The sequence below is a fragment of the Rhinatrema bivittatum genome, chromosome 6, assembly GCF_901001135.1.
Source record: "Rhinatrema bivittatum chromosome 6, aRhiBiv1.1, whole genome shotgun sequence".
NCBI lineage: Eukaryota > Metazoa > Chordata > Amphibia > Gymnophiona > Rhinatrematidae > Rhinatrema > Rhinatrema bivittatum.
In genome coordinates this window covers 211875205-211947293 of record NC_042620.1, presented here as the reverse complement: position 1 = coordinate 211947293, position 72089 = coordinate 211875205, and positions in this window count along the sequence as shown.

Below are 72089 nucleotides of genomic sequence, written 5' to 3'. Positions count from 1 at the left end.
ATGCCATTGTCAGTGCTTGTTTTTTTATTTTTCGTAAACCCAAATTAGTCATGCAAAGATTAAGATTATGCTTAACTGAATCAGCATCAACTAATCACTAGAGAAACAGAATATTTCCAGAACCAACTAATCACTAGAAAAGATGAGAGAATATTTACAGAATATTTTTTTGTAGCATGACTAGAAGAAGGGAGAATGAAAAACGTAGAAAAACAATTGATCATTGATTGATTGGGTTTATAAAATAAACTGATGAATTTGTAGTCTACATTTTGATTTCATTTGTCTTGGAAATAGACAAAATTGAAATGATACAGTTTGCATTTAGGTTTGAAACTACAAATATTTTACTTACATTTTCTCAGGAAAGCAGAATCACCTTTGATGTAGTTCAAGTGAACTTGATTTATTTTAAACTGGGTTTACTCTGGATTGAAATGGTGACTATTTGCATAAATCTGGATCAAAGATTTTTCCCACTTTTTTAATATGTTGAATATACTTGTGAATGGATATGGGTTTTTTTTTAATTATCTGTTTATGCATTTTTACAATAACACAAAAGGAACTGTTCAACCACAAAAACTATAGAATAGGTAATAAACACCAATAGTGAAAAATATGTTCTATCTCATTACTTTGAAAAATACACTTACATGGATAAATGCTATGGGCAATTCAATGGCATATATTGTACCAATTTTCAACAGTCCATTTTCATGGGTAAAATGCAGTTATATGCATAAAACCCATTTTTAAATGTGTAAATGCTTTTGAAATCAGGCCCTTGGTGTGTCTGAGCAAATGAGTGAGTACATCAATAGAGGATTGTAAGATAGTATGTTTGGTAATGGAATTGGAATGTGTCTAAAGAAAGGCTAAAAAGTGAATATGTCTTTTGTGGGGTAGAAATATGGGAAGAGGAGTCAGTGAATAAATGTGAGAGAAAGCGTATTAGTGAGTGAATGTGTCTCAGGATGTGTGCTAGTGGGCAATTGTCTCAAGAAATATATAAGCAAGTGAATGACTTTGGGAATCATATATATGTTTGTGCAAAGGAATAATGAACAAATGTTTTGTACGGAAAGAAAGTGAGTATCTGTTGGGAAGAGGAGTCATGAACAGAGAAAGAGTAAAATTAAATTTACTAACAATGAACATTTTGTATTTGATTTTTATTGTAACCTCTTTGAGTATTTTTTTGATAAAGCAGATAATCAAACTGGAAAAAGTAAATAAGTATATCTACAGTATGCCTATGTACTTGTTTTAAGGTAAGCATTTAGTTCCATGTGTTTTATTATATTTGAGACAAAATAGAGCTTGAGTTAATTTTGTGTGCTAGTTTCAGGTAGAGATGTGCAATTGTCTGAGATGAATTAGACAATTTCAATGAAACTGTCTAATTCATCCTGTTTCGGCAATCCCAAAAAAACAAAGCAAATTTTCCCGAAATTTCGGGCAAATTATTTTTGGGGGTTAGTGCGCACTAACCCAAAATTCGGGGCAGCCAAAAAAAAAAAAAAGGCCCGAACTACGGGAAACTGAAATTTCCCGCTGTGGGCCAATAACGAAAGCTGAACAAAGCATGTCTCTAGTTTTAAGGTAGGCATTTATTTAAAGTGTATTATTGTGTTTGGGGGAAAATAGAGCTCGAGTTAATTCTGTGCTGGTTTTTAAGATACAAATTTAGTTCTAATGTTATAATTGTGAGCTTCTAAAGATCACTTCTTTGATCTGAGAAGGTGAAAAAAGTAGTTCCTGGGCAAGTAGGGACTGGTCTTTGATTCTCTTCCACTCATTCTGTCACATTTTTGTTATATAAATTATCCGCATTAGGAGGGACATCTTTAAAATAAGAATCAATTAGTGATTTTGAATAACATGCAAATAACTCTCTTTTCATTAATTCACCAGTTATAATCCAATTGCTGGTCATTGATAAACTAGCATAAAACACTGGAAGGGTAACTTTCAAACAGTCCCATATATGTATTGAAAGTATATTCTTTTCATACTTATTTTATAAACATACACACTGGTTTGTTTGTTTTTTGCGTAAACCCTGTTTTATATATGGAGGTAGGTATATTTTAAAATATGTGCACATAATTGAAATCACTGGTTTGCTGATTCTTCCACCAGTTCATCTAGTCCTTCTCCAGATCATTGAGAGTCTCACTTCTTCATCCTGAACCTCACCCAGTTCACCCAGACCTCCCATCCAACCAATAATAGAAAACAGATGTCTCTATTATTAATTGAACTAGATAATATAGTAGGAATAAAATTGCATGAATATGTTTGCCAAATGTACTCACTTACGTTTCCCTGGAATGCCTCTAGAGCTCCCCTTATTTGTACATGTAAGTGTGCACATGAAACCAAAATTGCTTGCGTAATTTTGAAGTTTATAAAATAGAATATATACAAATGCAGGCTACTTACACATGAATATACACATTTTAAATGTACAAATGCTTTGAAAATTCACCCCATAGTGAATGATGGCAGAGAAAGTACCCAGCAAATTGCTTAGTATAATAAATTCTGCTCCGTGAAAGTTACTCCCATGCCTTTTGTTAAGGGTACTAACTATTACTCTGTTCAGGTACTTCTATTCAGAAATGTGAATTTCAGGTATAGCCGAGATTACCCCGTTTTCCATTTCATTCGGTAGCCATTAGAGATCCCCTGTATTTGTCCTACACCCTACTGAATTCCATTACTGATCCTGTCTTTACCACCTCTTTCAGGAGGGAATTCCATGTATTCACCACCCTTTCTGTGAAAAAGTATTTCCTAAATGTCCAGCATCAAAACGTTTCACTCTGTATCTCACTAAAATGAAATCCTATGCATTAATGTAGGCTTCATACCATTATATGACCTTCATTTAACCAAGGATGCTGACCACACACTATTGAAATGTGACTACTGTCTGGCTTACATATCAACCATGATAATCATATCTATAAAAGTAAGAGAAGGCTACACAAAACTTATGGTCCTCAGAAGATTGAAACCATTACTCACACCTGCCCACTTCAGAACAGTATTGCAAACACTTATCTTTTCTAGCACTGACTACTGCAACGCACTCTTACTAGGACTCCCAAGCACATCGATACGACCACTCCAGATACTTCAAAATACTGCAGCCAGAATACTAATGGGAAAAAAGAGGAGGGACCATATAACCGAAACTCTAGCAGACTTACATTGGTTACCCATCGAATACAGGATAAAATACAAAGCCTTATGCACCATACACAAACTAATATATGATAAAGAAGCAGACTGGCTAAACACAGCCTTACGAGTACAAGTTCCACAAAGAAACCTTCGCTCAGCAAACAAAGCACTACTAACAATAATATGGGCATCCAGGACCTCACTCGTTCTCCACCGCCCTTTCACACTCAAAAATCACATGACAGCTTGCTTTGGGTACATAAGGCCGCAGCTTTATTGACATGAGGGCCCGAGCCAGACATAACTTATTAACAATCACGGTTTCAGTTTCCAACCCCCTGACCATCCGCCGCTCCTCCTGGCAGGAATAGTCGCTACCAGCCTCGCGGCTCGACGATCCGGCACGCCCCCCCCCCCCCCCCCCCCGGGTTCAGACTCCCGCCACCTGCCTGCAAGGAGCCAACCCGGGTGGACTCCCGCCTCCAACCTGCAAGGAGTCCGGACGGCCATCTCCCGCCACTTTCAGCAAGGAGATCCGCCTTGACAACAGCCCCCCTCAGTTGTCACCGCCATCCTTTCGCTGAAACCACCCCGTATAACATTTAACACAATCCATAACAATTATGGCTCGGGCCATCCGCACCCCGCCCCACAAAGCTGCGACAAGAAACATAAGGCACGAACAACCAAAACTTAAGGGCGGGAGGGTGGGGATCCGGACTCGCTGCTGCTGCCACCGTGCTGTAGCCCCGAGCTCCCTCCTGCGCGCGCATGCACTCCTCGTGCTGGCCCCCCCTTTGCTCACCTCGCTGTCTCTCCAGCCAATCAGTCTCCGCTGTCATGGCAGTGCGACCGGCTGACCTATCCCTGGCTTCCCTGTCGCTTCCCCCTATTCTTCCCCCCCCCTTCTCCCTGTCCTCCTCGCGACCTCGCATCTCCCTCGCCCCTCCCCTCGCCTCTCCCCCCCCCCCGAGCCGTGCGATCCTCCGAGTGGGCCTGGGCCCACATTATCCTGCCCGAGCGGACACAGGGTCCGCTCGAGCTTCTATCCCGTCAGTAAAGTCAGCAAAATTAACCCAAGTGAGAGAAAGGGCTTTATCATTGGCTGGGCCCATACTATGGAACACGATGCCACCCGAACTCAGATTACAGAATAATCTCAAAACTTTTAAGAAAAATCTAAAAACATGGCTCTTTAAAAAAGCCTTCACTAAAGAGTGTGGAGGGTAGAGAATGAAAGTACAAGGTAATGCAGATGAGAATTAATTTAATCAATCCAACTTTTAAGAAGTAATATTTCAAAGCGATAGTAACTCAATAATATACCTGGACTTGACCATCATTACTCAAATAATGATTTTATTTATGAAATTGTAACCGAACTTTATTGGCACCTGTTAGAATGTAAGATATCCCACATTTACTTACCTTAGTCTATGTGCCTATTTGTAAACCATTGTGATGGTATATAACTTAGCGACGGTATAGAAAAGTTTTTAAATAAAATAAAAAAAAATTCATGTATTTTGTTTCTATAATGCAAATAAAATCATTAGCACTTTATCAGTGTCTATGTTTTCTCTGTAGTTCAAAATAAGGAATTTCAAGCCTGACACTGATTCCGTATTTCAAAACCAGCATCTGTATCAGGGACACATTAATAAAATATTTCAGAAAACAATTACTCACTGTGGAATGGAAGTATATGCATCAAAGTTATCAAAAATAAAAATACTTTCAATACATCATGTCATGCACAAGCATAACAAAGACATACAAATGCTGAAATATGCTCTTACACTATCACTGAATGTGATTCCTCAATATTGTTCTAGCTGAACTGTTCCCATTGCACACAACCTGTAAACAGCTGAGATGTAAAAAACTCAGAAGTAATCCAATTGTTGCTTATAGGTATCTATATTTGAAGAGCAAATCAGTGTCCTTCTACTCAGCTCACTGTTATAGGTGGGAAGTCAAAAGATTGCCACCATTTTAAAAATTATCTGGCCAAAAAACATTTCAGCCAATCAGAATATTAAAAAATACTTGATGGAAGTGAGAAAAAAACCGGAACATATATTACGGCATCATATAATAAAAAGATGTCATTGTGATATCACAGAGTATGATATTCTATAGATTCATTAAACCCATGGGGAAAAACTGTATTTAAAACATATATCCAATATTGTTCATATTTGTTTAAAATTATATATACATTACTTCCTCTCAATGATTGCTGTACAACTTGTATTATAGTCCATTTTAAATTTGAATAAAGATGTTTCCTCTCAAGACAGAGCTATACAATATGGGATTGATTTTCAAAGAGTTACGTGCATAATATACACGCGTAATCCCCGAAAACCTACCCCTGCGTGCGCCAAGCCTATTTTGCATAGGCTCAACAGCACGCGTGTATGTCCCGGGGCTTCGAAAAAGTGGCAGTCCAGGGGCGGGGCAGTGGGCGTGGTGGCAGTCTGGGGGCAATCCGGGGGCGGGCCCGAGTCCTCCGGCACAGTGGCTGTGCCGGGGGATAGCGCACCGGCGCACACAAATTACGCCTGCCAGAGTAGGCATAACTCCGTCAAATTAGGTAGGGGGGGATATAGGTAGGGCCAGGGGGTGGGTTAGATAGGGGAAGGGAGGGGAAGGTGGGGGGGATTGAAAAAAAAGTTCCCTCCCCTTGGAGGGAGCAGGGAAAGCCATCAGGGCGCCCCTTGGGCTCGGCGCATGCAAGGTGCACAAGTGTGCACCCCCTTGCATGTGCCGATCCCGGATTTTATAACATGAGCGCGGCAGCACGTGAATGTTTTAAAATCGGGTGTACATTCGTGCGCGCCGGGTAGTGCGCACAAATGTATTCCGCGCGCGCTCCTTTAAAAATCTGGCCCTATGTGCATTAATTCTGGAGGTAGTAACACAACTACAATGCTCAATTTATTGGACCTGGATCGGCACATATAATAGGGAACATAGATACTGTAATAAATAATCAAATAAACTCTACGATCAGCCAAAAATCCTTTTGAGGATGATTAGAAGAAATTCCAATATATTACTAATAATTCTTCTCCCCTCAATTTACCAAATCTCGTAAAAGAAATTCCAATATATTACTAATAATTCTTCTCCCCTCAATTTACCAAATCTCATAAAAGACACAAAATTTGTAAATAACCTTCATAATAGGCATCACCGATTTAGTGTATTCACTTTATTACTCAGCCTTATGCTTAATCAATGGTCATTTCAATGTCCTTATTATCCAAAAGTGAAGCTAGTGGAACTATTATTTTGAGAATTGATTGTTGCAAATAAAATCCCTTATCACAAATCTCTGTCTTATTTAGAACCATCAGATCAATAAGCATGTTTAATCTCCAAAACATATGTGATAACTGAGCTCTTCTTACATTTTTCTTCTAGTCTTTAAACCGGATGCCTACAAGTGCTGATGAATTCACAACAAATTCTCACTTAAGTTCTCGCTTAAACTCCCAACATGGGACCTTGTTTCAAACTGTGTCAAGTTCTTCTTCAAAGGGCTGTAAGCACTTTTCAATAGGTCAACTGTTCAGCATCGAACAGTGTTCTTTTCCATAAATAATAACTAGAAAATATAAGAAGAGCTCCATTATCTGAATCTGCAATTCTAGTCAGATAAGTTCTGCGTTCTGTATGCGTTTTGGAGATTAAACACTCTTAGAGGTAGATTTTAAAAACATACGCGCGCGCGTACTTTTGTTCGCACCACCATCGCGAACAAAAGTACACGCGTATCTTATAAAATCCGGGGTCGGCGCGCGCAAGGGGGTGCACATTTGTGCAACTTGCGTATGCCGAGCCCTGCGCGCGCTGCCCGTTCCCTCCAAGGCCACTCCGAAATCGGAGTGGCCTCGGAGGGAACTTTCTTTCTACCCCCCCCGCACATTCCCTTCCCTTCCCCTTCCTAACCCACCCCCCCGGCCCTATCTAGACTCCCCCTACCTTTATCGGAAAAGTTACTATTGCCTCCGTGCAGTAGTAACTTACGAGCGCCGGCACGGCAGGCCCCGACACAGGCCGCTGTGTCGGGGCACTCGGCCACGCCCTCGGACCGCCCACACGCCCCCGGACACACCCCCAATTCCAAACCGCGCCCCCTGGCCACCCCCCCAACCACCCCTTTTTGCAAGCCCCAGGACTTACGCGCGTCCTGGGCCCCTGAATTATGGGTTTTGATGATGTGTTCAGGCTGATAAGTGAGACTGGAATTTCGGTATGAGGAATCACTGCATTAACAGTGGAGAGGAAACGCTGAGAAGTTCTTTCTGACTCCTTGGCATAGAGGTAAAGAAACTGTTCATGAACTTAAGAAATGTGGTTGTGACTGTATGTCCTCTGACCTGGTGTGGGTGGTAGAACAATGACAGCTCTTTGGGAAGTTGTGTCGAGGAAGCCAGTGCAAATCATAATAACAAACATAGTAACATAGTATTGTTGACAGAAAAAGACCAAATGGTCCCTCCAGTCTGCCCAGCAAGCTAGCCTTCCAATGGCAGCAACAGCCACTCCATGCAGGTTACTCCCAAGTGTCTGCCAAGAGCAATAACTGCCTCTCCGTGCAGGTTATCCCCATGCCTTACATTAAGGATAGTAATACAATTAAAACACAAGCAACTCAAAGATACTGTGGCAATTCAAGCATCAATTGCTTCAGGATTGCTCCATGTTTTCTTTTACTGTGCATTGCAGTGTCATGTATCAGAGAACTAGATGCACAGTGTCTATGTGAGAAAAGCTCGAGGTGCGTCAATGATACACAGGTTGTGTGCATCACAGATGTCAGTGCATCAAGTGTAGATTGTGCCAGTGCATTGGTGGCTATACATCAAGAGTACTGGTGCACCGTGCATGAAGGGCATCAATGCAATTTGTATTAGTTGCTTCGAAGCAGCACAATGTTTTGATGCTTCGTACATCAAGTGCATCAATATACCTTGCGCTGATGGTGCCAATGATGGTCACTGCATCAGTGCTGATGCACTTTGCTTAGAATAATTGTGCTTCATCAACGCAGGTGCCAAAGGTTCCAAGGACTGATGCAGCTTCTTCAAAGCAGAGTTGCTTAAACTACTTAATCCTGGGACTTTGACCTGAGCTGATGGGGAGTTTTTGAGGAGCTCCTGTTCACCTCTTTTCCTGGAGAATCAGACAACGGCCCATTGTGGAAGGAGGATCTGCTGTGACTCCGGAGAGATTCACACAACTCCACAATCTTGATACCCCTGAAGCACTGAGATCATGGAGGCATCCATCCACAATGGAAACAGTTGCTTTGGTCATGTTCTAGACTGAAGCAGAGTCTGTGAGGGATATCACCTTACCACAAATTCAGTTTTTTTAATTAGCTCACCATAGATTTTCTCCACTGACATTTTCTGAGGAGTAAGGGCTTTGAAAGAAAGATTTTCCTCTCTCTTTTTTTTCTGTTTAAGGAAGCACTGAAAAGTGCTGCTGTGTGTACTGCAGAAGCAGTGAGGCCACTAGAAACTAGAATTAGTAATAAAAATATTGAATTTAAGAGTTTATAGAAATATATATGAGGAGCGCTGAGTACACATTGTGCTTGTGCTTGTGCTTGGACAAAGAATGACTGAGGAGGCTCAGTAGGCAATACCTCATGTGAACTCCCACACATGTTCAGTAGAGCTTAAGGTTAGTAGCTTGGAGAGACAAGTCTGTTTGGTGCTGCCAAATGATGTCACTCACATGTAATGGCTAATTCAGCCTGCGTATCGACAGAAACATTGTAGGTAGCAACTAGCCTGTTGGTGCATATATTTTTATGCAAACAGGGGAAAGGTATTCCAGGAGGCAGAGCTGTGTATATTTTGATTTTAAAAAGTATGCATGTAAGTTTTACAGCACAAGTTATGCCTTCCGAAGAGGTACACCTATGTGAAAGTTAATCTATGTGTGTACTGGGCAAATTACCAGAAAATTTTAAAATCAAACTTATACACATAAGTTTTCTTGGAAATTTTAAGGTGAAGTCTGCACATAAAAGTAACACGCAGATTTGACCTAAACATACACAGTTACAGAATTACTCTCGTACTGATAACACACAGATAAGGAGAGCAATTTTCAAAGCCATTTGCGTCCATAAAACAGAATTTTATATTAATATTTTATATGCAAACTACATTCATAGTGCTGTAGATATATTCTTTTACACACTTATACATGTATGCAAACACTTATGTATGTAGTATTACTATATGTGCATTATTTTGTTGGAGAAAAAAGCTGTACAAAAATTATATTTTATATTTTTTTAGATTTACCTCACACCTTATCATTATAGTTCAATAGATATTTCCCTGTCCCCTGAAAGTTGACAATCCGGAAGTTCAACTTTCAGCAATTGTGCATGCAAGTGGACATGCAGAGATTAATGCTAGTTTTTTTTTTATAAATTGTGCAGTGGAAGCTGCACAGTTTATAAAATAAAGCATATTTCAGCTCTGAATATATGCGCATGGGGTAGATTTTAAGACCTGCTTGCAGGCATACATGTGCACACACATATATGCCAAATTTTATAACATGCGCGTGCAGTTGTGCACCTGTTATAAAATCGGGGGTCGGTGCGCGCAAGGGGGTGCACAATTGTGCACCTTGCAAGCACCGAGCCGTGCTGCCTTCCCCCATTCCCTCCCCTCTTTACTAACCTTCCCACCCCTTCCCCTAACCTTCCCCCCCTAGCCCTACTCTAACCCTCCCAATTTCTTATCTCACCTTTTGCGCCTGCCCTGCTGGCACACGATCCTCCGACACTGCTGCAAATGGCGGCGGTGTCGGAGGCCTCTGGTCCCACTCCCGCCCCGTCCCCGGACCTCCCCACCCCCGCCCCGGTCCTTTAGTAAAGCCCCGGGACTTAGATGCATCCCGGGGCTTTACACGCGTTGCCAGCCTCTATAAAATAGGCCCGCGTGCTTAGAGCTTTTAAAATCTGGCCCATAAGTTTCACTATATTTGTATATTTCCAATGCAAGAAAACGCATGTTTTCTGTACTCATTTTATAAACATATGCATGGATATTTTGAGTGCAAATTAATTGTGACACTATGGGCCAGATTTTAAAAGCTTACATGTGTAAATCCCGGGGGTTTACGTGCGTGGCTGGGTCTTACGTGCGCCAGGCCAATTTTCAAAGGGCCCGGCCATACCCATAAACCCCCGGGATGTGTGTAAGTCCCAGGGTTAGCAAAAGGGGCAGTCCGGGGGGCAGGGCAGTCCAGGGAGCAGGGCAGGGCAGGGCTAGATATGCCTGGCACAGAGGACATTTGCTGCTGTGCGAGGGGATCGTGCGCCAGCAGGGTGCCGGCGCATGCATCTTGCTCCTGCTCAGAAGCAGGAGCAAAAGGTAGGACAAAGCATTTGGGGGGATTTAGGATAGGGATAGGGGAGGGCAGAATAGGGGAAGGGAAAGGGAGGTCAGGCTAGGGGGTTGGGAACTGGGAATGCCCCCAATGCGTCGCTGCATGAATTTGCAAAATTGTTCACCCCCATGTGCTACCCGGCACATGGACATGTGCTACCCGGCATGTCCATGTGCCGGGTAGCACGTGCACATGGACATGCGCGTGTAATGTTTTAAAATCTACCCCTGTGTGAATAAACACAAAAGATGATATTTTATAAAGTAGCACGAGTACTTGTATTCGCCAGTTTGCCAATACCTCCAACAGTTCACTCAGACCTTCACCATTTCTTAAGCGGAGAAATGGTGTCGGGTCCGAAATCATAGTGGACCTTCAGTTTCTATAAAGTCACCTCAGCAACATTTGGCGATTTCTAAAGTAACAATGGCGTGGAAGACTTCCCGTCTGTAAGACACCTGGGGAGTGCTGGATCAGGAGAGTCAGAAAAAATTCATGTCTCTGAAGCAGCAGTGTTGCGAAACGCGCGCGTCGGACTACTGACCCCGACAGCCACTGAAGGGAAGTTATATCTCCTATTTTAATATATAAGTTTATAAAAAAGTTAAAAAATGGAATACTTGAATACTGGACTTCTTTGGACCGATGATTAAAAGTGACCCAACAAAGTGCATAAAATACAAGTTTTAACTTGCAAGCACAGTGGGTGGTATGATGGTCCCTAATTTCATATAATTGTGTATCTCTTTGAATGTATAAGAACATTACATACAGCATTACAGATTGAAAAAATAATGAACCACGTTTCTACTTGTATGTTACATTAATCGTGGGTCTATAGACTAAGAGATATTTTTGTATCAGGCCCTGAGAATCCCCATTTTTTTTCACATTTTTTTCACAATTTGTATTTCATTTTTTTAAACTAAAGAAACTAAACATTACATGAAATGAAATCCTTGGTGAAAAATCCCCACAAAAACAGAATGAAAACTGAAACAAAGTTTTCTCCTTTCCACCTTAATGTATAAGTGTACAGCTCTAACAAAATATCAATTACTGTGAACAGTTGGAATCCCACCCTGAAATGCCCCTAGACTGCCCCCTTTTTTCTCCAGTAAAATGTATGTGTGAAACAAAAAATATGCACATACTCTTAGCAATTATAAAATAGCACATATGTGTATAAATGTTATTTATGTGAGTAAATGATATTTTTATTCTTGGGAAAACTTACTCTGAACTTCATACCTTAACCAATGGAAGGTGAAGTAACACTGCCAAAGGTCGCAGGGAACATTAGTGCAATTTGAACATTGGCTTCCATAATCCTTAGTCCACTGTTCTGACCATTAAATTGCATGTAAGTTGCTTTTTAAGAGACACTTATTTTCCTACAGTTTCCAACTTATTTGTGTATTTTTACACCTGCTAATTATCTGGAGTAAGTGATATTAAATGTGTTTATTGTGTAGTTCTGTTTGGGTGGGAGGTCTGGATAATGTGGGAGGAGTTCAGGCTGAAGAATCAGGAAGGTCTCAATGAGTTGCAGAAGGAATGGGTAAACTGGTGGCAAAACTGGTAATTTCATTGACGTGCTGATATTATAAAATACACCAACTTATATGCATAAACTGGGACTTACATGGGTAAGTCTTACTTTTTTTCACGCATAAAATAAATGGATGTATTTTTTAACAATAGGTGGGTAAGGTGCGCATGTTCAATGCATTGACATTCATGGTTTCAATGCATTGCATGCATTTGCATCTAGGCCTACACACATGTATGTTGCAGGGTAGAGATATGTGTATTTTATAAGATATATGTACATCATATGTGCATGTGCAGCTGTTTGAATTTTTATAAGGAAAACCATGTTTGAACACTGAGACAATAACTGCATAAATTAGGGACTTTGCTTGTCATAATCGTAATTAGAGCTAGAGATTTGTTTGCAAAAGGAAAGCTGCATGTAATGCCATGACAATGGATTTTTCTTTCCCTCCAAAAGGATTATTTAAAACACTAGCTTTACAAGGGATTACCATTCAAAAGCCAACCTAGATTACATTCTACTAAATTTGATATTTTTTTTTTGCTTTATAATTTTAACTTGAAATAAATATGTTTCAACGCACTGGCACATTTAACTGCATTACACTATGGAGGTAATTTTCAAAAGAATTTACATGCATTTACATGGATTTTACATGTGTTATTGCACTTTACAATGGTAACTTTAAAACAAGCACCAAGGTGCCTATATGTACTTGTATACGGACACTCAGCAAAATGCGCAGAAATTTTATTTCCTGCTTGCACGTATGGATGCATGTTATAAATAGGCCAGGAACTTGTATGTGTGCTACTAATTTATACATGTCTGCGCACAGCAGAGAAATGTTGGCAGTCAGACACTCAAGAGAAGGAATTTTATAACAAGCATGCATCCAGGAAATAACCATTTTAACCAATTCACCCAGTCTATAGTTATGTCCTCAAGACACCCCTGGTTTTTTAGCCTGCACTCCCCCTAGCTGAGCCTGAGCCAGACCCCTCAGATAGTAGTTCATATATGGCTAGAAATCGTTTTAATCACACCAATTTATAAGAGAAAAGTACACAATTTTATTATCTCAAATTTTTAAATAATTAGGAAATGTGTCCTAAAATACAAACACTCACACTCATTCATACTCTAAAAACATCACACCAGATACAAGGAAATAGCAATCCACATGACCCCAAGGTCTATACAGCAATATTTTTCATTATCCTAATACAATGTCATGCACATGGATTCCCTGTGGTTTTATTCAGACTTACACCTCATCAATAGCAGAAGTAATTTTGCACTGAAATGGACCTGGATGCATGCGCCCATGTATGTAGCTACATATGTGCATATGTCTTGGCCCCATCCCAGAGCACCCATTCCCTGCCCACAGTCTGCCCCTTTTTTTCCCTGATGCAAGATATTTCTGCTTCGGTACTTGTGTGCGTATGTGGCAGCTATATAAAATAAACTGGCACACTTAAGCGATACATGCGCGTGCATCTCCTGGTTTTGCCGCATGTATGACTTTTAGAATTCATCTTTATGGGCATAAATGGGTTTTTGAAAACATTTATGAGTTATTTTCAAAGGAATTACATATATGAAATTAGCATATATGTACATAAGTAGCTTATACTTGCATGCATGCTATTTTATAAACATTCAATGTATGCATGTGTTTTTGGTTTCCTTGTGCACATTTACCTGCATAAAAAAGGGGCAATTTCGGGGCATTCTGCGAGGCCAAGAGGATCATGTGTAAATTGTTATTTTATAAGAGATTTATATGAATACATTAGGAAACATATTTGCGCAATTTTACACCTGCTGGTTATCTAGCACAATTAGTATCAGACTCATCTATTGACTGCTATTGTTGGATGAGAGTTCTGGGTGAACTGGAGGGAGTTCAGGGTCTCAATGAAATGGAGATGGATTGGGTGAATTGGTGGAAGTATTGGCAAACTGGCGATTTCAATTATGCATGCATTTTTTTAAATATATCTACTTCTGCGTATAAATTAGGGATTTAAGCAAACTTTTTTTCACGTGTAAAATGTATACATGAATGTTAATAGGTAGAAAAAGGATGCATTTTCAATGCATTGCAGATATTCAAATATAATGAAACATATGTGCATATGTTGGGGGGTGGACATACGTGTATTTTATATTCTGTGCAGACAAGATTTGCGCAGGTTATAAAATTCTATACCAGATGTCCAGGTGCCCATATACATGCATATGTGGGGCAATGTGGAGTTGCTTGAAAGTTATTCTCATACAATATATTGTATAGTAGCTGTCTATTTTGTATTCACATTTACTGGATATATGCATTCTTTAAAAAAATATATATATTTATTAATTGGTAGGATTAAAAACCTAGTAAACAATCTTGTTTAGTAATAACACTGGATCAAAGCAATTCATAAGACATACATATAATCTTGAATCACCTATGTTATTTATAAAATACCCATATACGTTTAGTTTACATACATTCCTACAACTTTTAGTCCAGCTAATATATATAGATATATTCTGCTTTTCAGGCACTTCAAAGCAGATTATATTCAGGTACAGTAGGTATTTCTCTGTACCCAGTAGACTCATAATCTTAGTCCGTATCTGAGACAATAGAGGGTAAAGTGACCTACCCAAGGTCAGAAGAAGTAGCACTGGGCTTTGAACTGTGGTTTCTCTGGGTTGTAGCCTGCTACTCCAGCCACTAGGCTACTCCTCCACATACTTGTATTGTTTCAGTTTGAAAATTAGCAGCCACAAAATATGTTCCATAAAAGTGTTTACTTAATTTGCATCTACAATTTTTATGGGTGGCCAAGGAGGATGGCGATAGGGATAGGTACTGGGGCAAAATAAAGTATGCATATTTAAAAATCCCATGTACATACACTGATTTCCTCCCTCAACCTAAACATGTCCACAGGAACACCTTTTTAAAACCCGGCTAGAAGAACATGCACGATAGAAGCCCACCCATACTTTTAGTTGGGCAGAAAATGGAAGTTTTCAGGCAAGGCATTTTACCTAGAAAAATTGACTTCCCCATTCAGAGCAAGAAATGAAAATATCATGATTAAATGCAATCTAAGTCCACACTGAGGGAAGAATTCTAGTCTCAATACAAAGAAAAGTCCATTCTAACTATTTAAACAAGGGAAAAGGAAAGAAACAGGAGGAAAGACATAAAGAAATGGAGAGAAGCCTTAAATTAATTATTACAGATTATTAATCTTATCATTGTACTTTCAAGTAGTCATAGCAGACACATAAGATAATTGGTCAGTGTAATAAAGGTAGGGGTACAAATCTGGGCTTAGGAGGTAATTTTCAGAGGGAGGTATCTTCAAAGGATACTAATGATGCATTAGAGCTAGGGCATCCCAACAGTGACGTTCTAATAATAAGAAAAGTAGTCCAGGTGCCTGTAATTAAAAACTTACCTGAGCTAAAAAATTCCAATTTAACCATATTAATTAAAAAGCCAAATGAAAATACAAACAAAAAGCACACTTTGAAATATTTGTATGCTAATGCCAGAAGCCTAAGAATGTATAGCAGTGAATGATGACATAGACTTAATTGGCATCTCAGAGACATGGTGGAAGGAGGATAACCAATGGGACAGTGTTATACCAGGGTACAAATTATATCGCAATAATAGAGAAGAGCATCTGGGAGGCAGGGTGGCGCTTTATGTCTGGGATGGCATAGATTCCAACAGGATAAAGATTCTACATGAGACTAAGGGCCTCATTTTCTAAAGTATCGCAGGCCTGCGATACTTTAGGGAATGAGGGGCAGGGGGCCGAAACGGGGGGCGGGCCTGTGCTAGCTGGCAGCGATCGCACCATCACGGTGCGATCACTGCCGGTTTCACACCCAATAGCGCCACCATAGGAGGTGTAGCTATTGGGCGCGAACTCAGACGCGAAAAGGGCCTTACCTTTTCGTTGTCCGCGGTGTCTTCGCGGAGTCAGTCCCGGTGATGCCCCAACTCCTCCTTTTCCGGGGCCGACTCCACCCCCATTTTGGTATCACACACGATAAGGGACATTTCGCGTGTGAAACGTCCCTTATCGCGTGCGATCCGGGTGGAAAATGAGGCCCTAAATGCACAATTGAATCTTTATAGGTAGAAAACCCTTGTGGGTTGGGGAAGAGTATAATAATAAGAGTATACTACCATCCACCTGGCCAAGATGGTGAGACAGACAGTGAAATGCTGAGAGAAATTAGGGAAGCTAACCAAATTGGTAGTGAATTAATAATGGGAGATTTCAATTACCCCATTATTGACTGGCTAAATGTAACATCAGGACATGCTAGAGAGATAAAGTTCCTGGATGGAATAAATGACAGCTTTATGGAGCAACTGGTTCAGGAACCGATGAGAGAGGGAACAATTTTAGATCTAATTCTCAGTGGAGCACAGGATTTAGTGAGAGAGGTAATGGTGGTGGGGCCACAAGGCAATAGTGATCATAATATGATCAAATTTGAATTAGTGACTAGAAGGGGGACAGTAAGTAAATCCACGGCTCTAGTGCTAAACCTTCAAAAGGGAAACTTTGATAAAATGAGAAAAATAGTTAGAAAAAAACTGAAAGGAGCAGATACAAAGGTAAAAAGTGTGCAAGAGGCATGGACATTGTTAAAAGATACCATCGTTGAAGCATGGTCCAGATGTATTCCACATATTAAGAAAGGTGGAAGGAAGACAAAACGATTACTGGCATGGTTAAAAGGTGAGGTGAAAGAGGCTATTTTAGCCAAAGGATCTTCATTCTAAAATTGGAAGAAGGATCCAACAGAAGAAAATAGGATAAGCATAAGTGTTGGCAAGTTAAATGTAAGACATTGATAAGACAGGCTAAGAGAGAATTTGAAAAGAAGTTGGCCGTAGAGGCAAAAATGCACAGTAAAAACTTTTTAAAATATATCCGAAGCAGAAAGCCTGTGAGAGAGTCAGTTGGACTGTTAGATGATCAAGGGGTTAAAGGGGAACTTAGAGAAGATAAGGCCATCGTGGAAAGATTAAATTATTTCTTTGCTTCGGTGTTTACTGAAGAGGATGTTGGGGAGATACCCATTCCAGAGAAGGTTTTCATGAGTAATGATTCAGATGGACTGAACCAAATCACGGTAAACCTAGAAGATGTGGTAGGCCTGATTGACAAACTGAAGAGTAGTAAATCACCTGGATCAGATGGTATACACCCCAGGGTTCTGAAGAAACTCAAAATTGAAATTTCAGATCTATTAGTTAAAATTGTAACCTATCATTAAAATCATCCATTGAACCTGAAGATTGGAGGGTGGCTAATGTAACCCCAATATTTTAAAAAGGCTCCAGGGGCGATCCGGAAAACTACAGACCAGTTAGCCTGTCTTCAGTGCCAGGAAAAATAGTGGAAAGTATTCTAAAGATGAAAATTACACAACATTTAGAAAGGCATGGTTTAATGAAACAAATTCAGCAGGGCTTTACCCAAGGCAAGTCTTGCCTCATAAATTTGCTTCACTTTTTTGAGGGGGTTAATAAACATGTAGATAAAAGTGAACTGGTAGATGTAGTTTATTTGGATCTTCAGAAGGGATTTGACAAAGTTCCTCATGAGAAGCTTCTAGGAAAAGTAAAATGTCATGGGATAGGTGGTGATGTCCTTTCGTGGATTACAAACTGGTTAAAAGACAGGAAACAGAGAGTAGGATTAAATGGACAATTTTCTCAGTGGAGGGGGGTGGGCAGTGGAGTGCCTCAGGGATCTGTACTGGGACCCATGCTTTTCTATATATTTATAAATGATCTGGAAAGGAAGACGAGTGAGGTAATCAAATTTGCAGATGATATAAAATTATTCAAAGTAGTTAAATCACAAGCGGATTGTGATAAATTGCAGGAGGACCTTGTGAGACTGGAAAATTAGGCATCCAAATGGCAGGTGAAATTTAATGTGGATAAGGGCAAGGTGATACAGATAGGAAAAAATAACTCATGCTATAGTTACTAGGGATGTGCAATCGTTTTTCCCAAATTATTTATTATTTATTTATTTTTTTTTTATTTAAGGTTTTTATATACTGGCATTCATGAAATGATCACATCATGCTGGTTTACAAATAAACAGGGGTGCAATAAATACATCAAAAACAGAAATAACGTGTCGAAGAAAGCAGTTACAATTAACAAGGACTATTGAACTGGGATCAGAGGAAATAAAGATAGTTTAGCAGAGACTAAATTATATACAAGGAGAAGAGGTACAGCTGCTGTGTTGGATATGTTGATGGCGAGGTGCATTAATTTAAGTCCGGGAAAGCTTGCATAAACAGCCAAGTCTTTAGTCTTTTTCTAAAGGTTAGGAGGCAAGGCTCCTGTCTGAGATCAGGAGGGATGGAGTTCCATAACAGTGGGCCAGCTGTGGAGAGGGCTCGATCTCTTAAGGTAATGTGACTAGTGGTTTTAGTAGGGGGTACATGGAGGGATCCTCTGTATGCGTCTCTGGTAGGTCTTGTGGAGTTGTGTAAGCGGAGAGGAAATTGTAGGTCAATTGTGGTATGTTGATGGATGATTTTGTATATCAAGGATATGGATTTGTAGATGATTCTGAAGTGAATTGGTAACCAATGAAGGTCTTTTAGAATTGGGGAAATATGGTCTCTTTTCCTGGTGTTTGGTAGTAAATGGGCTGCTGTGTTTTGTACCATTTGGAGCGGTTTGGTGTAGGAGGAAGGGAGACCAAGTAGGATAGCGTTACAGTAATCTAACTTTGAGAAAATAATTGCTTGGAGGATCGTTCTGAAATCTTGGGCGTGGAAGAGAGGTCTTATCCTTTTTAAAACTTGGAGTTTGTGGAAGCAGTCTTTGGTCGTTCTGTTGATGGAGGCTTTGAAGTTCAGCCTGTTGTCAATTATCACTCCTAAATCTCTCACTTGTGTGGTTGGTGGGTTGGTTGGATGAGAAGCGGTGAGATTGCTGTTCTCTGGAGATATGAGTAGTATTTCGGTCTTGGAGGAGTTTAGTACTAGATTTAGGCTATTGAGGAGACGTTTGATTTCTTGGTGGCAGGATTCCCAGTAGTCGAGGGTTTTCGAGTATGAGCCTTTGATGGGGATCAGGATCTGGATATCGTCTGTGTAGAGAAAGTGTTTTAGGTTGAGGTTGGTGAGGAGTTGGCAAAGTGGTAGAATGTAGATGTTAAAGAGTGTCGGGGATAGAGAGGAGCCTTGTGGGACTCCTACGGATGAGTCATGGCGTGAAGATTCTTTGTTCTGGATTTTGACCTTGTAACCTCTGTTGCTGAGAAACGATTTGAACCAAGATAGAACAGAGCCAGAAACTCCTATGGCAGCTAACTGGTTGATGAGGAAGGAGTGGTTGACAGTATCGAAGGCTGCCGAAAGGTCCAGAAGGACCAGCAGAAAAGATTGACCTTTGTCGAGACCCAGGATGAGGAAGTCTGTTAGGGAAGTAAGGAGGGATTCAGTGCTTAGATTTTTACGGAATCAATATTGCGAGGCAGATAGTTTATTATTTTCAATGTAGTCCGATAGTTGGGAGTTCACAAGCCTTTCCATAATCTTAGCAATGAAGGGGAGATTGGCTATTGGGCGGAAGTTGTTAGGATCTTTTGGGTCCAAATTTGTTTTTTTTAGGAGTGGTTTGAGAGACGCCAGTTTGAGGTCGTCTGGGAAGGAACCGTGGGAGAGAGAACAGTTAATAATGTCTGCAATGTCAACGAAATTGCCTAATTTGGAATGATTTGGGAGAACTGAAAAATGATTGAATTTTCCTAAATTTTGGAAAATTTCATTTTTGAGTTAGCACGCACTAACTCCCGATAGTGCGCACTAACCTGAAAATCAGGGCACCTGAAAAACAAACAAACCCCGAACCACGGGAAAAATAAAATTCCTGTGAGGGGGGGGCCCCGAAACGAAGCCCGACATGAAATTTACCCGAAGACATCTCCATATTAGGAGCTACCACCCAGGAAAGAGATCTCGGCGTCATAATGGATAATACATTGAAATCGTCAGCTCAATGTGCTACAGTAGTCAAAAAAGCAAACAGAAGCTTGGTTCCACCCTGGTTAAGGTGGAGCCCATCCTTTCAGAAAAGTCTCCCCCTTCCCCAAATGTTTCCCCAGTCCCTTACAAAACTGAATCCCTCGTCTCATCCATGCATTGAAACTCTGGTGCTTTGCCTGCCTCTGGGTATCTGCACATGGAACAGGAAGCATTTCAGAGGATGCCACTCTGGAGGTTCTGGATTTCAGCTTTTTACCTAAAATCCTAAATTTGGATTCCAGAACCTCTCTCCCACATTTTCCTATGTTGTTGGTATCCACATGTACCACGACAGCCGGCTCCTCCCCAGCACTGTGTATAATCCTATCTAGGTGATGCGTGAGGTCTGCTACTTTCACACAAGGCTGGCAAGTTACCAGGCAGTCCTCATGTCCACCAGTCACCCTGCTATCTACATTTCTAATAATTGAATCACCAACTATTATGGTCGGCCTAACCCTTCCCTCCTGGGCAGTAGCCTGGGAGACTTGTCCACAGTGCGAGAGGACAATAAATACATCACCTGGAGAGCAGGTCCTTGGTACAGGATCACTTCCTGCTCACCAGGGTGATGTTCTCCTACTGGGAGACCTTTATGATCCAAGGCAGCACTTGGGCTGCCAGACTAGATTTGGGACTTGTTTACTATATCCCTGAAGGTCTCATCAATGTACCTCTCTGTCTGCCTCAGCTTCTCCAAGTTTTCTACTCTAGCCTCCAGAGATCATATTCATTTCCTGAGAGCCAGGAGCTCTCAATGCAAAAGACTGGAAAGCCCCCTCTTGCTGCTGGACTGCTGCCTTCATCTTAATTTTATTGAGTTCCTAGTTAAGTTTAGGATACTAAGGGAGTTGGAATTAGAGTACTTTATATTTACAGGTGAATTTACCAATTAATTAGCTAGTGTCCTACAAGGGGATGATTAAACTTTCAGTAAGGGCTGGTACAATCGTATGATTTAGATTAGAGCCTGATTGATCTTTAATGAGAAAGTGACTTGCCTAAAAATCAAGGGTTGAGTGAGTGGGAAAAACAGACACTAGCTTTAACTATCTCTGGCTTGCTTATTACCTCAGACACATACAAACTCTAAAGAATATATTCCACTATTTAACCTTTCTCCAGACTTTTATAAGTCTAAAGATTTCCCAAAGCTATACTTACCAATCCTTTTTAACTACCATTAAATTGATCTTCACTCAAATAATTGAAGGGTTTGAGATTCACGTGTCTAATGGCGTGCACTTCCAGTCCTCTTCTACTGCAAAGGGTGCGGGGCCTCTGGAAGCTGGGGCTGTAGAATTCAATCCTTGGATCACGTGCAGTGACCTCTGGACTCCTCTCCTGGGGGATATTGGGAGCAGTATGTAGATGAGCCTTTCGGTCCTCTTCTACTGCAAAGGGTGCAGGGCCTCTGAAAGCTGGGGCTGTGGAATTCAATCCTTGGATCACTTGCAGTGACCTCTGGACTTCTCTCCCAGGGGATGCTGGGAATAGTGTGGAGATGGAATTTGTTGCCAGGGGATGTGATTAGTGCAGTTAGTGTAGCTGGGTCTAAAAAAGATTTGGATACATTCTTGGAGAAGTCCATTACCTGCTATTAATCAAGTTGACTTAGAAAACAGCCAGTGCTATTACTAGCATCAGTAGCATGGGATAGACTTAGTTTTTGGGTACTTGCCAGGTACTTATAGCCTGGATTGGTCACTGTTGGAAACAGGATGCTGGGCTTAATGGACTCTTGGTCTGACCTAGTATGGCATGTTCTTATGTTCTTATGAATTACACATATAACTGTAACACACTATCAGCAATTTTCAAAAGACATTTATGTGCATAAAGTGCACTTACATGTGTATAACCTATGGACATACAATTCATTGGTATTTATTGTATCAATTTTCAAAAGCCCCCTTACACATATAAAGTGCATTTACACTGTAAAACCAAGTTTTATGTGTGTAAATCCTTGTGATATTTACTCCATGTGTGTGATAAAATGGAAGGAAAGTACAAAAGGGAACTAAATTGGTTGTTAACTTTTTATTATACTATCATTTTAACTTTAGAAATTAGAGGTGGAAGTTAAATTTAGCACTCATCTCTAAGCACCTAATTTGAATATAACATGATTCTGGGGTTTCCACAATTGAAGAGCCTGTGTCTTGGGGGAACTCCACCAGAGGACCCTGAGTCTGATGCTCCCACACCTGGGAAGCTTAAGTCTAGGACTCCCCTGAGCTACAGAGCCTCACAAGTCCTATATGCCAATCTTCTTGCTCAATAGGCACCTTAAACCCAATATACCCCTGAACTCATCCCCCAATCCTCAATGCACACCACACTCTGCCTAATGATCCACTAAGCCTCTCCAACCACTGATACACCCTTCATACAACATACTTATATAAACACTGCTAGTGTTCAATTATTGAAACCCTTTGAACAATTAACATAGAAACAGCTGTATACTAAAGGCTTAGGCCTTGATTTTCAAATCCATTTACATGTGTAAAACTGGGTTTTACACATGTAAATGCACTTCACTGTGTAAGTGGGCTTTTGAAATTTGCTACAATAGTATGTCACATGTAGCTCCTTTGAAAATTACCTCCATGTTCTAGACTAACCACAATTCCTGTTCAAGGAAAAAACTAATTACTTCAGCATGAGGTGTTTTTAGCCTTTGGCTAGACTAAGGGTTTTCTTTAAATGATTGTGGCAGAAGTAGGGGATTGGGAGGATTTAGCTGGTAGGAATTAGAATGAGGTGAGTGTTAATGGATTTGGGCATTAGGAGTATATATTATTGGGTTAGGGTGGGCGGTGGAGTTTATTCACAGGTTAGGGCATTTAAAGGGAACATTAATGGACTGGAGCATTAGAGAGATTGTGTTGTCCAATTGAAGGCATTAAGGGATAAATTAGTGGATTTGTGATTAAGTGGGATTCATTATTAGGTGAGTTGAACTAAGTAGGGACTGGGTTAGTGGGTTAGTAGGCAGTCTTAGGAGTTGGAGGCTTTAGTGGCTGGGGACACCATTTTGATTTTTTGGAAAACTTGTATATTAAATTACCAAATTACCATTACCACTGGAGGAGTGGATTAGTTGATAATGGACTTAGGGGATGGGAGGCTATAGTGTAGGGTGGAAGGATAAAGTAGGGCTGCTTTAGTGGGTGTGTTGGCTTAGGGTTGAGGGCTCCATAGTGGATGGGTGGTTAGAAGGTGTAAGGTTGGGGTTCCTTGGGTATCTGGTTGTGGGGATCCCTGGCTCATATTTCATGGGTATGGGATTCTCAAACTTGGGGCCGCCCGGGTGCAGGAATCCTGGACTTGGGGAAACTCTGGTCTGAGGATGGCTGATTTTTTTAAACTTTCATTTACTTCCCATAGAAGTAAATGGGAGTTAAAACTTTACTTCATCTTTAGGGGTGATGTAAATTATATTCATTAAAAGGGAAGTAAATAAAAGGCCTAATTTGCTTCATTGGAAGCAATTCCATATGCAGGTCTATACCATGCATTTGCATGGAAAGTGCAACATCAAGCAGTTTGAGGCTGATGCAGTATCAAGCGTGAAAAAACATGCGTACAAACTGGATGCATGTTTTTTCATCACACGCACATCCACCTCTCCTAGTCACCCGTTGCAATAGGGAAATGAACTGCTGTGCTAAAAAGGACACACCAGGGATAAATTGTGAGACCCTAGCACATCCATGGCATCTGGCACCCAGGAGATGTTGCTGTGTGCCAGTCAGGAAAATGGACGCTCAATTAACGAGCATCCATTTTACTAACCTGCACATAGCCATGTGTTAGGAAAACGGATACTCATAAATTGAGTGTACGTTTTTCTAACCTGACCGCGATCCAGATTTTTTTTTCATGCTTCTTCCTGTGGTTTCTCATACTTAGTATCAAGACGATACTGTTGCATTCAGTGGTCCGCGGCCCCATCCCATGGACCGCCGCTCTTACCTCCAGCCTGGACCCTGGTGCACAGCTCCCTGATGCTGCGGCCAGCCTCCTCGGTGGGAACGCAGCCAGCCAATGCAGAGCAGCTAGAACAATGTACTGCCACCAATGACAACACTGGAGGGATTCCTTAGGCGTGCATGCATGCTTGACATGTGGGCATTTAATGGGCCCACGACGGGAAATCTCCCGTGGTGCCCTTTGATGTCATCAGACCACTTCAGCATTTAAGGCAACCTCTTCCTGCAGCCTATGTCTTGGCAATAGGTCAACTCCATTGGAGAAGTGCTTTGCCTCTGCTTTCTGTTGTGTCTGTCGGTCCTTGACAGCTTCGCCCCGTTTGCCTCACCTTATACACGGCTCCTCCCGCTTACCTGTGCAAGATGGCTACCGCCGCGTCTACAAGCTGACCTCTCTGGCATCCCTGGAATGGCTATGGTGCAGCCTCCCGCCATTGCTCCTCCCAGGTACCTACTAGGGTGCGCGCGTGCGCGCAACCCACGTCTTTGTACCACCCTTGGCGCGAACCTCGAGGGCGTTCCCTCATGCTGACGTCACGCCATTCGGGTATATTACCTTCACTCATTTGCTAGCTCCCCGAGTTAGCAAGGACTTGAATCCGTTCTTGTCTGTGCTACTCTGCTGCTTCCGTGCTGCTGCAGGAAGCTCTCTCTCTCTGCCCTTCGGGGTATATGCTAACCTGGTACCCACTCCTCGGGGGCCCTCTGCTTTATTTCAGGTGCCTTACAGGGAACAGGTACTCGTTCCTCGAGGGCCTGCTCTCCCTGCCTCGGTGCCTGTACCTTCTACAACTGACCTGGTGGAATCACATATCAACAGCAAACACCTAGTGAGTACTCTAACTCTCAGTCTATCTCATCCACAATATCTCCTCGCTGGGAGACCTGCTGTGGAACCTCCTGATGTCATCAAGGAGAGAAGGGCTCCCTCTGCTGAGGTCCCTGAGACTGCAACTACGAGACTGCCTCACTACTGTCACCTCTGGTGGTTAGTTTCATGCTGTGCAATAAAAGAACTCTTGTGTTTGTGTAGTACGAGTCTAGCCCAGTGCTGTAGCTCCTCACGGGGTTCCTCTCCATGGGCGTGGTCACCTCCACAGCACCCAAGGATCCACAAACACACATAATTACAACACTTTCCTGGTTCCTGGTTCCTGATCCCTGCGTCCTGGTTTCAGTTCTGCTGTGTGTTCCTCCTGTGTTCTCGTATCCTCCTGTGTTCCTGTATCCTATTCCTGGTTCTTTGGCAGTCTGATTTGTCTTCCGAGTTCTTCTCTTCGTAGTCAGTATTCTCTTTGTCTGTCTTCAGAGCCTCGTCTTGCTCCTGTAGTCCATTGTCCTTCTCTCCATCCTTCGTCTCCTTGGATTGGATTTCTGGCTTGAACTCAGATCGGATTTCTGGCTTGACTTTGGATTGAACTTCTGGCTTGACCTTGGATTGGACCTTGATGTTGCTTGACCTCTGCCTGCTCATCATTTTCACCATTGCTTGCTCATCATTTTGATTGAACTCTGCCTGCATACACCTCTGCCTGAACCACAAAATTGAGCGAATTTCATCTGTCTCTGACCACATCATGATCCTGACTCCATTCACCTGCAGCCTGTCCTGATCTCTGCTTGTCTGACTCTGCTTTTTCCATGCTGACCTGCAAACTCTTCTATGCAACACATCTTCACAGAGGTCTGAGCCTAAGTCCAGCCGGTTCCGGCAGAGCCGTAGCGTGCTTATGGCCAATAAGGCCATGGCCATAGATGCCGCTACCAAAAGGCACAACGGAGAGCAGTGCAGCTGGCAGGTCCTCAGCAAAAAAAAAAAAAAAAAGCAGTGTGGCCCCACCGAAATGGATGGCATCGTAAACACTGCTTTAGTAAGCGGAAAAGCAGTGCTGCCCTGCTGTCAATGCTGCTGATTCTGGTTGGGCTTCTCTGCTTTTCCACTTACTAAGGCAGCGCTTATGACGCCATTGATTTTGGTTGGGCTGTGCTGCTTTGGAGGAGAAGGAAGAGCACACCCTACTGGAAGTAGTCCAATGCTCCATGGCAGAGTCGTTCCCTTGGCCAGGGGGGCTGAAGGAGACTGCTGCTGCCTACTAAGTCAAGGAGGAAATGATAATCCTTGACAATTTCAGGGCATCTGGAATTAAAAAGTTCCAAGGTATGGATAACAGAGATTTTTTTTTTAAATCCTTATTTTAATTGTTGGGTGTTATTTGATGTGTCTGTTTTGAAATATTTTATCGATGTTTGAAAGATTTTTATATGAGTTTTTAATTATTGAATGTTATTCTATTCATTAATTGTTTTGAATTATTCTTTTTATTGGTATGGTTTTACTAATTTTGTTTTATGAGGAATGGTAATGTTCTGTTTTTTGCATTGTTGCAGTGCATATAGAATTTGACTTGTTGCGGTTTCCATATCAGTTTTTGTCTGTACATTTCTATTTATACTGTATGGTCTCTTTAATCTGTATTTGAGGGTCTATCTGTGTTTTACATGTGTGAGTGAAGTGAGTTATTCCATTAATGTGTAGTTTTTATGTAGGGATCTATAGCAGCTTGGATTGTTCTGCTTTCCTAAAGGAGGATTTATTACTATTTTAGGCCTGGTGTAATATTTAAAGTATTAACTTTCATAGATAGGGTTGTTGCTGTTTGAGTGGCTCTCTGAGGGTAATGCCCATGCCCAAGATACATTACAGTAGGCCTAATACTATATAGGTTCCAATGTCTCTTGCTTTTTTGCTTGGTTTTCTTGTTAGCACCTCATTAGTACATGTAAATATAATATACATAAGTGATATTTTTACCTTAGAAGACTGTGCTTTGAATGCTCTTTTTATGTAAAATCTGTTATTAGAAATGCATAATTTTTAATTGTGTGTGAGGAAGGTGGGATGGAGTGAGAAGTGCAAGGCTGTAAAGTTTTCCAAAGGCACCTAATATCCTTGCACTGACCTTTGGCATTGCAGTGCAAACATTGAACAGAATCTCCCAACTCAGGGTCTCATGTGTTGTGTAATGGGTGATGGCACAGTTTTTCACTTGGCCATAGGTGCAAAATTGCCTGGCTACAGCTATAGATTCCAGCACCCGAGGGATCAACCTAAGGGGAATGAGGGCTGGTATTGGTGAAGCTCCAGTTAACTCCACCTGCCAATGGTGGGGACATGCAGGACTCCACCCTGCAGGTAGTGCCAACTCCCCCCCTGTCTAAGGATCCATGCTTGCAACAGATACTAAGTAGGAGGAACCACAGAAAAGCAGTATTTTTAGCTTTTTTGTGGCAGCTTGGAATGCATGAAGACTTAACACCAGCTCCGGGGCTGGTGTTAAATTTTGCATGTTAAAACATACACATTGGGCGCACAGTAATTTTTTTTGCATCGTGGGTAATAGTTATTAGCCTTATCTACATGGCATTTACATGGTAATTGCCAGGTTCTTGTGGCCTGGTTTGGCCTCTGTTGGAAACAGGATGCTGGGCTTGATGGACCCTTGGTCTGACCCAGCATGGCAATTTCTTATGTTCTTATGTGTTGGTTTGGACACACATTTTGGACACGCTAATCCTATTATTCCATCTGGAGTTATTCTAGCGCATCCAAAACACACGTCTAACCGCGCAAGCAAGCTGTGTGCTAGACTGAGCACACTGTATTGCACTGGAACATTTTTGTGCCCTGAAAGCCTTTCTTCATTAGAAAGGATTTTAGCACACAAAATGTGACCTAAAGTAGAAGTAATAAGGTGAAGCAAGCATAACATACTTTACTACATCAGTCCCTAAGTGCCAAGCAGCTAGCAGGCTAGAATTACTGTGCAGCTTGTCTCTTTCACTAGAAGGCAGTTAGTAAAATCTTACAGGAAAATATGCGTTTGATCTTTGGGAAGGTGTGGGTTTTAAATATGATAAAATACATTATTTATCTTGAAACATATTTATTTATCATCTGATCCATTTATAAACATTTTCTTGGGCAAAATTCAGTCCATCAGAACTCCCATATTGCAGATTCACTCGCTGTGTTTGCAACCATCAACTTGCTCATTTCAAAAGCATAAGAGTAAGAGAGGATTACACGTGATTCATTTACCAGCAAGTACAATAACTATGGTATGCATAAAGGATCTATTTACAGTCCCTCTAGTATTGAAGCCTTTTATCTCTTCTTCTCCTCTTTAATTTATGTTAATTGAATTTTTGGAATAATATTCTGCTGCCTCAGCCTACAATGACAAGTTTCAAAACATCAATAATCTGTGGTGTCCAATTTCTAGGACTACCTGCAATGAACTCCTTACTTTCAATAGAGCTGTAGGGGTGGCACAGCATGGCAAGGCATATCCACAGCATGACCACAATAATCTGGGCACTGCTTCTGGGCGGCTGCTGGCACTTACTCAGATAGTTACAGGCTTTTTTTAAAAAAAGTTAGCAGCTTTACAGTAGTCCAATGCAATAATCTGGGCACTAAGAAAATGTGAGTTGGTTTCAGCACACCCAGATTACTATTTTTTTAAACTCTCAATGCAGCAAGCTAATGCTATGCTAATGCATTGTGAGTTAAACTAAAACTTTAAAATGGCCAAACGCACATTTTAACTCAGGAAGAGAGGGGGGTGCTGTCCCTGACAGGCTAGTCCTTAAATGGTGGTAGCAGCTGCTGCCATTTAGCCTATAAATACTGATTTATCTGTCTATCTGGCAGTGGGAAGCAGTTGCCAGATAGCCAGATAAGTTGGTACTTATACTACTTATCCAACTATCTGGTGTGGGTCCCCGCTATTTAGCTGGATATATACTTTCTCTGGCTAAGTAGCAGTGACCCCTGTCAGATAAATGGGTAAGTATTGACTTATTCGAGTATGTGGCAGCTGCTTCCCCCTGCCAGATAGTCAGATAAATCAGCATCTATCTGGCTAAGTAGTGGAGACAGCTGCTGCCATTTAGCCTATATAAGTACTACTTACCCAGATTAGTCACTAATTATCCGGTTAAGTAGCGGCAGCTGCTGGCACTTACCCAGATAGTTACAGGCTTTTCAAAAAGGTTTTTGTCATTTTTTTTTTCACTATTTTTTCCTTAGCGCTAGAATCTTAATTCTAACCCTGACCCAGGAATTAAGTTTCCAGTGCTAAAGAAGGTATGCTAGCCAGATGCAGTCTCTCTGCATCGGGGAGTACTGTTTAAAGCCCTCATTTGCATGGGATTTCCATGTGAGGGTGCTAAGCAATACTCCCATTAAGGAATGCACATTTTCTGCTTGCAAAACTCCTTGCTGCATAGGGAGTACATTTTGCGCCCAGAAAATGCATGCTCAATGGCAGGCAAAAAAAGGTGCAGCCAATTGATTGCACCTTTCTGTATCGATCTTAGATTGCTGACACTTCAAGTGTACTAGAAACAATTTCAAGAAGCAGATCTTCAGAAGGATATCTGTGTTAGTCTGGAGTAGCAAAAATAGCAAGAGGCGGGTGGCACATTTTATTGGTTAGGTGCCACCACCTCTTGTCATTTTTCAAGAAGTAGCAAACAAATGTAATAGCATCAGCTTTTAATTTAAAAAAATCTAGGAATAAAAATATACAGAGGACATTTTTAAACTATACTAGTCTAAACTTCAGGAGCCAATCTACCTACATTCAGAGGGGGGAGACCACAATGAGTCAACAGCTTGAGCACCTCACTCTATGCCTGCATAAGTATCCAACTTGTGTCACTGTTAAGCACTAAATAGATCTTTATACATAATTCCTTGTTATATCTCTCTGGATAATTTTTCTATATATCCTTTTTCAAACCCCCCCCCCCAAAAACAAAACAAAACAAAACAAAACCCAGATAATGGGCCCTGATGTTTCGCCCTCTGTCTAACCAAATAGTCTTAGAGGCTTCAGCAGGAGAGCTCAAAGCTTCCCAAAGTAAACCCAGAACAAAGCTCATCCAAAAGGCAACGTCCAGAAAGACAGACAGAGATGCAAGTGGACTAACCCAGTGCCGCTGCCATGGACAAACACCAACCACAGCAAGAAAACCCATCGCAGATGGACACAAACAGTGCCCAAGCAGCCCTGACACAGGGAAAGCTTCAGCTATAGGCCGTGAAATGTAAATCGCAAATAAGCCACCCAGATCCACCCAAACTTAAACTGCAAAACGAATAGCCCATGCGAAAATATGAGCTCAAAAATATAGTCACACCATGCAATGTCACCTACAGACTGCAGACATAAAAGTAAGAAACAGGTGACAGAGTTGCATTGCATGGAAAACAGCAATATTTACAGCCCACAGGGGTAACCTGGGACCAAACCCTAATGCTGACATGCAGAACCTTACTACCTTCTACATTCGGATGGAGGAGGAACACTATGAGAATCATGCACACATGTAGCATAGTGCAAGGATGACCCATCCAAAGAGAATGGAGTTGCTGCCATCAAGCAATGTCCACAACTCAAATGCCCCCTCCCCATACTCCCCTGCATAACAACATAATGCCCTATCACTCATCAGGACGCCTCAAACCGTTGCTTAAGAACGTCTGACCCAGAACTTGAAGATAGGTTGGGGGGTAGGGGATATAAATGGGCAAGACCAGCCTCAGCCGGGTGTTTCTGCTACAAATTGTGCTGACCCCAAAATGCTGGTACTACCCGTTCACATTCTTTATATCCAGGTTAAAACGATAATTTACCGACCTCTATAAACTTTATCAAAACGTCATCTTCATCAATGTGCCATCGACACTAAAGCTTTCAGCTGAACTGATGTCCTTACTAAGAGAAATCACATGTTGTTGCACTATAGAAACCTGTGAAGAACAGTGTATTTCGGATTGATGAATTGTTTATTTTGCACGAGTCCCTGAAGAAGCCCCGATTGAGGGGAGAAACAAAGATCTTTTGTTGGACAGTTGAGTGTGAGTACACAATGGCAAGCAAGAGTTGGTGTCCACAGTGTGAAGGAAATAACCACAGTTTTAAAAAAAACATCTGAGAAATAATGGATAGTGGACTATGACCCAATTGCGGCGAGGAGTGGTGGTTATCCACTGCATTAAGGAAATAATGAGAGATTTGTAAAATTTAATAAACAATTTATAGTTATATTTATGTGATTTCATGTTCACAGTGTATTGATATAAAATTGATGGTGAAGTGTATTAGGGGTCACTATGTTTATCAGAGATATGTTTTAAATGTTTTTAGTATGGTGTGAATGTGTATGAATGTGTGAAACAGAGAGTTTTTATTGTCTAGATAGAGTGAGGATTGTGAATTGATTCAATAAAGTTTTTTGCACATTACTTGGTATTGTTAAAATATTCTCTGGGTATTGTATTATTTAGGTGTGAGGGGATATTGTGATAAATTACCCTGTGTATTATATACCACCAAATGATCAGGCAGGGGCCGCCTCCCCCACCTGACTATGCCACACCCACCAACCCCAAACCCCACCTTGAAGAACCCATGCACCATTCATATCAGAGAGCCCCAAGAAATGGCTTCAAAAGCTGAGATGGGGGGAGGCCAGGGCCAGGCATGAGGTTGCTACTGCATACCCCATGACTTCTCCCAAAACCGTTATCACCAACAGTTCTCAGTCTGATAAAGTCCACTGTGCTGGCAACTGCCCATCCACCAGGAAGCCATGGTTGTATGTGCCTGTCCCTGGCACCCTCGCTCTGAAACAAAGATGCATAAACAATACCACAGTGCTTCCCAATCCCTAATCCCCATACACCAGAACTCGTTCTACATCGTATTCTTTGCCATACAACTACCATACCCCTCCCAGAATCCAGAATGCCTGTTCCTACAGGCACAGCTTTCAATGACCCTCAACCACCTCACCTACGTCCCATGCCTCATGAATCCCTACCCCACCTCTACCACCCAACCTGAGGCAGCACCACAAAACCCCACTATGGAGCCCACAAGTTACTTCCCTCAAGCAGACCCAAAGGACCCCACCCAACCCTGGATCTTCCTGCCTGGACCCAGCACAATGCCGGACCAAACCACTGGGAGGAGGAAAAGGAGGAAAAGGCAAACAACATGTGTGGGAGACACGAGAACGGCCCATCCCAACTTTGGCCCACCAAAAATAACCCTCACCCCCAAACTCCTACCTTTTGCCAACCCATGCTGAAAGGCATCCACATCCACCCCCTGCCACCCAGCTCAAGGCAGTGCACACGCCACAAAACCCCCCTAAGAAACACTAACCCGCCCACGCAGGACCCACCAGTAGTGGCAAACCCGCCGGCCCAACAAAAATCAGAGCACACATACCTTCCCCATATGCGTATATATATCCACACCCAAACGCAACAACATAGCTGGCCATGCTAACCCATGGACCCAGCTGCATCACTGTGCATTGGACTGCCAGCCCGCTGATGCAAGCCTCCAGCCCCCAAAACAAACAGAAATGAAATAAACATTTTGCAATACAAAAATCGGGAAAGAAACACCCAAACATTATTTTTAAAATCCTAAATGAAATTTTTCAGATGGCACATTTCTACTGCTCACTGCATGCTCTGCCTTCTTACTCAGCCTGGGGCAGAGGATGTATGGACTTGAAAGGAGGAAGCTCAGAAGATGAAGAGGAGCTGTGTGCGTTGTCTGTGTGACACAAAGCAAGTCCTGGCTATTCATACTCTGCATGCTGCCTATTTATTACCACACTCCAAGGCTCATGCTGCTAGGAAGAGGAGGCATGCATAATTATACATGTGCCCAGAAAGGAGCCCTTACACATCTGAGAGTCACCACTAGAGTCTCATGTTGCTGGGGTTGCTGAGAGCAGGGCCCCAGTGCTGATCTCGATCTGAGCATCAGGCAGTGATGCCTTTTCCATGCACATCTGATCAGGTCTGAAGGCACACTGGTTGAGAAACACTGAGTTAAGTTATTCTCCTGCTATACAATAAAAAGAGTAGCGCACATAAGCACATTAAGGGGCCAATTCACTCCCATTCTGTGTCTATGGGAATAGATTATGATGAATCAGACCTTATAACTGGTTTAAGAGTAGTGACTGCAGAACGTCCATATGAATTATGCTAGGGACAAGAGAAATAAATAGGGATGGAAGTCTCAATTTCAACAGAACTCAACAAACATTTTAATCAATTGCACTTAGAAACTGTAGAAAGCTTCTTCAGCCAAAGAAATGTTATTAAAATCATTTATTTCCTGAGAATAATACATGATTGGAATAATTTACTCTTTGCATATGATGTACAATATGAGTGAAATGAATTGCATCCTTCAGCAAGAATCACATCCATGTGCACAAAGAGCAGAGATGAGCAAACAGTAAAGAATACAACAGATGCTGTTGAGAAATCATTTCAATAAATGACCTACTATTCTGCCTGAGTGAGGTTGGTGGAGTTTACTTGTGTAATCATTTATTTTTCATCTCGTTAGATAGCTGCTTATCATATACAGTCCTTGTCCAGGCTAATGGACAAGTTCATCTATTTTCTCGCTACATAGACCACATATTCGTGTAAATGGCAATCAGGCAATTGTAGCAAAGGGAAGCTATAACACTGATATTTTTGTATTTACTTATGTATTTATATTTATGAAATGCACCTGTCCAATATGCCCAAAACAATTTATTATATACATTAGGGATGTGAATCGTGTCCTCGATCGTCTTAACGATCGATTTCGGCTGGGAGGGGGAGGGAATCGTATTGTTGCCGTTTGGGGGGGTAAAATATCGTGAAAAATCGTGAAAAATCGTTAAAAAATCGAAAAATCGAAAAATCGAAAAACCGGCACATTAAAACCCCCTAAAACCCACCCCCGACCCTTTAAATTAAATCCCCCACCCCCAAATAACTTAAATAACCTGCGGGTCCAGCGGCAGTCCGGAACGGCAGCGGTCCGGAACGGGCTCCTGCTCCTGCATCTTGTCGTCTTCGGCCGGCGCCATTTTCCAAAATGGCGCCGAAAAATGGCGGCGGCCATAGACGAAAAAGATTGGACGGCAGGAGGTCCTTCCGGACCCCCGCTGGACTTTTGGCAAGTCTCGTGGGGGTCAGGAGGCCCCCCACAAGCTGGCCAAAAGTTCCTGGAGGTCCAGCGGGGGTCAGGGAGCGATTTCCCGCCGCGAATCGTTTTCGTACGGAAAATGGCGCCGGCAGGAGATCGACTGCAGGAGGTCGGTCAGCGAGGCGCCGGAACCCTCGCTGAATGACCTCCTGCAGTCGATCTCCTGCCGGCGCCATTTTCCGTACGGAAACGATTCGCGGCGGGAAATCGCTCCCTGACCCCCGCTGGACCTCCAGGAACTTTTGGCCAGCTTGTGGGGGGCCTCCTGACCCCCACGAGACTTGCCAAAAGTCCAGCGGGGGTCCGGAAGGACCTCCTGCCGTCCAATCTTTTTCGTCTATGGCTGCCGCCATTTTTCGGCGCCATTTTGGAAAATGGCGCCGGCCGAAGACGACAAGATGCAGGAGCAGGAGCCCGTTCCGGACCGCTGCCGTTCCGGACCGCCGCTGGACCCGCAGGTTATTTAAGTTATTTGGGGGGGGTTCGGGAGGGTGGGGGATTTAATTTAAAGGGTCGGGGGTGGGTTTTAGGGGGTTTTAGTGTGCCGGCTCACGATTCTAACGATTTATAACGATAAATCGTTAGAATCTGTATTGTATTGTGTTCCATAACGGTTTAAGACGATATTAAAATTATCGGACGATAATTTTAATCGTCCTAAAACGATTCACATCCCTAATATACATCATAAAACTAAACAGTTGCATCCGTGAAAAAAAAAATAACAGTATAACATTCTCAGACCATATCAAAGGACAAAGGCCTGGATTTATCAAAATGCACTAAATATCGCATGTGATAGAAAAAGGGGTGAGTTTTATGGTAATAGGCAGTTTATTGCAATTTGTGCTAATGCCTATGTGAAGTGCTAAGTTATCACAAATTGTGATAACTTTTTTGCACTTTGAGATAAGTGCTAGAATTGTGGTATTTTGTACATACAACCACTGGGGAGACCATGTTTACTATCAGGGTCACTGGGGAGAGAGAGAGAAAGAAAGAAAGAAAGAATACCTAGCCATAATGCCCTCACACTATATAGGTATTTATATCTCTATGGGAGGCCCACCTAGTAACTTGAGGTGAGGTTTAGGTATTAGTGTAGGAGATTAGGGGCCACTTTGACATTCAAAGTGAGATGTATGAACAGAACAGTGCTCTCTTGTGAACATTTGATGACCCTTCGGAGTGAGGAAACTCACTCAAAGATGAGATTTGTGCAATGTTCTCGCAACATACCTTGATGTTACCCAGTTAGAGAGTCCATCAAGCTAAGTTGAGAGAACATTGCACATTACTTAATGATGAAGGTACCAATGCCCTTTAGGTTTTCCTTCTTCTCTGGAAAGCCTTTTTGTTGGTGTGTCATGCTATAATTCATGGGACTCCAGAGAGGCACAGGATGGCTGGCTGAGGGCTATAATAATCCCAGTCGCAGCAGTACAGGAAAGCAGAAAGCTATAATAGCTCAGGCAGGGAAGAAGATGCAGAGTTAAACTGCCATGCTCAGCTCCTAAGTCTTACTTTATTTTTTTATTTCTTTGTTTCTTGCTGCCCACAGCAGTCAGAGGCACCATAATGCTGACATCAGAGGGAGCTGAGAGCAGCAGTGAGAGCATGGAGAGGAAGACCCTCACTGCTGCCACTGCTGCTGAGACCAGTGAGAGAAGAGGAAGACCAAGCATCCTGCTGAGAAGGAGAGGCAGGAGCTGGCAGGAGAGGCAATTAAAGCCTCCCACCAGGAAGAGGAGTTCTGTGCCAGCTAGATAAACAGAGGCTTGGGGGGAGGAGCTGAACAGCGGCAGGAGCATAAATGCTTGCTCCCATTGCTGCTATTGATGTAGCCAGGCTGTAGCAATGACATCACGCTGATGCTCTGGCACTAGAAGTAGGGTTCAAGCTGCAGCACTACCAAAGCACTGCCAGAGGAAAGATTAAAAATAAAAGATTTCAGGCACAAATAAGAATCAGAGAGCCCTAGGCAAGCCCACACCAATAATGGAAAACTTCAGTCCTTACCTTGCTCTGCTAGGCACTTTAATTCAAAGCTTAGGCTTTTCTTCAAATATACACGCTGATGATATTCAGGTGGTAGCCTCCATTGTTTTGAAAATCCCTAACCCATTAGCTGATTTTAATAATTGTCTCACAGAAACTGCTCACTGGTTAAAAAAGCTTCAAACTTGAAGTCAATCTGAGCAAGTCTTAATCTATATGTTTTTTTGTTAAAAGCCATTCCGTTCCAGCACTATCTTGTTATGGATGGTATTTTTATCCCGGTCAATGAAGTGTCAACAACTTTAGGTGTAAAGCTGAATAAAGATTTAAAATTCACAATACAAATTTTTCATCTGATTCAATCCTCCCATTTTTATCTTCATTTTATTCAAAGATTACTCCTTTTCATGATAATGACCTCAAAACCATTCACGGTGTTACAAGAACAACTCTGCATAGACTTCAGCTTATTCAGAACACTGCAGCAAAACTTATTTTTGGGGAAATTATTTATGATCATGTCACACCACTCTTCATAGATCTTCACTGGTTGCTGATTTCAGCCTGTAGTATTGCTTTTAAAATTTCCTGTCTTACATATAAAGCTTAAGACATGGAACACCACCTCATCTTGTAAGTCTTATCAAGCCATATTGTTCCAACTGAACTCTTTGCTCCATTTATCAAGAATTAATTATAGTTCTTTCATACAAAGAGATCTCGCTGGAAACTACTACAGAATACTGTTTTATGTACTTACCTCCTAATATTTGGAACACTCTTCCTCTAAGCCTATGGCTTCAGAATGAGTTCTTAAAATTTAGGAAATCACTTTATTTGCACAATTATTTTAAGGGTTTCTTTAGCTATTAAATTACAACTTCTTACTCATTGCTTTACCATTTTTACATTTCTCTTTAATTTTAAAATTTGTTTTAGTGTTTAGTTTATTAGTTTAAAGAATGTACTGATGTATTCACCATTATTATGTTTACATTTTACATCTTATGGTTTTAAAGATTGTGAATTTCTGTTTTGTTGTGTCTTTTATTGCTCATCATTAAGTGCTAGATTTTAGTAAATTGCCTTGATTTACTGTAGTAAGAAATAGCAATTAATCAAGTTAATACATAAATAATAATAATTATTAATATAATAAATAGGGTTTATTGCACCATGTGACGCCTTTTAATAGGGAAGAACCACATATAAAAGAGTCCCCTCAGAAGACACAAAAAAAAAATTAGGGAAACGAAAGACTGTACACAATGGATATGCTTTCTTTTTGATGCATGGCTAACTGACATATATAAAAATTCAGCTCAAGAAAAGCCTCATGTATGAAACAGGCTTGTTTACAAGTTGCTGAAGGTGGAAGAGCATCAAGAGAGTAAATAAAACCTGCTCCTACAACAATTTGAATGTGATTTGAATTATTTTAAAATGATAAAAATAATTTATTCATTGTCAGTCTGTTGGCGAGGGAATTAAGAAAATTTGAAAATTTTGACATAAGGATATTTGGGATGTTTAAAACGAGCATTATTTTATTGCTATCATCCTGTGAACTGATATATAAAGTGCCGTAAAAGTTATAGTTACAGCTAAGTTAAGATTGATGGTTGAACTTGAAGAGTGAGGGAGCTTACTTGTCAGTAGGGATGTGAATCGTTTTAGGACGATTAAAATTATCGTCCGATAATTTTAATATCGTCTTAAACCGTTATGGAACACAATACAATAGAGATTCTAACGATTTATCGTTATAAATCGTTAGAATCGTGAGCCGGCACACTAAAACCCCCTAAAACCCACCCCCGACCCTTTAAATTAAATCCCCCACCCTCCCGAACCCCCCCCAAATGAGTTAAATAACCTGCGGGTCCAGCGGCGGTCCGGAACGGCAGCGGTCCGGAACGGGCTCCTGCTCCTGAATCTTGTTGTCTTCAGCCGGCGCCATTTTCCAAAATGGCGCCGAAAAATGGCGGCGGCCATAGACGAACACGATTGGATGGCAGGAGGTCCTTCCGGACCCCCGCTGGACTTTTGGCAAGTCTCGTGGGGGTCAGGAGGCCCCCCACAAGCTGGCCAAAAGTTCCTGGAGGTCCAGCGGGGGTCAGGGAGCGATTTCCCGCCGCGAATCGTTTTCGTACGGCAAATGGCGCCGGCAGGAGATCGACTGCAGGAGGTCGTTCAGCGAGGGCGCCTCGCTGAACGACCTCCTGCAGTCGATCTCCTGCCGGCGCCATTTTCCGTACGGAAAATGGCGCCGGCCATACGCGTATGGCTGGCGCCATTTTCCGTACGAAAACGATTCGCGGCGGGAAATCGCTCCCTGACCCCCGCTGGACCTCAAGGAACTTTTGGCCAGCTTGTGGGGGGCCTCCTGACCCCCACGAGACTTGCCAAAAGTCCAGCAGGGGTCCGGAAGGACCTCCTGCCATCCAATCGTGTTCGTCTATGGCCGCCGCCATTTTTCGGTGCCATTTTGGAAAATGGTGCCGGCTGAAGACAACAAGATTCAGGAGCAGGAGCCCGTTCCGGACCGCTGCCGTTCCGGACCGCCGCTGGACCCGCAGGTTATTTAACTCATTTGGGGGGGGTTCGGGAGGGTGGGGGATTTAATTTAAAGGGTCGGGGGTGGGTTTTAGGGGGTTTTAATGTGCCGGTTTTGCGATTTTTAGATTTTTAGATTTTTCACGATTTTTCACGATTTTTCACGATTTTTCACGATATTTTACCCCCCCAAACGGCAACAATACGATTCCCTCCCCCTCCCAGCCGAAATCGATCGTTAAGACGATCGAGGACACGATTCACATCCCTACTTGTCAGGTCTTTCTCACCGATCCCAAACATATAATATTTTTAGGAGAAAATTGCTTCTCTTGAGCAGTGAATGTTTAATTAACTGTGAATCATAAACAGTTGATAAAATGTAGAGATTTTAAACACTTTTAGCATGAATGAATGAGAAGTGAATGTATATTAGTTTTAAAAAAGTATATGGAATATTAATGTTCTCTCTGTCAAAGTAAGATGACAGAGTAGTTAAAAATATCTAACTGCAGAAATGCACAGAGTTAATGTGACAGTTGAGTGTGTGAGTCCACTGCAAGAAGTGTAATAGTGAAAGAATTCAAATAGAAAATTAAATTAATGGGAACCATCAGTGCCTCAAATATTTGAGCACATAGTTCTGGAAAAGTGTCAATAAATATATTGGTAGTCTGGGATGTCAAAAACAACTTAAGCCAAAGCTTCAAGCTTATACCAAAGTTGAAAAGTACTGTACCCCCAACCCCACTCCCCTCCCAAAAAAAAAACAAAAAACTTCTCTCATGAGAAAGACAGAAGCTAAAAACGTGTTTTAAACATTTTCCCTAATCATTTAGAATGTTCAGGTACTAGCTGCCTCAGCGCTGCTGTTTAGTGCTACAGTATATATATGAAATGCAAAGAGAGAAATAGCAAGATAAAAGCATTAAGGAGCCTGAATACCTGCCCTGATTGAAGTACAACAGAGGGTAAGGATAATCAAGGGGTGTGGTTGGAGCAGGGGTGCTCAAACTAGTACATGCAAATAAATCTCATGAATATTCATTAGGGAAATCCTGAAAACCCAACTGACTGGTTTACATAGATACATAGATATAGACAGTAGAAAAAGACCACATGGTCCATCGAGTGTGCCCTGCAATCTTGTTTTGAATTTGAATCTCAGACCTATAGTCTGGGCCCTTTCATTGTCTCTAGGGTTTAATTGAAACTGTTAACCCTATTCTTCTTTCCTTATGGAGTCCACAGAGACTAACCCATTCCCTATAGATGTCCTATCCTGCTAACATCTTCTCAATTTCTCCTTTTACTTCCCCCCTATTGTTACTGCTCATCTCTTAGACTTTTGGAAACTCCTGGAATTAATTTCTTAAGGATATAACTATTGGAATTACATAGGATTATTTCCTTAGGGATCCACATAGCCTATCCCATGCCTTTTTAAAGTCCTTTACAGGCTTCTTTCTCACCATCTCCTCCAGCAGGGCATTCCAAGCACCCACTACCATTTGTATTTGTATTTATTAAAATGTATTAATCGCCTAACACATGAAGGCCTAAGCGATTTACAATTAAAAAAACATACATAAAAAATGATTGGCTCATTAATAACAATAAAAAACATAAATTAGATGATCAGAACATAGAATCAACAAAAAATAAACAAAAGGCCTGCTGTAATAAAAAGCGCTTCAACAGGAGTCTGAGTTTTTTTACATTATCTTGGAGGCGAGGATCTAAAGGCAGTGAGTTCCACAAGGTAGGCGCTGCTACGGAGAATGCTGTCTCTCTGGTCATGGCAAGGCGGCATGAGGGAACATCTAGTAAACATCTAGTAAACATCTAGTAAACCACGTTGTGAAGATCTTAATTCACGAGAGGGCTTTTAGATCCTTAAAAGGGCATTCAACCAAGAGCAAGAGTCTGTGTCTAATAGTTTAAAGGTAGTCATTGGGTTTTTGTACCAGATACGATCTCAAATTGGCAGCCACTTCATTTTAGCCAGAATTGGTGTACCATGATCAAATCAACTGGAACTGGAAACAAGTCTTACAGCAGAATTGAGAAGAAGTTGTAAAGGGTGACGAGAACTGTTAGGAAGACCTAACAATAGACTATTGAAATAGTCAACATGGGGGAAAATAATTGGGCGTACAATAGTATGAAAATCAGGATTATGTAACAAATGACGTAAACTGGCCAATAAACGGTTTATAAAAACCGGCTTTGATGATTGATTTAATTTGAGGTTGGAACGACAGTGTTGCATTCAAAAAAACACCCAAACTTTTAATGGGGGAATTCAATGCAAAAGTGAAGTTGTCAAAAGAAATTGAGTTGTGTTGAGAAATAGAGTGAGACCTATGAATTAGCATAAGTTCAGTTTTTGCAGTGTTCAGTGACAATTTATTATGATGCAGCCATTGTCTTATTGAGGACATACAAATTTGCAGATGGTCTATGGTATCCTTTCAGGCAGGATGTAATTTGATAACAAACTGAATATCAGCGTAAATTTTGTACCCATCAGTAATGCTAGCAAGAAGTTTTGTGATAGGAGCTGGATATACATTGAATAGCATGGCCGACAAGGCAGAGCCTTGAGGAACACTGGAGTTTAGATGATGAACTTTGGATAATTGATGATTGAATTTCACTTGGGAACAATTGTTAAGATAGGAAGAAAATCAGCTGAAAACATTGCCGAAATGCCACACTTGTGGAGACGGTATAGCAGAATTCCATGATCTATTGTATCGAAAGCTGATGATATATCCAGGGAAACCAAAAGAAATTGGTGGCCACTGTCAAGTCCCCGTTGAATAGTGTTTATCAGAGATTCTAGTAAAAGTTCTGTACTCATTGATCGATGAAAACCAAACTAATAGGGATATAAGATCTCATTGTCTTCCAAAAAATCAGTAAATTGCTGTAATACTGCACATTTGATGACATTAGAAACAAAAGGTAGGGAGGAAATCGGATGGTAAATAAATACATCAGATGCGTCAACATTAGATTTTTTAAGTAGATGCTTAACTATTGCTTTCTTAAGACAAACAGGAACAGATTGAGAATGAAGCGAATTATTAACAATAAATTTTAGAGATGGAGTAAGTATATCCTTAATGGCTTTGAATGATAAAATGGGGGCATTTGTTAAGGAATAGTTAACATTGTTCATGAGGTCACAACACTAGAGATTTCCAGTGAAGAAACCTCTTCAAAGGAAGCCCAAATGGGAGTATGATGTTGCGTCCGTCGGTCGCAGATGGCTATGACCGCTCTGCCTTACCTCTTTTTCTCCCCTTTCTCTCTCTTTGGGCAAGATGGCTGTCTCTGGTGCCGGGTGCTGTGGGCCTCGGTGTTCTCAGACCAGCATGGGCGTCCCCATCCGCCATGCTCACTCCCGTGGCCTCCTAGGGCACAAGCGCGTACATCTCTGACGCTCAAATACACATCATGGTGGGAACCTCGGGGGCGGCCCCACCTCATGACGTCAGTACCTCCGGGTATAACTAGCCTACGCTTCCGCTACCAAATCGAGTTAGCAAAGACTTCACTTCACTACTCTGTCTGTTCTAAGCTGCCAGCTTAGATGCTTCCTTTCGCTAAGGGCCTCACTCCAGCAGAAGCTCTAGACACCCGTTCCTCGGGGGTCTCTCGCTTCCAACTTCCCTTCGGGGTCCTTACTAACCTAGATAACCGCTCCCCGGGGGTATTTTCTCTTATTCCTTCCAGGATATTGGACCATTGGGTACTCGCTCCTCGAGGGCCTATCTACTTCATATCCTGCACCACGGACCTTTGGTCCCACCATTTCACCATCAGGAAGATGCCTTCACTCTGTGAGTACCTCTACGAACCAGCACTCCAACTCCACCCACCAGCCGTGGCGTTACCCACACTGTGGGCTCCTGCCTATTGTGAACATCTGGGTGAGACTATACTTCTGAGCCTGTTGAGCGTATTGACACCTCGTGGAACAGTGCCTTACCTTCCTGCATTACCATCTATACAGCAGTACAGTAAAAGACTCTATCCATTCTGTGCCTGCTAACTGTGTCAGCCTATTGCAGTGGTTCCCCACAGGGCTCCTCCCTGTGGGCGGAGTCATCTCCATTGCGACCAAGGGTCCACAATGCCTCAAACACAACATATGAAAGGAAACAGAATTGTGATACCAAGGTGTGACATTGGAGAAAATTAGACTAAGATTCTCTAGCTTTAGGGAAAAGTGTTTCAAGAAGGCATCAGCTGAAAGGGAATCTGAAGGAAGTACGGTTTTTTCTTGATCCCTAGTAAGATTATGAATCAAACAAAATATAATAACACTTTGGAATTGTTCCCTAGTTGCTTAATTTTATCTGCGTAGTAGTCTTTTTGGAATTGAGAGTTTCAGTTTGATATTTAGACAACAGAAGTCTAAAATTAGATGCATTTGCTGAAGAGGGCATTTTAGACCAGACCTGCTCACCAGTTCTTGGTGATATCTTTTAAAGAACTGCATGAGAGCTCATATATGTGTTATTATTTGTGATAATTGTGGGTGGATCCTTGGGCCAGTGACAGATGACCATGCCCCCAGGGGAAGATGCCAAGAGGGGCCACCAGTCAGGCTCAAAGTTGGGAGACAGACACACACTAGATCTTTTATTAGACTATATAGTGAACCACCAGAGGTGGCAGTAGTGAGCTGGAAGAGCCCGACTGGGCTGTAGTCCCTCAGGCACTGGAACAGCGATCCCAGGATGGCTGAGCTGTAGAGAAACTAAATATAGTGAGTAGGCAGGGTATGCAGAGTTCAGGTAACACTCACACAATAGTCCCTTGAAGCAGCCCAGAGGCTGGAATGAAGTAGGCCCTCGAGGAGTTAGTACCTGGTTCCAGGGAAAGCTCTGAGAGAGCGATGGTAACTCACTGGTGTTGTAGGCAACGGTGACTTCCTGGCAGATGTAGTATTCGGTAGCAGGTCCTGGAATGTTGGCCCTCGAGGAGCGAGTACCAGTTCTAGACTGCGACCTGAAAAGCAAGAGAGAGTGCAAGGCCCCCGAGGAGCGTGTACCCCTGGTAAAGTCCGAGGAGGCAGAGTAGCAAGGTATGCAGAGAGCGAATCCCATCTGCAGTGATACCTGGAAGAATCCCCTGGCTAACTCGAATAGCTAGCAAAAACGAAGACCTTAAATATCGGGGCTTGATGAAGTCATTTCAGGGGGACGCCCCTGAGGTTCGCGCCACTGCTGGTACTTGAGTCGGGGCTGCGCCGCGCGTGCGTCCTTAGGCCTCAGGAGAACATATGTGGATACAGAGCTGTGTGCAAATCTACCCAAGTATTTTATAACTTCTGCATATCATATACACGTGGGTTATAAAGAATGGGTCGGATTTTAAAAAGGTTATGCGCGCTGGGCCTATTTTCAAAAGGCCCGGCGATGTGCGTAAAGCCCTGGGACGCGAGTAGGTCCCGGTGCTTTACTAAAGGGGCAGTCCAGGGGCAGGGTGGGGGCAGGGCCAGAGGCCTCAGACACAGTGGCCATTTGCCGCTGTGTCAGAGGATCGCGTGCCGGCAGGTTGCCGGCATGTGCAACCTGCACCTGCCTCCAGGCAGGCGCAAAAAGTACGATAATAATTTGGGGGGGGGGGGTTAGATTAGGGCTGGGGGGGGAAAGGTTAAGGGAAGGGGTGGGAGCTTAGGTTAGGGGGATGGGGGAAGGCAGTGTGGCTCAACGTGCGCAAGGTGAAAAATTGTGCACCCTCTTGCATGCGGCATGCGTCTCTACTAAAATTCCTCTCACTGACGCGCTCAAGTTGCCATATACACGTAGATGCGTCCATCGATATAAAATTGTGTGTACATGTTCGCACGTATAGTGGATATTATAAGACGCATGCGTATGTTATAAAATCACTGGGGCAGATTTTCAAAGGGGTATGCATGTAAGATAAGCGCGTACCCCCTGAAAACCTGCCCCAAGTTCTATCTGCGTGCGTCCAACCTATAATCAGCTGGCGAGGTAAGGGTGGGCTTAGTGATATTTCCCCTGGTGAGACTTGTGTTCCTCCCACATTCCCACCTATGGGATTTGCCAAGCCCTGACTTACTAAATAACTCCTTAATAATTTTTCCAGAGTGTGAGGCATTTGTAGATGTCCAGATGCATACTGCTCCCCTGTGTCTTTGCCAGCAGTGCCTGCAAGCAACTATGGCAATGCTTGTACAAACTGGGGATAACCTTTCTACTGAAAGTGGTCCTGGAGGGCACTTTATAATTTGATGTTAACAATTGCAGCAAATGCCCAAGACCCATATTCTTCACTATCTGCAGGAGCTGATTGTCTAAAGCAATCATTTCACTAATAGTCCTAGTCAACACTTTGCTTCTCTTCTGTCTATGTTCTCCTGATTTTTCCTATTGGCAGGGCTGACAGAATCATTTGGCAGGGTAGGCAGTGGCAAAGGGTGCTGGAAGTGGACAGGGTGGGAGAGTAGCCGGTAAGGGTGGCAGTTTTGAGAGGACATTTGAGATGAGAAGTGGTGTGGGTGAGGCATGGAACTGGAGGGCGTATTCCATTTTTGGGTATGTATGTCTTTGAGGATCTGGGGGTCGTCTGTTGTGTGTGATGAGAGAGAGAGAGAGAGATCACGTGATGACATTAAAACCTAGAGTGTTTCCACCGGCACTGCCTATTGGTCTTTTACCCCTTGGAATCCCTGGGAGTCCCTGCTTCTCACAGAAAGTTCAGTTTGAAACTGGCTCTAGAAAAGCTTGCAGCTCCTCTGGATCCCCTGCAGGTTCCTTGCTTCCTTTCCCTCTTATTGCTGGTTTCTGCTATGTGCTGGCAGTCACAACTTCCTCTCCAGCTGCAGTCATCTGCCTTTAACTGAGTTCTCAGAGTTCCTCATCACAGCTGTATCAATTCTGCCATCTGTGCACTTATCTTCAATATCATACCATTCTCCATGAGTGTCAAACTGTTTATCATTCAATGAATGTTTTGGTATTAAGGTCTGAGTTCTCTCTGACATTGGAAATAAAAAAAGGAAGAGGTTTATATTTCTGTATAGGCTCCAAAGCTAGTACATTAGGAGCTGAGGGCAGAACAAGGAAGGAAACATTTATATACCAACATTCATATGCATATCACATCGGTTTACAAGCAACAAGGGGAGTAATGCCTTTAAATGAGAAAGGGAAAAATAAAGTTACATTTAACAGGGATATCAAAGGAACAGGGGGAGAGTGAGAAAATAGAGGGTCAGGATGACCTAGGACAGGCGTTAAGGAGAGAATGAACCAGAACTAAATTACAAAAACGTATAGGGGTAGATCTTAAAAAAATACGCGATCGCGTACTTTTGTTCGCGCACCAGGCGCGAACAAAAGTACGCTGGATTTTATAAGGTACGCGCGTTTGCAGGGGCTAATGCTGTTTGCAGCAGGGCTATCTCTCTAGAATATCGTCAATTGACTGGTCATCATGGTCTTTTAAAAAGACATGCTTTTATTAACAATGAAATTATTTGTATAGTTATGTATAGGACAAATATTATTGTTGCTTTTTCTAAGAGTATACAATTTATTATTGAGCACAAGGATGTTGAATTACTTGATCATGGTCTTGAATTGAGAAGTTGAATTTGAGTGGCGGAATTTGAACTTTTCCCTGGGTTACAAAGGTCATATTACTAAATCACATGTCAGCAAGCATAAGCCAGCAGCAGATATTCTCATGCTTAGCCTTCTGTCAAAGGGCAGTGAGTATGTGAGCCATTCCAAGTAACTTATTTTACAGAAAATGAATGCAACAACACACAGATGTTTAGCCACAATAAGGGGAGGAAATTGCAGGGATATGCTTTGAACTGGATCAGAAAATAATGTCTGTAGGTTGTATTTTCAATTCTATAGGGTTAATTTTCAAAGGGTCGCTCAGTGGCAAAAATATCCATTTAATTTTAACAGGTAATCTTTGGGGAAATTTTCAGCTTAACCTAACTGGTTGGGTTTTCAGCTGAAAATTCTCCTAAAGATATCAGTCAAAATTTGACAGGCTAGATTGAGCAAAACTTTGTATAGTTGGGTTACATAGACAAATTTAGCTAATTAGTGCTGAAAAGCAGCACTAAATGGCCAAGTCATAAAATAAAATAAAATAAAATAAAAACAAGACCACAAACCTCCTCCCTCTTGATATCTATTCCTCTTCCTTTTTCACATCCATTACATGCATACTTTCTCTTTGAAACCTGGTGCAAAGCTCATGGTTAAAAAATACCTGAAGGTTTGTCTCAATGTGGACAATTTGACAATTGCTTTGAACTGCCACCGACACATTTTCATGCCGGTGCAAAATGTAAAAGCTTTTACAATCAGGGGTAGATTTTATAATTTTGCGCGAGCGCGTACTTTTGTTCGCACACCAGGCGCGAACAAAAGTACGCTGGATTTTATAAGATACGCGCGTAGCCACGTGTATCTTATAAAATCCGGGGTCGGCGAGCGCAAGGGGATGCGCCGAGCCCTGTTCCCTCCGAGGCCGCTCCGATTTCGGAGCGGCCTCGGAGGGAACTTTCCTTCGCCCTCCCCCCACCTTCCCCTCCCTTCCCCCTACCTAACCCACCCCCCCGGCCCTATCTAAACCCCCCCTTACCTTTGTTGGCAGATTTATGCCTGCTGAAAGTAGATGTAAATCTGCGCGCGCCAGCGGGCTGCTGGCGCGCCATCACCCGACCCGGGGGCTGGTCTGGAGGCCTCGACCACGCCCCCGGGCTGGCGCCACGCCCCCGGGCCCGCCCCCGAAACGCCGTGTCACGCCCCCGAAACGCCGCGTCATTTACGGAACGCCCCGACACGCCCCTTTTACGAAGCCCCGGGACTTACGCGCGTCCCGGGGCTCTGTGCGCGTCGGCGGCCTATGCAAAGTAGGCACGCCGGCGCGCGCAGGGCATTTAAAATCCGGCCCTCAGTGTATATGATCACAGCGGATTAAAATTATGTGAGTGTGTAGATTTTTTAATGAACTATGATATCTGAAAACTTTAATGCCCTACCCCTTCAGTGTTTGATCCACAAATGGACTGTTTAATAGACCACAGAAAAGAGTGAACACATAAATAGTTATAATAACAATCGCTCAAGAGAGTGTCTATGGCTCTCCAACCATCAAAATATATTAAAAAGGAAGTGGAAATACTTAGTTACGACTCTCTGCTTTATGCACAACTCAAAAGCCACAGTAAACCTTTATAAAGTCACAAATCAATCATGGTGCACCACTACCAATAACACTTAAAGAGAAATCATTTTTAATTTTTTTTTTTTTATGTGCAAGTAAAAACATTTTAAAATGAGCTGGAACAGTTTCATATCCAGATTATCCAGAATGTCCCAATGCTGGCCATATTTGAGTGGAGTATTCTTCATCAGGGGACAAAAAAAATTCTCAAACTGCACACTGTTACAATGATTTGTCAAGCACCATTTTGGCTATCCTGGAAGGAAAAGCAACACTTATAAAGACTCTAGTCATACTGTAAATGTGACTAATAAAATGATGGTTCGGTGGAAGTACCAATCAAATGGCAAAGATTAAAAACCAATCACCACAGGTCTTAAGATGTCTATCTATGCAAAACAAAGTATACAAATTAATGATTGCCATGTGAGTTCTTCATTTAGACCATTTGTTACGCTCCACGGCTGCAGATGGCTGCGACTGCTGCTGCTCACCTCTCCTTTTGCTGCATTGACTCCATTGGGCGAACTCTCGGCCTCTGCCAGCCACCACAGGCCTTCCGGCCTCCATTCCTGGACCTACCTGAGCAGCATAGACACTGCCGACTGCCATCTTACCCTTGGGTTCCCTAGGTGCGAGCACGCGCATTCTGACCAGCTTTAAGCATGTCATGGCAGGAATCTCGGGAGCGTCCCCATCTGATGACATCATTCTACTCTGGTATTTAAGTTCGCCAGCCCAGATAGCCAGTGACTTGGCAATGAGTTCACTTGCTGCATTTACCTACTCTCACTTTCAGCGTTGTTCTGGTTCCTGCTTCTGTAGTGTGAGACTATCAGGTACCTGCTCCTCAGGGGCCTTCCTTGTCTCTTGGTTATCCGCTCCTCGGAGGGCCTTTCACTCAGACTCCTGCCTGCCTCAAGTCCCAAGGCTTTCTTCGGAACTGCTACTCCTCTCCAGCTGCTGTTGAGTACCACACTGTTGGCCCACATTTGTGTCATCTACGTGGGACTTATCTCCGGTGTACCCCGCTCTGTGGACCATTGCCATGATTGCAAGAGGAACCCTCGCTGGTGTACCCCGCTCTGCAGACCACTACTGTGATCTCCAACTGAGGAACCCTCTTGAGTATCATCCCTACGGACTCAGTGTAACTACAGTGACTGTAACTTCCGCCGGCACCTTCACTCCTCGTTTAGTGCTGCAGCTATTGCCTGACTCCAGTCTTCTGAACTGAATCTGACGGCAGTGTTGGCACTGCCACTCCTTGTCCCACCACCTGGGATCACCCTCTCTTTCTCCATCTACACATCTGCTGTATATCATCCCGCAGCTGAGACTCCGCCTCCCGACAGTGAGGCCCAGCGGGGCTCCTCTCCCTGGGCAGTACCAACTCTCATCTTGGCCAAAGGGCCCACACACTTACAAACCCTAACACCATTAGAAACTACCAAATTGAGATAAATAATTCAATATTGCTATCTATAATTCAGGAAGAACTTTCTGTCTTTGTCATGGGGATTCAGCAGAATATATTCTAATATGTCCATTTCAGTTGTGTAAATACATGGTTGAAATCAATGCAATTTTGGACAACTGATGCAGAAAATTTGCCCGTATGGAGGCAACTTCTGTATTCTATAAGATGCCTTATAATAGTTCTTTTCATGTGTCCTAAATACTTTGTTGCATGGACATACAAACGCATAGATCACAAAAGCAGAAAGACGGGTAGTATCACGTTTACGCATTATCTTCATAATGGTGTTGGGGGTGATTCCAAACTGGACCATAGATACTAGATAGTGTTAACACAAAAGTCACAAATGTTACATGCAGGGATGGCAACTTTCAAACTGGTGCAAGGGTGCATATCTGCACCCGTTTGTTGGCTCGTGCCCAGGGATGTGGCTATTTTATAACTTGTGCACATATATTCACACAAGTTGTAAAATAGTCTGGCCTTAGACAAATATGCCTGGATCTTTTTCAATGTTTATTAAGACAGAGACGTGTTCACAATTTGGAGCAGAGACCTTAAGCTGCACACTGTTGTGAAAGTTGTCTTATGCATTGCTGACAATCAATGATTGTACATTGGATGAAATCACACCACTGAGTTTCAATCACGACTGTGAGGTGTTCAAGCCCCTGAGGCAGCGGCTTTTGAGCCACGAAACTCGGCATGAGTCGGGCAAATTGTGAACACGTCTCTGTCTTAATAAACATTGAAAAAGATCCAGGCATCTATTTTTTGTGTTTTCCCTGACGGTATCATAGATCGCCTACCTCTTTGTTTTCTTGGACCTTAGACAAATATGTGCCAAATTTTAAGTGGGCATGTGCAAGTGTGTGCAAATGCTGCTTCTACCTTGTAAATCAGGGATTTTAAAAGCGGCACACACCAACACCATTTCCAGTTTTACCAGTTCGTCCCCAGTTCATGCAGTTAAGAGGTCGATCTTCCAACCCCCGCAGTAATGTGTGATCCTTTAAACCCCAAAGATCTGTTTATTTATATTTATTTTATAACTTACATGGCATCCATTGCAGAAGTAAAGATACGCGGCAGGGGCCTCAGCGTGTGCTGGATCATGTAAGTATTTATGCACACATCTCAGTTTCATGCCCCGAAATGCCCATGCCTCAACCAGACCACATCCATTCCCAGCCTCTTTTTGAAAACTTCTGAGATGTGCGAGCTGCAGCATATCCAGGTGACTTTCAAAATCTGCTTGGAACGCACGAAGCCAACATATTCAAACATCCCCTAATTAATGCTTGTATCAAGCTTTTAAAATTCACCTGTGAATGTGTAAATATATCGTACACTGTATTGGGTAGTAATATGTCTTGAAAATTAATATGTACAACTCTGTTTTGGATGTTGGAACTCCATGAGTACATGACTGTGGGTGGTTCCTGAAAAACTGCATGGCATAACAGCACATTCCAATGTTGGCAGATAGATGATGCAATATTTACTGATTTGTTGAGGGACAGTTGAGGGAGGATTTGATAATGCTTCAAATTCTAAAGGACTATCGTGATTGGAGTAGAGGGCTCTTTTTGTGAGCTCAATGAATCACTGAATAAGGATAACCATGTAGAAGAAAATGTTGAGTTAATTCTTGTCCTTGTTTATGATATTCTCCAACATCTGAACATATGTGCCAAATTCTGAAGTACTGACTAATTGGAAGCCAAATTTTAATGAGTGTGATGGCTCTGAATTTGTAAAAGATTGTTCCTCTCCACTGGTTTGCAGTAGATGGTAGCAGATGAATATGTTCCTGTGAGACTATTTATTTATTTAAAGATATTTATTACCCGCCCTTCCTGCATTCAGAGTGGAGTACAATATAAACATACACTGTCGAATGAATAGGAGAGACATGAAAATACATTCCAAACAGATTATACAAGTTGGGGGGGGGGGGGGGATAACATATTTCTTCAGGGTGGAGAGCACATGTAGGGATCAATGGAGTTCATCCTATCAAGATAGCTGATTTCTGCCCTCTCTTCTGGCCCCTAAGTAGCACCCTCTGAGGGTGGACATGTTGGGGTTAATCCATTATTGTTTAACTTTGAAGAGGAAAGTTTTTAGGGCTTTTTTAAAGAATATTCTTTTTCAGAGACATCTTACTTCTTTAGGTAGGCTGTTCTATAGGAGTGGTCCTATGGAGAAGAAGGCATATTCTCTGGTTTCCTCTAGATGGGTGAGCGTTGGAGATGGAACATCTAATAGCATTAGATTAGACAATCTGAGGGGTTGGGAGGTGGTGTGGATTTTTATTATTGAGGAAATCCATGGGGAGTATAAATTGTGAATCGAGGAGTGTATGATCATGGAAAGCTTATATTGTAGCCAGTAGGAGACTGGGAGCCAGTGTAGGGATTTGAGAACAGGAGAGATGTGACCGCACATGGGAGTGCTAGCAAGGAGTTCAGCTGCTGAGCTTTGTATAATCTGTTTGGAATATTGATTTAAAGAGAATTTAAAGTTAGGATCTAAATTATTGATCCATTCATAAAATGCTTCCAAGTCGAATACAGTGGAATTCCATAATAGGAAAAACATTGATGTACTAGTACCAACAAAGAATATATTTCCACCATTCTGAAAAATAAATAAATCTTTCTTCAAATTGGGCTACATATAAATTAGTCAAGCTAGGGGCCATAATAGACCCCATAGTTATGCCAGGGACTTGTTAGAAAAATTGAGACCCAAATTTGAAATAAATGTGACTTAGTGCTATTTCTGCAATAGATGTCATAAGTATATCAGGGATATGCTGTCTCTCATATCACCTGGAAATGATAGCTGAAATTACTTCTAAAGCTGATTAACGATCAATGTTTTTTAAATTGCTTCAATGTCAAGCATTACTAGTAAGATATTGGATTCATTCAATTGTATAGTTTTTACTGCTCTTAACGAATGGGTGATATCATGAATGTACGAATGTTCTTTGATAAATTCTTGTTTGAAAAAAGTGTCCATATATTTGGCTAATGGTTCCAGAACCAATCTGATTGCTGTCACAATGAGTCAGATAAGTGGGTTAATAAGAGACTTGTGGAAGTTAGGTACAAAGAATATCATTGGACTCCGAGGATGTTGCATCAGCAAATATGGTTTATCTTTATTTGTAAACAAATGAGCAGGTTAGATTCATCATTTTGCTATAAAAATCGCAAGAATAGTACCTGTGAAAAAAAGGGGTGTGTTAGGGTAATTTTCCAGATAGTGCAACATGTGCTATTTTACTGCATTGCATATTAAATTTATCATATGAGAGAAAGAGAGAGACTCTTTATAAGGCTCTCATATAAGTAAAGTATTTATATCACTGTAAGAGGGGCAACTAGTAACACGGGGTGAGGTTTGGGTGGTGGCCTAGGTTTTACATGCACATCCAGTGGACGGCCGGCGCCATCTTTAAAAATGGCGCAGGACATCCAGTGGACGGCTGGCGCCATCTTTAAAAATGGCGCCGGCCATCCAGTGCTCCTACCATGTGACAGGGGCCGGCCAATGGCACGGTTACCCTGTCACATGGTAAGGGCAAAGGGCCATCGGCACCATTTTTATTAGTGGCAGCTGACAGCCCGAGAGTGGGAGATCGCTCCCGGGGCCCACTGGACCACTAGGTAATTTTAAAACATTTTGGGGGGGGGTTGAGAGGGTGGTGGAGGCTAAGGGAGCGGTTTTAAAGGGTCGGGGTGGGTTTTTTGTTTATCGGCCGACAGCCCGTGCGCGAGAGAACGCTCCCGGGACCCCCGCTGGACCACCAGGTAATTTTAAAACGTTTTTGGGGAGGTCGGGAGGGTGGTGGAGGCTAAGGGAGTGGTTTTAAAGAGTCGGGGTGGGTTTTTAGGTTGTGTCCTAACTCCCGTTAGTGTGCACTAACCCGATTAACGATTTTTTCATGATAAATCGGTGGAATTTCTATTGTATTGCACTCTTTAACGATTAATGACGATTTAAAAAAAATATCGGATGATATTTTAAATCATCAAAAAATGATTCACATCCCTATTGAACAGCACAGTAGACATAAATGAAGATTTTAGCTGATTTGGATTGATGACAGGTACACAAAGATAAGATTTGTACATTGTACTCTTGACTTAGCTTGATAACAGCTAGGTAGAGAGTGCATCAAGCTAGGTCAAGAGTACATTGTACAAATCTCATCTTTTTACACCTTGCATTACTACAAATCATCTAAAATCTTCACTGATGTCTACTGTGCTGTTCATACCTCTGACTGTGCATGTAAAACAGTCCCAAAAATCTAGGCCACCACCAAAACCTCACTTCGAGTTCAGAATGGCCCCTCTTACAATGCTATAAAAAGTTGTCTAATATGTGTGCCTCCCCAGAGGTTCTCTCTCTATCTCTCTCTCTCCCTCCCTCCCTTTCCCTCACCCTACCCTAAATGGGATTTGCGATATTTATTGCAAATCCTGTTGTAGCCATAATGCACAGCTATCATAGGCATAACGCCAGGAAAAAAGGTGTAATTAAATTCCATAATAGTATGACAAGCAACATTAAGCATCCCTCATTTTCATAAACTCCTCCCACTTGCCATTTTTTTAAATTTGCATATGTATCTCGCGATGTGCTATTTATCGAATGCGTTATGACATTATCCCAGGCGTTAGGGCCCTAACACCCATGATAATGCCCTAATGCAATTTGATGAATGACCCCCTTGGATTGTAATTTACTAGTGGCATTGCCAGAGAGTAAATGGTAGTTTTTACAATCATTCAAATGTTACTGCATACAATTAATGTAATTGGTTCGGACTTGAGAGATCACATTCCCACTCTTATTGGCTGGTTTACTATCCAGCCAGGAATCCTGTGCCAATGATCTCAAAGCTTCTTTCTCTTTTGACTGTAAATTATAATTTGACTTAGTGGTAGTGAGTTCCAGCTAATCCAAATCTCTGAGTACTAGATCTCAAACTTTTTGAATGTGTGGATCTAATATTCCAGGTGGACTCCATCTAGATCAAGTTTTTATAATTGATATGTCAGTGTTTGTTGAGGGCTGAGTGGGAAAAAACAATTTAACACTCAAAGCCCAAACAAATTTGTGAACGGAGATTGTACTCTGAAAAGGATCATGTGTGACCATTGGGACAAAGGATAAGCCTCGATTCAGAACAAGCACTTGCCTCTGTGTTAGTGTAGCCAATGATAAATTGACTATTGTTGATTGAAACGGGTCTATTGTCTGGTTAAAGGTCGCTTTGATTGCTCTGTCATTCTCTCCAGCTTCCTCTGTGAGGAAGCTCACAAAAAGAAGAATTAGGTTGATGACTTTATGTTGTTGTTTTGTGTGACAAGGTCACTACCTCCATCAAAGTCAGCAGAACCACTATGATTATCATCAGAGGAAAAATCATTTGTCATGTCAGGCTGTACTTTCTGAACAGTGTGTATACCTGTCACAGACTGTACTACCAAAACTTTGAAATAAATAGACAAAGTGCAGAATTATTGTCTGTACTTACTACAGAGAATCAGCTTGTTCACCAAAAACATTTGTTTTCTTTCAGTTATGAAGTTTAAAACATAGCAGCATAAAAATACATACTGACAACTGCTGAAGGTAATACTAAATTTTGGCAGTTCTAGTTAAGGGGTGATTTTTTAACAGCCTGCATACGTTTGTGGACTGTATTGCCCTAAGATACACCAATTTTCAAAGTGAACTTATGCCTGTAAATTCACTTTGAAAGTTATCCCACAAAAATTGCCTGCATCAAGTGAAACCTACTACTTTATATACATATTTTTCAAAAAGTATATGAGTAAATGCAAATCCCACCCAGATTCTTCCCCAGAACACCTCTCCCTGGCCAAGTTTTAAAAGGGTCATTTATGCTGACAATGCACTTTTTTTACTCACAGAAGTCCATTTGAAAATTACCCTTTCTCTGTCTTTTCAGTTGTATTTATCTTACTCGTTATCTTCTCTTACTGTAATTTCTTAAATCCATCTGCTTTCCAAACTTTCTAGTGGTCTATTTAATCCCAGTAACAGAAAATTTCCGTTCATAAGAACTGCACTGGAAGCCACAGAAGGTAAGTACAGCAGACAAACACAGACAAAGGTCCAGGCAAGGATCAAAACCTGAGTCCCTCTATGGGGAAACAGGCAACGGTCAGCAAGGGGGAATGCAGGTCCAAGCAAGGTCAGAAAAACAGAAATCAGCAGGGATTTCAACAGAAGGATGTGAGATGTATAATGAAGCTGTGAGCAGGAACCTCAGGAGATTTGTACCATAAGGAAGCAAAGCACAAAGATGAAGACAGATAATTCTGGCTAGTCCAATCGTATTAGTCCAATCATCTGAAAGAAGCATCTGCCAGGCACTTCCTGTGGACCCAGATTGTCCACTGTGGTAAACAGAATGCTGGGTTTGATGGGTCATGGCATTTCTTACGTTCTTATGAATTCACTTAAAGATGAATTTTAAATGCCTGATCATGCATTAATTAAGGGATGCGTGACTATGTTGGGCTCGCATGCGTTGATCAGATTTTATGGTTAATCTGGTTTTATTAATATCATGACCCGTACATAGCATTATGCAGATATGTACTGAACAGAAGCTGCCCAGATACTCACGTACTTCCCAGAGTGCGCACATCTCGGAAGTTTTCAAAAAAGGGGCGGAGCATGGGTGTTTCAGGGCATGACCCTAAAATGTGCACTTAAATACTTATATGATCCAGCACATGCCCAGGTTCCTTGACACATAACTATTTCTGCTATGGATGACATGTAAGTTAAAAAATAAAGATTTAATGATTTTAATGATTGGGGATAACTGGAGGGAGTGAGGGCTATTAAATTAGGGGGCTTTCGAGTACCTATCTCTTAACTAGAAGAACTGGAGACGAACTTTTAAAACTGGGAATAGCGTCGGCACTCGCTCCTTTTAAAATCCTCTGATTTCTGTGGTAGAAGTGGCATTTGCGTGCACCCACTTAAAATTGTGTGCACATGTGCATGCGACCAGGCAGTTTTATAGCGTGCGCGCAGCTATGTGAGCAAGTTATAAAATAGCCGCATCCCTGGTTGTGGGCAGATGCATGTGCGCCCAGGTGCCTTTTTGAAAGTTACCGTCCTTCTGTTACACAGGTGGTGGAGCTGTCTTTGCATATTTGCTCAAGTCCTTCATCATGTCTGAATGGCCAGCACTCCAGCAGCATCTCCCATAGCACAGTGTTTGTGGCTGGAAAAATTATTATTTCGTGAACAGGATGTAGGTGGCCAACTGAGTCCAATGGACAAGCAGGTTCTCAGGAACCTGAGAATGGTGCCTGAAGCCACAGAGAAAAAGCACAGAATGCAAATACAGTATCAAGTCCAGGGAATGGACATAAATGAGGAATTCATCATGGTGGAAAAGATAAGCAAAGGAGGGTGCAGGTCTAAGTTAGATCAGAGACAATGTAGAACAGACCCAAATTCAAGATATGGGAGAGGCCGGTGATTATGGGATTAGTATGAATTAGGGATTGACTTATTATTATCCCACTGTAACAACTTCGCCTCATACAGGGGAAGCTTGCAGTTGAGCCTGTCTGCTAGTTCAGCTTGCTCTCTTTCTCTCTCCCGATTCTGGGCCACCCCTCCTCCAGTCAAGAAAGGTGGTGGGGGGCAGGGGGTCGACACCTTGGAAGTAGAAAGAAACCAGTCCCAGCCTCTGCCCTCTTTCGGGGCTCACAACCAGGGAACGGTTAGCATAGCCACAGCTTTGTACTCCCCCTGCCCCAATCTCATCAACACTTCAACAAGTATCCAGAGAGAGCAAAGAAACAAAACAAAACAAACACTTCTCCCCAGCACCAGTCTTTAATAGTTGGCCCTGGAAACCTCTTCCACATCAATGGCTTTTAGCAGTTTTAGTCCATTCCCTGGTAACATAGTCCCTTCCCCCAGGTAAAAAGGAAAAGGAAGAAAAAACACTTTTCCCAGGCCCAGTTTTGAGTAGCAGTCCCTGGCAAAACTTCAGCAGGCGTTTAACATTCAGCTCAGTGTCTGACAACACCGCCCCTTTTTCTGGCAGTTTGAAACTGCTGGGGTTTCTACCTCCCACACCGCCCACTGAAACCCCTTCCAAGGGCAGTCTGCAAACCTCAGACTCTGCAGCCCTAGGAGAAAAAAAACCCTGCTGGTCCTACCTCCCTGTAGTCTACTCTGATGTATCCATTAGTTCCTCGTTTTCCCCAGGCCAATCTCTGGTCACTTCCTCCTCCCTGCCTCTCATGCCAGAAAGCTCCTCCTCTTGTATTTCCATCAGCTCTGGTTCTGTTTCCTCCCCGGAATCCACTCCTCCCCCCCCTCAATTCAACTTCATCCCAATGTAGGTCACACTCGCCCCTCCCCTCTCGTTCCCTAGGAACCCAGAGCCTTTGGGCTTGATCCCTCCCACTTCCACGCAGCCCCTGCCTCAGCAAAGGGGAACCTGGGACATCTCGTACTGCAGGATTGTTTCTGATATCTTGGTCGCCTCTGTCTCGGTCTATCTCTCTGCCTTTGCCCCAATAGCTGGGTAGGGACAGCAGGACCTCCACCACACCCACTAGAGGCATAATTTTATGTAATCTTTTATTGATTGCTATATAAATAGTAAATAATCAGTGCATAAATGGCATTGCATAAACCACAACGAGCTTTGTGCTCAGATGGTGAACAGTTATTATCTATACCAGGGTCAAAATCTGTTAGACTAGCCGTTCAGCCCGTAACAACGGGCTACATTAAAAAAAAATTTTTGGTCCATTTCCTTCCCCCTCCCACTCCCCCTCATTCTCCCCTCCCCCTCTATTCTCCCTCCCACCTCCCCCCTCTAGTCTCCCTCCCCCTCCCCTCAGTCACTCCCTCCCCTCTCCCCCCCTCCCCTCAGTCACTCCCTCCTCCCCTCAGTCACTCCCTCCCCTCTCCCCCTCTCCCCCCCTCAGTCACTCCCCCCTCCCCTCAGTCACTCCCCCTCTCTCAGCTCATTCACAACCCCTTCGGATGGCACAAATGGAAAATCTCCAGTGGAGGTCCCTCCCTCCTTCGTGCTCGCCGCCGCCGCTCCTCGCCGCCGCCACAGCCACCGCTCCTTGCCACTGCCACTACTGCTCCTCGCCGCCGCCGCCACCGTTCCTCGCCACCGCCGCCGCCATGTTTTCAAAGAGCTGATGATCTGCTCTGACTGACGTGTTCGCCCGCACATGCGCAGTAGAGCTGCTCTCTACTGCGCATTTGCGGCACGTCGGTCAAGCCTCATTTATCTAATAGATTGCTGACAACCAGAAGACGTGTTTTTTTTCTGAAGTTCCAACTATTTTCTGGAATGCCCTCCCAGCTGATATGCACCAGATTGCAAGTATTCTAGGAAGGCTTTATAGAAGCATTTTTTTTTAATGAAGTATACAGTACTTGATGAATGTTTGCTCATGTTGTTTCATTGTTCATTTTATTGATTATTTGTATATTTATCCACCATGAACAAGACTTGGGAATATAGCAGGCTATAAATCATTGTAAATAAATAAAGGAATATAGCCTGGAACAGGACATCAGGGCAGGTGCAAAATATCTGTTGTACAAGGAAGAAGCAAAGCTTGGAGAGGAAGCTATACAGTCTAATCAATCCTGGTTAGTTTGTGGTGGTCCAGCTGGAAGAAGGAAGGTTTAATGTAGCTTTGATGAGCAGTGGTGATTCTATTTAAAGGCATCTAGTAAACAGGGAAGAATGACTCACCAATAAAGCTTCTTTGGCTATAAATCTGCAGGTCACCTTTTTTAGAATGGCTAGAATTGACAGAAGTTGAAATTTATTCATGACTTCCACCTCAGTTCACTGAATATATAGCCAACTATTTGCTATTGCGTTCATGTCAATGAGTTGTCCTTCAAGGAATGCTTGATGCCATCCATGGGTATGAAATAAACATAATAAATTGAAACATTCTAATTCTTGAGTACTTCTGTTCAACTGACATTTTGTGTGTGTGTGTGTGTGTGTGAGAGAGAGAGAGAGAGAGAGAGAGAGAGAGAGAGAGAGTGAGTGAGTATGCATGCATAAAATCATAAGCTTTCATAATGCAGTTGGAATTGAAAAGTTCATTGTACTTTCCAATTTAAAAGCAGTTTGGGATTAAATGTCTACAGTTCTGTAGCCTGTATATGATTTCTTCTATCTTAAAATTAAAATTCCATACAGCTCCTATTTCGTTTGGTTGCTATAGAAATCGAGAGAATTACTCATAATATATGCTGCCTGTTACTTTTCTATTCAGCTCAAATGAATGGAATTGAATCTCCAAGATAAAATAGACAAACTTCTTTCCTTATTTTGTTTAATAATGTGAAAACTGCTATAATTTTTTTTAATTTAAAGTTTTATTAAGATTCCATCAAACCAACACAGACAGAGCCACATACCACAAATAAAAATAAACAAAACAGCATACCTTGTCCGATATAACATAGTATAGCATAATAAAGAATCAAAGGTACACTCTAATTAAGAAACAATACAATAATAAAACTACAAGAGAAAACACGGCCCTTTTCACTATACCCACATATAAATGTTCTCATGTAAAACAAATTAAATTACTACGGTATTCTGAGACGTCTGTTGGAACCAAAGGATTAAAGACCAAAACTTACCCCAGTCCCATAAACCCACCCTCCCCTGTCCCCTTCCCTCTGATAGAAAGATATCCAGTATACAAATGAGAAAGTAATAATAGATCAACAACCATTGATCATTAAGCAGAACTATTACCAACTAAAAAGAGAGACAAATATTAAATGTCATCCAAAGATAAGCATATACTCCCACTTTGATTTCTTTCTGGTTGACAAGGGAGTCATTAGGGGTATGCATTCGCTTGCAACATATTGGCATTCCGCAACGTATATGCCATATTTGTTGTATTTGTGGGGGTCATAAAACGTATGGTGAACCCCCACGAATATAACGTATCACTAATGAATAAACCCCCACCCTCCTGCTCCCCCCCACAAGACTTGCCAAAAGTCCCTGGTGGTCCAGCAGGGATCCTGCAGCGATCTCCTGCACTCGGGCTGTCGGCTGCCAGTATTCAAAATGGCGCCAATAACCCCTGTGACTTAGTAAGGGCAAAGGCTATCGGCACCATTTTGAATACTGGCAGCCAACAGCCCGATTGCAGGAGATCACTCCAGGACCCCAGCGGGACCACCAGGGACCACCAGGGACCACTCCTGACCTCTCCAAGATGCCAAGTCTTGGGGAGGTCAGGAGGCAAGTCTTGGGGGGGGGGGGAGACTCCTGACCTCCCCAAGACTTGCCAAAAGTCCCTGGTGATCCAGTGTGGGTCCTGGAGTGATCTCCTGCAATTGGGCCGTCGGCTGCCAGTATTCAAAATGGCGCCGATAGCCTTTGCCCTTACTATGTCACAGGAGCCAACCAATGGCACCGGTAGCCCCTGTGACATAGTAAGGGCAAAGGCTATCAGTGCCATTTTGAATACTGGCAGCCGACGGCCCGAGTGCAGGAGATCGCTCCAGGACCCCCACTGGACCACCAGGGACTTTTGGCAAGTCTTGGGGAGGTCAGGAGTCCCCCCCCCCCAAGACTTGCCAAAAGTCCCTGGTGGTCCAGTGGGGGTCCTGGAGCGATCTCCTGCACTCGGGCCATCGGCTGCCAGTATTCAAAATGGCACTGATAGCCTTTGCCCTTACTATGTCACAGGGGCTACCTGTGCCATTGGTTGGCTCCTGTGACATAGTAAGGGCAAAGGCTATCGGTGCCATTTTGAATACTGGCAGCCGACGGCCCGATTGCAGGAGATCACTCCAGGACCCACACTGGATCACCAGGGACTTTTGGCAAGTCTTAGGGAGGTCAGGAGTCCCCCCCCAAGACTTGCCTCCTGACCTCCCCAAGACTTGGCATCTTGGGGAGGTCAGGAGTCCCCCCCAAGATGCCAAAAGTCCCTGGTGGTCCAGCTGGGGTCCTGGAGTGATCTCCTGCAATCGGGCTGTTGGCTGCCAGTATTCAAAATGGTGCCGATAGCTTTTGCCCTTACTAAGTCACAGGAGTTATTGGCGCCATTTTGAATACCGGCAGCCGACAGCCCGAGTGCAGGAGATCGCTCCAGGATCCCTGCTGGACCACCAGGGACTTTTGGCAAGTCTTGGGGGGGGGGGGGGGGAGCAGGAGGGTGGGGGTTTATTCATTAGTGATACGTTGTATTCATGAGGGTTCACCATACGTTTCATGACCCCCACAAATACAACGAATATGGCATATACGTTGCGGAATGCCAATACGTTGCAAGCGAATGCACACCTCTAATGACTCTTGTCAACCAGAAAGAAATCAAGGTGGGAGTATGAATGGTGAGGACAAGAATATATATTTATCAAATTCCCCTGAGAAATCAGTAATTTCAAGGACTCTCTAGAATGGCGAGACTCCGAGCTGCACTGCGAGTAGTTATCAATGGCTGGATTCAGAGTAAGAATGAAGTCACCCCCAATTATCAGTGACCCTTCAGCCTTCTCCAGTAAAATTCTTCTAAGATTATCAAAAAAGGTTCCCTGTTGGGAGTTTGGCGCACATGTGCTAACTAGAGTAAAGCGTTCCCCTCCTACAAGTATATTAAGAAAAAGAAACCTCCCTTCCGGATCTGAGAAGCATGATTTTAATTTAAACACTACATCCTTGCTTTTTCATAATATCTACCCCAGTATATTTTGCTAGATGTGAGCAAGCCACCCAGTATCTATATGGAAATTGATCTGAGCGCATTAATGATTCATACCTGGATTTAAGATGTGTTTTCTGCAAAACCACTATAGCTGCTTGAAGTCTGTCCAGCTCTTTATATAACAGTTGATGCTTTTTCTTTCCCATATATCTTTATTGAGGCATACAGCAAAAAAAGGCAGTCTGCACAACACAACAACTGTAGTATATCTGTTTAAACCCTTCACATTCAAGGAAACCACTTTAAAGGAGGTCATGCTGAACAATTACATGAGACTCAAATATAACCACATCTCCACAATATTATACAGTGCAACACAATCATAATCCCAGGTATGAAATAGCAAGACCCTTTCTGGGACAGGTAATAAAAATCCAGTATGCAAAACCATTCCCAATGCATCTCCCTTCCAAGAAAATTAAAATAAACCAACCAACCATAGTAGGGCCTAATGAAGCATGACATCTAGATACCCATATCAGAGATGAGTGTACATGAAATCCCCCCTCCCCCTCCCCGTCCCTCACCCCACCAAAAATTGCAGTCAGTATATCACAACTCAAACAGATCCAGAGGAGGAATTATTATGGGAAGCCATCAGCTTCCCCGTCGAGCAGAACATAAAAACAATACAGGGAAACAACAATCAAAACTTTAACACAATTATAACATTTCAGGCACAAAAAATAACATCCATCAACGAGTAAGTAAACACAAAATTGCCTCTCCTGTATAATATGGAATCTCCTAAAAATCTGGGGCAAACAGACAGCACCCACAGTCTTATTTGGTCCATTATGGCTGTGCCACAATCTATAATAGCGCCCTATTAAAGGATAACCTCCAAATATCCTTCAACTGCTCAAGTAGCATCCTTAGAAAACGACAATCCCTCTGAGTATCGTCTCAGCCTCCGTCCCCCTTTCAGTACTAGCTGCCAATGTGGTACATCTTTCCGGGTCTGAGTTTCTGCTTTAGAAGATGGTGAAACCCGCTTTTCTCAAAATCACTACTGCTTCTTCTTGCATCTTTATGCAATGTGATGTGCCGCAGATGATAAACCACTGACCAAAGGGATGAAGCCATCTATATTGCATGTTTTCTTTTTGTAGAATACTTATTATCTTTTGAAGCTCTTGGCAATTTTTCAGAGTAATGGGAGACATATCCGTAAAAATATCCAGTTCATGTCCCTCCCACTGCCACGTGGTTTGCTTGTGGGCCGCATTGAAAATCCATTCTTTCACCGCAAAAGAATGAAAACATGCAATGATATCTCTTGATATATTGGTGATTTGAGGCCCCAGAGAGTGGTGTGCACATTCTAACTTAATATTAGGGATGTGAATCATTTTTTGACGATTTAAAACAATCGTCAGATATATTTTAAATCGTCAAAAATCATTAGAGCCGCGATACAATAGCAATTCCCCCGATTTATCGTCAAAAAATCATAAATCGGGGGAGGGCGTGAAAACTGGCACACCAAAACAACCCTAAAACCCACCCTGACCCTTTAAAACAAATCCCCTACCCTCCTGAACCCCCCCAAAATGTTTTAAATTACCTAGGGTCCAGTGGGGGGGGGGGGGGGGGGGTCCCGGCGTGATTTCCCGCTCTCGGGCCACGGCTGCGTTAATAGAAATGGTGCCGGTGGCCCTTTGCCCTTACCATATGACAGGGCAAAGGTAGCGCCGGCACCATTTTGGTTCCTGTCACCCGACGTCACGAGTGCAGGAGTTCACTCCCAGACCCCCGCTGGACCCCCAGGGACTTTTGGCCAGCTTGGGGGGGCCTCCTGACCCCCACAAGACTTGCCAAAATTCCAGCAGGGGTCCGGGAGCGACCTCCTGTACTCGCGCCGTATTGCCAATATTCAAAATGGCGCCGGTGCTACCTTTGCCCTTACTATGTCCCTGGGGGATTTGTTTTAAAGGGTCAGGGTGGTTTTTAGGTTTGTTTTGTGTGCCGGTTTTCCCACCCTCCCCCGATTTACGATTTTTTACGATTTTTTTACAAAAAAACTCATGACGATCAGATTTCCCTCCCCCTCCAGCCAAAATCGATCGTTAAGACGATCGATCACACGATTCACATCCCTACTTAATATGCACCACCATTCCATCTCCTGAAGTGTTGTCAGTTAAAAATAAGTCACGGCAGATCTTAGAGATCTTCTAATTTTTCATCAAGAATCTCGTAGTCGGTTTTGAAGGTGGCCTACTCGTTACAGAGATGCTTCAGCTCTTCTCCTTGTGTGTCCACTCTAATATCGGTCTCATCAATTTGTGGCCCAAATACGATATTTCATCCTTCACGTCCGATATTAGATTAGTGATTTCAAATTTCTTGCCACAGATCTTGAAACCAGCTACGAAATTCCTCACGTGAAGGGAAATTTGTCCTCATAGTCAGAGGCAGTGTATCGGGGCCTATGTCCACCTTAGCCTCTTCACTAGCTGCCATATTGTCCATCCCAGTCTCACAGCCTTTATCTAATTTCGAGTAAAATAACGTACGGAAATCGATGTTTTTTTCTTCACCAACATTATTGCTTTCCAATATGAAAAACTGGTATATATTGCCACTTAATACCCACGGATGCCTAAGATGTGGCATGGATTATGCTGCTCGATAGAGGACTCCAGTTGCAAGTGTCTGTTCACCCTGATGATGTCATTTCCTCCAAAACTGCTATTAATTTTGATGTGGCTGTTGGTCTGTCTGTCAAAGGATCTGTTCAGACCCTGATGATGAAAAGATTTATTGCTCATTCTTATATTTTAAACATAAAGAACAAACATCATAACCTAACCTTGGATTAAGAAGGATGGGTGAAATGAGAAAAGAGAGATTGCCAACTAATGAATAAAAAACAGGTTTAGGTTTCACAGTAGTCTAAAACGTTAGCCAGATAACTTGTCCCACATATTCAGTGGGATGAACATCCCATTGAATACACCAGCCTAAAGTTATCTGGCTAGCTATAACCGGAAAACAAAATCCCTACCAGGCTATGCTTGAATATAGCAGGATAGGTTTTTAGTTATCCAGACTTGTATAGCTGGACAGCGTGCTGTTTAACTGGATATTTTTAAAAATATCCAGCTGTTAGCACCCAAGATGATAAGGTATCGGCAGGGCAATCCCCTCCCTCACCCCCACAAAGCGTAATAGTAAGGCCCTGTTAAGCCATGGTCTCCTAGGCCCCTACCCCCAATTCTTTTTATTGACTTTGGAAGGGGCCAGCCCAAGGAAGAATAGTGGCACCTGCCCCTCATTCCCCTGCCCCTCCCCATTCCCTCATCCTCCTTGATCCCTTATGATTTATCCAGGGGAATGGGGGTGTGTGTGTGTGTGGGGGGGGGGGGGGGGGGGGAGGGCAGCACCACTATTCTTCCTTGTGGGTGAGTGGCAGCCTAATTACGTTTTGAACTGAGAATTGAGAGCAGGGCTAGTGTACAATGCTATCCTCTTATCTCTTCTTGTTAAAAAAGGTTTGGGTGTGGGGGGCTAGGAGAGCAGGGCCTAACATGGCCTTACTATTACACTTGGGGGGGGGGAGGGGAGGGGATTGCACCACTGGTACCTTATTTTCTTGGGTGCTGACAGTGCTACTTAGCCGGATACCTTTTAAAGATATCTGGTTAAGTAGCATGTTATCTGGCCACACAAGGCCAGATAACTTTAGACCTCCTCAAAAGCAGGTCTAAAATGTATTAGCTGGATATACTCAATATTCGGCTAGGTTAGCCAGATACCTTAGCTCCTCCCTGGAATGCCCCTTTTTTTTTATCCAGCTAAATTATAGATGGATAAGTGGCTGAATATGCCACATTTGCCACTTAGATGGATAAGAGTTATCTGTCTGAATGGCATTTGAATATCTACCCCAATATGTAAAATATACTGAGGTTGATATTCAAAAGCCAAGTCAGCAGCAGTGTTCCCTAGATATCTTTATCCAGGTAACTTTATTCAGATATTCAGCAGCACTTTTCTGGGTTAAAGTGCAGCTGAATGTACTCAGATCAGGTTACCTGAATAAAGTTATCAGACTAATTTTGCCAGCCACTGGGCTTTTGAATATTAACCTGGGGTGAGGAATGCCAGACCCATCCTCCCTCCCTCACCCCTAAGATTGGAAAAAAAAAACTATCACCGGCTGAGTGGTGACTGATTTCCCCCTACCCACAAAGATTAGAAAAGAAAATGAAAAACTGCAGTGGGTAAAGCATCATCAATCTTCCTCTATCTCCTGTCTTATAAAGTAATGTAGCAAATAGGGGTGTGCATTCGGATTGACCGCATTAGTAAAACGCAACTCATATTTTTTTTTTACTTAAAAAATTGATTCGACATAAACGATCGGATTTCCCACATATCGAACATAGATATGTTCGATATGTGGGAAATCGCGATTGTTGAGCCAAAATAAAAATTTAAACCCCCTCACCCTCCTTAATCCCCCCCCCCAGACTTACCACAACTCCCTGGTGATCGAGCGAGGAGTGAGGACGCCATTTCTGCAATCCTTGGCGAGAAGCATGTGACGTCGGCGGCACGTCGAGTGACGCCGGCGTCACGTGATTCCCGGCTCGTTTGCGCCGGACGGCTCGTTCGGCCCAAAAAGAACTTTTGGCCAGCTTGGGGGGGTCAGGAGGCCCCCCCAAGCTGGCCAAAAGTTCTTTTTGGGCCGAACGAGCCGTCCGGCGCAAACTTGCCGGGAATCACGTGACGTCGCGTCTGAGTGACGCGGCGCCACGTGATTCCCGGCAAGTTCGCGCCGGATGGCTCGTTCGGCCCAAAAAGAACTTTTGGCCAGCTTGAGGGGGTCAGGAGGCCCCCCCAAGCTGGCCAAAAGTTCTTTTTGGGCCGAACGAGCCGTCCGGCGCGAACTCGCCGGGAATCACGTGACGCCGCGTCACTCGACGTGCCACCGACGTCACATGCTTCTCGCCAAGGATTCCAGAAATGACGTCCTCACTCCTCGCTCGATCACCAGGGAGTTGTGGTAAGTCTGGGGGGGGGATTAAGGAGGGTGAGGGGGTTTAAATTTTTTTTTTGCACATATGTACATATACCCAACTCATTGGATTTTTTTTATGTCCATATTGGCCGCAAGTGGGACCCCCTTTCGGACATAAAAAATATGAACATAAAATTTTGCTCTGCACATCCCTAGTAGCAAATGCCCTCCCCTACCCTCAAATAATCCAAATCATCCAAGACTCCCAGTGGGAGGAGCTGGTATTTCCTTCCTCTGGGCTGAATATAAAGTGCTGGTAAAGCTGACAGCTCCTGGCACTTAATATTCATTTATTCACTACACTCTAAGGTGAACAGTCCAATCCCTGTTCATAGCCCAGTACTGAATGAGGATTGACTTCTTGCCTCTCAGTGAGCTCTGAACTGAGATTAATCCCTTTCTTGTCAATGAAGGCCCCAATGCCCACTCACAGGAAAGGAACCAACTCCTCTTCAGAAATGAGTTCTGAACAGAGATTGCTCTATTTACCCTGGAGTGCAGTGAATAAATGAATATTAAGTGGCAAGAGCCGCCAGCTGTACTGGCATTTAATATTCAGTAGGCATGTGCTTTTGTTAGATTGAAATTTTCTGTTTCATTTCATGTTTCAAACAGAACAAAAGAAAAGCAAACAAAATTTTATTCATTTTCATTCCATTCATTTTAAACCTAACGTTACCTCCGCCTCAAAAAGAAAAATGTCTCAGCGCTCCACTGATCCCAAGATCTGTCCCCTCCCCCAAGCCTCCTACCATAGTTATTTAGCCTTCACAGGGTAGGGGTGATCCCCCAGTTGCTCCAGCCCTGCCAAATGTAGGAATAGACAATGGAACTAATCAAGCAGAGGCCATCGTCTTTGGGATAATCTGGCATGCAAAAAAAATGGTGCTGGCTGGTAGTCTATAAATACTCCTAATATTCAGCCCAGAGCAATGAGGTAAGAGCCTCTCATTCTCCCAGCGAGCTTTCTACACACGTTTGGTGGTGGAGTGGTAATTTGCTGCATCACTTTTTAAGGTGGGAGTGGGAGGGACTTCTATGGCTTGGCCCCCTACAGTTTTTTCCATCTTTGGAAGAGGGGAATGAGTGTGTGATGAATTAGTCACAGTTTTTTTTTTTAATCATGTGTGGCTGTGGAAAGCTGGGAGGAGATAGGAATCAGTTGCTCCTTTGCCTGCTATAGTTTTTTTTTTTTTTTTTTTCTAAATCTTACAAGTGGGAGGGAGGACGGATCAGGGTGACATTGGCCTGCTACTTTTTTTTTTCTCTACTAAACTGGATATCTTTAGAACAGCTATTTGACTAACTGGAATTATCCAGATATCGTTGTCCAGGCCGTGGGGAATGAATATCAGCACTGCCTGGACAAAGTAAAACCATGCTTCAGATTATGCCCCCAGCACTGCCTTTTCATTCCCAGCTAAATTTTGGGCAGATAACAAAGTGTTTAGACATAATGGGGTAGATTTTAAAAGGTGCGCGTGGCATACATGTGAGCGCACTACCCGGTGTGCACACATGTATGCCCAATTTTATAACATGCGCGCACAGGTGCGCATGTTATAAAATCGGGGGTTGGTGCACGCAAAGGGGTGCACAATTGTGGGAACTCCCCTTCGCCCTAGCCTGACCTTCCCACCCCTTCCCCTAACCTTTCCCCCCCCCCCCGCCCTACTCTAACCTCCCCGACCTTTGTCTTACCTTTTGCTCCTGCCTATGGGCAGGCACAAGTTGCGCACGCCGGCAGCCTGCCGGCACGTGATCCTCCAACACAGTAGCAAATGGCTGCTGTGTGGGAGGCCTCTGGCCCCGCCCATGTCCCGCCCCTGGACCTCCCCTTTTTGCAAGCCCGGGGACTTACACGCTTCCTGGGGCTTTACGCGCGTCGCCGGGCCTTTTTAAAATAGGCTCTGTGTGCATAACCCCCCCCCTACATGCGTATATATGGCACAATCTGCAGGATGCAGTGGGGTGGGGGGGGAGGAGATTTCAAATAAAGGTTTTCTTTCTGTGTAAGTAGCCTAGTGGCTAGAGCAGTTAATCATGGAAGCCAGGGTTCAAATCTCACTGCCACTCCTTGTGACCTTAGGCAAGTCACTTTATCCTCCATTACCTCAGATACAAATAAGGGGGTGGGTTTTCGAAACTTTACATGCATAAAACGTAGCATATATGCACGTAAATGGCATCTGCTCGCGTATTCTGTATTTTATAAAAGTAAAATATATGCACATGTTTTCACTTTCACGTGCAGATATAACTGTGTGTGAAAAAAGGGGTCGTCTAGAGATGTTCTGGGGAAGGGCCAAACCTTTCGTGCATAAGGTTCTATTTTAAAAGACACACGCGTACATTTGCCAATTTACTTGCACATTTTTTACACCTGCTTATTATCTGGCATAAGTGAAATGAAATGTGTTTATTGTGTAGTGTAGACTGGGTGGTCTGGGGGAGGTCAAGCTGAAGAACCAGGAAGGTCTCGATGACCTGAAAAAGGACTAGGCGACGTGCTGGACTAATTGATAACCTGGATAATTTCATTTACGTGTGCATGTTTTAAAACTGAAAAACTTATGTGTACAAATTGGGATTTATGTATGTCCTACTTTGCTTTCTTGAATAAAGTATATACGCATATATTTTTAAAATATGTAGAAAAATTACATTTGTTCAGTGTACTGATAAATGTGGTTTCAATGCATTGCATATATTCTTGATAAGCCTATATATGCACGCATGTTGCGGGGTGGAGATATGCTTATTTTATTAAAAAAACACCTATATCATATGCACAGATCTGCTTGTGGCCTTATACGCACATATATGCCACTGGGCACATTTGTTTGAAACTTATCCTCCCTGATTGCAAGCCCTCTGGGTTTAGGGAAAAAGAGTGGCCCCTCCCAGCGTGAATATGCTGAGGCCACTGATAACAGGAACATGACTGGGAGGCCCTACTCTTGGGGACCCTTACCGGGTTGGTAGGGGGCCGGGGTTCAAGGTGCCAGACCCGTCATGGTGACGGCTGATTGGGGGTTGGAGCTGCTCATGGCATCGGGTTGCTGGAGTGACACATCATCCCCTGGTTGGCTGGGTGGTGTCATCGCTTCGCGACTCGGCACCAGGGACATTGCGCGGTGACGTCGGTGGGGGAGCCAGAGGGAGGTTTAAAGTCCTGTTGGCAACTTCCCTACTTCCTCTTCTTCAGCGGCCCCGACACGCTCTTTCCCACCCATCCCACCCAAAGGATAGGTAGGTGGAGTTTTGTTAGTTAGTAATGTTATACTGATTTGTTATCCTTGTCACGCTGCGGGTGGCCGAGTCCAGAACTCTAGGTAAAGACAGATAGCAGGGAGGGGACCTTCAGAATGGTGGCTTGGCCACTGTCCACAGACAAACAAACAGTAGGGAAGACCCAGTAGGCTTGTTGCATGGTGGCTTACAAAGGGCCTTCCTGGATGTGGACAGCAAGTAAGGTTCGCTAGGACAGTAGTTAAGCACACGGTGATGGGATCCCTACCCTGCAAGGGACATAGGCAGGCCAGCAGGACTCAGTTTGAGGGGCCTTTCATAAAATGGCTATGGCCATTACATCTACTCCTGTGTATTATGGTTATTTTATGTATGTGTTCATATTTGATGGGAAACAGGGGCAGGGTATCCAGGGTGCTCTCACCTGCCCCAGCTATACTTACTAGGGATGTGCATTTGTCCTGGTTTGGGGAGCCTGAAACATTTAAAAGATCTTCAAAAAATTGCACAAACATAACCAACCCATCAGGAACTGCATATAAAACAGAGTAAAAAACAAAGTTTATCCATGTCCTCATCCTGCCCTCTTAGATTACAGATTCTAGTATGGCTAAAATATAGCTTAACCAGTACTAACAAAATGAATGTAAGCATTTAAACTATAGAAATGATGCCAAAGCAGAGGATCACGTGACCAAATGGTATCCATTCAAAAAAGTAGGCTCAAAAAGGTATTTTAAAAAACTTAGATTAAATAAAACCATACAAGTAAATGTATGAAAGAGTATATTTAAAAAAATTGAGTAAGATGCACCTGTTTAAAAGTAAAAAAAAAAAAGGATGGTGGTCACATGATCAAGGATATATAGAGAATGACACTTCAATAAAATACTATTAATAAAATGTGGTCCAGAAGGGTGAAATGTCTGAAATGAAAGAGTCCAGCATTGTTCATATTGGATCAGGAAACGAGAAAATTGCCACTATGAACTGAAGGCTAACACAAAAGCAGAGAAACAAACATGCATTCATCAAAATGCATTAGGGCATTAATGCCCATGATAACACTCTAACGCATGCATTTTTTTTTTTTGCATCACATGATGCGTAAGCAAATTCTGAAAATGTAGTCAAAGGAGAGGGGTTTGGTTGGGGTTTATGAAAATGAGGGATGTTTAACATTGCATACAATAGTTTAACACATGTTATCATGCTGCAAATCCTGTTTTGGAGGGGGGAAGAGAGAGAGAGAGAATATGCCTCTGGGGTGACATACATATTAGTCATCTATTTATACCACTATAGCAGGATCATCTAGTATCTCGAGGTGAGGTTTTGGT